Below are 72089 nucleotides of genomic sequence, written 5' to 3'. Positions count from 1 at the left end.
AACTGAGTCACTTTGTTGTACAGCAGAGATTGGCACAGCATTGTAAATCAACTCTACTTCAATAAAAACATTAATTAAAAAAAAATAATAATAATAAATAAAGTATTCCTTGTGTGTCTGCCTATTTCAAATATACGTGTGTAACTTCATATGCGCATACTTTCATACCTATATATGTACACACCTATGATAAAAATTTCCTACACTAAGTATAGCCTTATACAACATATAGTAAAATACATGCTGCATTATATATTACTATATACCTTTAAGAGGCCTTTAAAAGCAAATTAATTTCAAACAGAAAAATAGTAACACTGACATTACAAGTCTACAGCAAAAATAAAATGGGTTGTATTCAGAAGACTTTTACAATTTTACCATATTTCAAACATGAGGGGATGCTGTTTCTTTAATTAAGACAATTTGGTAATGAACTAAAGACATGTCATTTGTTTCTCAGTATACTGCTATGGGCAATAAATATTTTATTTTGCTCTGACTGATCAATGACGAAAAGTTAAAATGCTAGGTGAGATTATTTTCATAGATAATTCTTGTAAAATAGTGCTTTCCAATCAATTATATTCACTAACTGATAAAGATTTTTAAATATTCTATTTCACTGAAACCTAACAAAAATCCTCCACATTCCTTAAATGAAAATGAATTTGCATATTTCAAACCCATGCTTCCCAACTCTCAGCCTCTATAAAAATTCCAAGCAATTTCTATAGGTTTTCCAAGGAAGACTCAGCTCTAATTAACTACAATTTTGTCCATATTTTGTTTTTCTCCTACACTGAAAGAATAGCAGGGGGTTAGCCCTGCAGAAAAGAAGATTATTAAAACTTTAATAACATCAGCCTTTGAACGTTTCCAAATTCTTTACAATTTTCTCACATTTCCAGCCCAGATGTCTACATGGAGTTATAGTGAGTGCCAACATGAACTTTTTGTTTACAATTGTATTCACCTTAATTATTACCTCCTTTAAAAAAACAAAAAACAGAAGAACACACAGTAATTTTATAGCTCTTCCAAACAAAGGAATTAAGTTATTCTTAAAAATAAATTTGCAAGATGATTTTTTATCCATTTTTAAGTTAGATATTTCCAACAACACAAATATTTCTTCCCTGCTGCTAGAGGTAAATTGTTAGGCAGCCTAGCAACGGTGGCCGGCTGGATCACAACATTTTTTTCAATCAACCTACAAAGCTTCGAACTACTGAAAAGAGAGTTCACTTTGGAAACTTGAACTCTTGATATTGTTACAAAAGAAAGATCAAAAAGGAGGCATCCTTTAAGATAATTAACTGCTTGCTGTTTCACCAAAGATGGGGATATTTGCATACCACAAAAGCCCTCATAGAATTGCCTTTCATAGACCTCAGTATGGCAGCTGTGTTATCCCAACTCCAGATAATTGTAGCCCCACAATAGCCAATTATGACTTTTCTTTTAATGAAAGAACCCCAATTATTCTAATGAATCCATTGCCACCTAACTAAATGATTGCATTTCACAAGTATCTTTGCTTTGTAATCAAATGCTAGCATGTAAAATGTGAAATAGGTGTGTTGAAGGATACTTCCAGGAAGTTTCCTAAAAGGGAGCCAGTGGACCTGTTTCTTCCCTTCCTCTTTCTTCTGAATGGAATGTTAATGTGATGGCTGGAACTTGAGCAGCCATTTTGGACCATAAGTCCAAGGGAAAAAATTACGAAAGACAGAACACTGAGATAGCCAAAGCTCGGGTCCCTGGTAATCATGGAGCTACATTTCCAGCTATGCGAGACCTACTTCCAGAGCTATTTTATATATGAAAGAGAGCTAAACATCTTTATTGCTTAAGCCACTGTTATTTGGGGATGTTTGTTTGTTTCATGTGACAAAGCATAGCCCTAACTCACATATCACCTGATTGAAAGTTAGGCTATATGTATAGCTATATTCTGCTAGTTGAGGGAGGGAAAAGCAGTCCCTGACATCTAGGAGCTGGCCTGGTACCATCATCCAGGACTTGGTATTGCTAGAAGCTGCCCCAGAATTCACAATTAAATCTTGGTGTTGAAATTAACATAAGCAATTTCACAAAAATTCAACCTCAGACAAGGCTACCAGTGACCATGAAGGATGAAGACAGAGTAAGACCACTCCATATTGTGTCTGAGCACAGACAAAGCATGAACATCATCCAGGCTTCAAAGTTCCACATCTCCCCCTATCCTGGCTAATGGGACGCTATTCTTTACCAGTCACAGCCCTAACATAGCTTCATTTCTCCTGCCTTCTAGATAACATTTATTAAGATGCCCAATTATAGAATTAATTCCACTTCCTGACAGCATCCAGTTCAGACCAAAACATCACCTCCTGGAGCCCTTTCCCAAATCACCTAACACAGTCCAAATCCTACAATGTCTTTTCTAACATCCTCCTACCAATACTCCATGGTTTCCCATTGTGTGAGTTCTCCCCCATTACTAGAAGTCAACAAACCCAATTTGTTCAACTACAGGTATGCTCCTGGAGGGCTTTGGCTGGTGGACATTGAGTATCTATGCTTGTGTCTCCCTACAGCAGAAAACTCAAAATAAATCTACCATTATATCCATCCATAATTCAGATGATCCCACCCAAATGGAAAGCCCCAATTCTTCAACCAACTCCAATCATTAAAAAAACCAAAACATCAATTTGTAATCATCAGATTCATTGAAATGATCCCCTTGTGGTACTGCCGTAGCTTGAACCACACCCAGGCTGAACCCTCACCATGTACCACCAAGTTTTCAGGAACTACAGCCAGTTCAAAGCTCCTTCAAGTAAGCAAAGTCTGCAGTATGAGAGGTAAATGCTGCACTCCATCTACTTTTTCTCCCTTTCTTCCTTTCTTGCTTTTTTTCTCCCAGTTCCTTCTCTCTCTCTCTCTTTTTTTTTTGTGGTACACGGGCCTCTCACTGTTGTGGCCTCTCCCGTTGCGGAGCACAGGCTCCGGACATGCAGGCTCAGCGGCCATGGCTCACGGGCCCAGCTGCTCCGCGGCATGTGGGATCTTCCCAGACCGGGGCACGAACCTGTGTCCCCTGCATCGGCAGGCACACTCTCAACCACTGCGCCACCAGGGAAGCCCTCTCTCTCTTTTTTGATTTCTCCCTTGCTACTCTTCAAACTTTTCAGTGGTTCCTGAGCCGAGTTCACTGAGAGTTCTAAGTGGCTCAGTTCTGGGCTAAGTTCTTACATCATAGTTATCATGTCCATCCCTCAATGGTGGCTCTTGCTGTCCTGCCACCCCACCACTAGGAACCTTCCCTGCCACACTTCTGTTTGCTCTTCATCTACTGAAAAATGACAATTGCTTATCTTATCTTCTCAAGCAAAGTCACAATCCCTGTCAACTGTTTTACAGATGAAAGCTAGAGATAACTCAACTTCACTTCTAATGAAAGCCTGATCCACAGGCTATGTTCAAAACTTCTAGAGACGATGCCCTTGCTCTTCTTGTGCAAATCAAAGTTACAACTCTCAAGACTGACAAGCAGAAGGGAAATACAACTTGCCCGTCTGACGCAAATATTTTACAGCTAGTAGTGTCTTCATATGTTTTTTCCCCTTGCTCCAAATAAGCATCAGTGTTAAAATTATCACAATCTTGTATGATTCTTAAAGTTCTTTGAGTCTCTGGTCCCACATAACACCTAGGACAAAAGTAGGTAGTAAATAAAATTGGTTGAATGATTTAATTTATTAGTCAACAGTGCTAAAAACCAGAACAGCCCACGTTAACCTGGTAGAAGAAAAATCAGTAGGGTGGGCAAGGAAGAAAGTGCCATGAACCAAAGACAAAGGGTCATTGTGTTATATTTTCTTAAGAAACAAACAGTAGATTGGGAGTCTGGTTGTCCGGGCTCGCAGAAGATCCGAAGTTTGTTTGTGTTTTACTGTTTCTGTTTTTTATCTATATTGAAGGCTAACATACACAAAAAAGGACACAAATCCTAAGTTCATACAGCTCAACGAAGTATCGCACAGTGAAATACACTTGTGTTGAGTACAGTCCAGGTCAAGAAATAGAACATTACCAGTTTCAAAGGCTAACCAAAGACCATCATAGGTTCTATACTGAGGCTGAAAGGGCAAGGAAGAGCCACGTCACTCTGGACGGAGATCAGAGAGCTGAGTGTGTGAGGAGAAGACACAAGGCAAAAAGAAAGAAGTTCCTTCCAAAGGACATTGGCTCCTCAAAAATAGTTTTGAACTGATTACAGAATGTGATTGGTCAGTCATGTGAGTTTTGAACTGATTACAGAATGTGATTGGTCAGTCATGTGGGCAGGCATTACACCCCACCCAGCTCTCGACAGGTTCAAGTGTCCTCCAACAGCCAAGCCCCAATGGACAAGTTCAAGGTTCTAGCAGGAGCTGACCTTGATCTGACACACCTGGACCTCTCCTCACTCCTCTTCCCAGCCACTGCCCTCTCCCTTCTCTCCAAATGAAACCTCTACCTTAACTTCTGATTCCAAAAACTATTTGGGCCTGTTTTTCAACTTTAGATAAGTATACTAATATACTATATGTTCTTCACTTTTTTTGAGGTAAAATTCAAAGGGCATAAAATTAACTATTTTTAAATGAACAGTTCAGTGGCATCAAGTACATTCACAATATTGTGCAGACACCACTTCTATGGGTTCCAGAACTTTTTTGTCATCCCAGAACCCATACCCATTCAGCATTTGCTCTGCATTGGTCTCTCCCTCTGCTCCCTGGCTACCACCATCTGCTTTCTGTTTCTATGAATTTATTCTAGATTTTTCATATAAATGGAAACATAAAGCATGTAACCTTTTATGTCTGGCTTCTTTCACTTAGGATAACTTTTTGAGGTTCATCCGCATTGTAGCAAGTATTAGTACTTCGTTCCTTTTTATGGCTGAATTATATTCCCCTGTATGTATGTATATACCACAATTTATTCATTCATTGATGGACATTTGGTTTTTTCCACCTTTGGTTATTATGAATAATGCTGCAATGAACATGTGTGTACTTGTTTGAGCCCCTGTTTTAATTACTTTGGGTACATACCTAGGAATTAAATTACTGGGAACCTATGATAATTCTGTTTAGATTTTTGAGGAATCACCAAATTATTTTCCATAGCAGCTGGACCATTTTACACTCCCACCAGAAATGTATGAGGATTCCAATTTTGTTATATCCTCATAAATCCTTATTTTTCATTTTTAAAGTTATGGACGTCCAAGTGAATAAGAGGTGGTATCTCATTGTGGGTTTGATTTGCATTTGGATAACTAATAATTTTGAACATCTTCACATGCTTGTTGGCCATTTGTATATCTTCATTGGAAAAATGTCTATTCAAGTACTGTGCCCATTTTTTAAGTGGCTTGTTTGTCTTTTTTGCTGTTGAGTTGTAAGAGTTTTTTATATATTTTGGATACATGTCCCTTACCTGGCATATGATTTGCAAATATTTTCTCCCATTCTGTGAGTTGTCACTTTTCACTTTCTTGATCATATCCTTTGATGCATAAAAGTTTTCAATTCTGATTACATCCAAGTTTATCTATTTTTTTCTTTTGTTGCTTGTGCTTTTGGTGTCATATCTAAGAATCCATTACCAAATTAAAATCAGGAAGATTTACCTCTGTGTTTTCTTCTACTAGTTTTATAGTTTTGACTCTTATATCTAGGTCATTAATCCATTTTGAGTTAATTTTTATATATGGTGTGGGTTAGGGTTCCAAATGAATTGTTTTGTATGTGGATATCCACTTGTACCAGCACCACTTATAGGGGAGATAATTCTTTCCCCATTGGATGGCCTTGGCACCTTTGTTGGAAATCAATGAGCCATATATGTATGGTTTATTTCTGGACTCTTAATTCTGTTCCATTGGTCTCTATGTCTATATTTATGCCAGAACCACACTATTTTGATCACAGTAGTCCCTCCCTCTCTTCAGGGGATATATTCCAAGACCCCCTGTGGATTCCTGAAACTGTGGATACTACCAGACCCTATATATGCTATGTTTTTTCTTATACATACATACCCAAGATAAAGTTTAATTTATAAATTAGGCACAGTAAGAGATTAACAAAAATAACTAATAATAAAATAGAATAAAAAATACACTATAATGAAAATTATGTGAATGTGGTCTCTCTCTTTCAATATCTTACTGTACATATTTAATGCTTTTTCCATCTTGACTAAACACTTACCACACACTGAGGCTATAACATTTGCAACTTGAGGTGTGACAGCAAAACTAGCACAGATTTCTTTTTCTCTCTTCACAATTTTATGGATAGGAGAATTGTTCTTATTGTAGATCTTAGCAAACTTAGCATACCTGGGCTACGGCTACCACGGGCCCTCTGGGGCCTCCTGGGGGACATGGCGTCCTCACCCCGTCAAGTCACGACCCCAGAGAGAACCGCCCAGCCGTCAGATGGGCCCAGCTCTGCATCTTGGCAGCTCTGCTCCGTGGGCCAAGCGGCAATTTGCAGGGAAGGGCTCAGAACAGCCTCCTTTCAGATACTGGCCGTGACTCAAAGCCAGGAGATTCTACTCATTGCTTGGCCCCTTTACTGGCCCCTCACAAGCCCCTCAGCTGCCACCACACCCCACCTCACCGGGGAGAATGTGAGCCCACAGCCCTGCGTGTCAAGACACAGAAAACCGTCTCAGCAGTGACACCAGGGAATGGGGGTGTGTCTGTCTGGACATCAGCAGCATATTCTCAGGTAGCCCCAGCAGGCGCTGTCAGCTGCATGGCCCTGTGTCCAGCCGTGCTGCTGCAGGGGACTGAAAATTAAAGCAAACAACCCTCAGAACTCGTAGAGACACGGATACAGCCCCCCAAATTAGCAAAGGGTCCTACAGCAGAAAGGGAGAGCATGTTTTGTAGCCAAACAGCTCTGGGCCCATCCACTGGGACTGATAGGGTTCTCTGCAGCCTGGCACCAAAGGTCTGACCCCTGGGGTCTCCCGATGGGCCCCTGTGATACGTGTGTGTAGGAGAGAGTAGCAGAGAGCAGAAAATGGAAAGGCAGCCCAACCGTGGCTCATTCTTTTCCTTTAGACCTGTCAGATGACATATAGTAGATGCTGATTCTCATGAGTGTGTGTACCTGTTGAACCACCAGGCACAGACTTACTCAAATTTCAGCCCCCATGCCTGCCACAGACCCACTTCTGTGCCCATCCTCCCATTCCATTGACGGGTCCCACTTGACCACTGCGTGGCGTTTGACAGCAGTGACTATTTCTTTCTTGAAACTTGCTCACCTGTGGCTTCTACGAGGTCACTCTTTCCTGATTCTCCCCTGGGCTCTCTGGCCGCTCTGACTCAGCCCTCTGCCTTCCCTCTCCATGCCGATGCTCTTCGTGGTCTGCCTCGAGCCCTTTTCCATTCACGCACAGCCACGGCTCCGCACATCCCCTCTGCCAAGGACTCGCACCATTTCTCTCTTGCCTTCTTGAGTACCAGAGTGGTGTGCCCCCAAAGTCAACCTGCCCCCAAATTGAATGCCCCTCCCTGTGTCTTCAAGCTCGGCCAAGAGCACTCGTTCCGTCCTGTTGCTTGGGGCTCCTCCACCATCCTATCCAGGACCCACACCTCATTGAAGACCTGCCTCTTCAAGCTCCTCAGTGTCTTTCAAGTCCATTCCTCCCTCTACATCCACACTGCAACCCCCTGACCTCCAGCCTCCTCCTCTGTGTCCAGACTCCTGCGATGCTCTTCAAACAAGGTTGTCTCCTCTAGACACAGCATCCACCGTCCTTCTCCGTGGGTCACCAAGGCAGCAATTCTAAGGAGCAGACTGGATGTGTTCTTCCTCAGCTCGCCTGCAAGACCTGCACCGGGAAGCAAAGCTTGGGTCTGTATCTGTCATGATGTCGTAAGTCTTGTTGAATGTGAGCAGGAGGGGGTAGGGGATCAATCAGGGTCCAGCCAAGAAAATGAAAACTATTCTAGATATTTCCAGCTGCGGGAATTTAATACAGAGAAGTGGTTACGCAAGTGTTAGGGGGTCCAGAAGACAGCGAAGCAATCAAAGGATTAGCAAGAAGGAGGCAGCGTGACCCAAGCCCAGAATCCGGGGCCACCCAGCAGAAGGGATATCTTTAGGCAGAAACCCAGAGGAGAGAGTCACTGCTGGAGGTGTTGCCTGGAGCAGAGGAAGAACAGAAAACATCCTGGCTTCTCCCAACTCTTTCCCCCCAAGCTCATGCCAGCACCTCCTATTGGCCACAACAGCCAGAAGTCAGGTAAGGAAACCTGGGGCATGCAGTTCACTGCAACGCAGAGCACAAGCGAAGGGTGGAAAGTAGATGTGACTATTTAAACAAGCAAAGGACTAGCATAGACATGTAGAGCATTCATACATCTGTGGAGGGGCGGGGGGTGTGCCAGAAAGAAAACTCAGTTACAGGACTGATTCCACACAGGACCTCGGGAAACCTGCCACTTCTTCAGCAGCCATGGCTTGTACAAACTTACCTTTCCAAAACCTCTTCAAACCAGGCAGCTCACATGTTTTGTCCCCTAGACATGGCATGAATTTTTCCTGGGTCAGATCCTTTCCTCTGGCCTGGAATAACATTCTTGCTCTCCCTTCTTCCTTAAATCCAACGCACCTTTGAAATCCTAGTTTACTTTCTATCTCTTCCACTAGCATTTCCTGACCACTACCACCAGCACAGGGCAGATGCGTGTTACCAATTCTAGTTGAACGTGGTATGGCCGCAAAGTTGCAGGATACACAATTTAAATCTACTCGCTGTAACATTTGAGGGACTTCTGATGTTTCCTCCCACGTGAAAGGACTTTCATGTAATTTCAGCCTCTCTCCACCTCTTACTCTCTCTGTCCAAGAGAAGGTGGAGAGGCTTCTGAGAAGAATGCACTAGGTATGCTTGGCTCAGCTTCACCTTTTCTCTCCCAGAGTTGCACTTGCCTGCAGGCGCCCGGAGTTCCCTGCTCCTCCACACTCTCTCACACTCTCTCACCTGGTCCTTGCCCACACGGATGTGTGGTAAGGATGTTGAATTCGGGAATTAGTTTTCAGTCCACTTAGTTCTCCCGATAATCTACGCCTTCTAACTCAGCCTTTAATAAAGGACTATTGAGGCCCCATCTGCTACTCTGAATGTCTCCTTCCTTTCAGAACTCGAGCAGGTTAGAGGGGGGCTCTTTCTCAGTCCCCCTAAGAAACTCTTACATATGACTTTTATCTCAGACTCCTAGCCATAGATTCTTTGATATCCGCTTTTCATTTTTTAATAAAATACATCTCAATCTCTGACCTACTTCTTTCCAGACTTGGGCTCTGACTTGGCATTTTTCTGTTTTGAAACATCAGCAAAGTAGACCTTCATCTCTCCCTCTGCTATGATTACTCAGGTCCTGAGTAATCATATGATTACTATGATGCCTTCAGGTCCTACTTCCTTGCTCTTTACTGCAACAACCAACCCTAGTGGGACAAGTCATTTCCAGCCCACAGTGATCTCTGGCACGTTTGAGACCTTGGTGAGGCATCATAGTCTGGTGGCTAAGAACATGGGCTCTGGAACCAGACTGCCTGGGTCTGAACTGCTTCCCCACTTAACAGCTATCTAGCCCAGGGCAAGATACTTAAACTCCCTATACTATGGCGTTACATAATAATTGTTCTTCATAAAGATGATGCGAACCACCAAGAAAAATTCAAAATCTGTTCAACGTGCTTTGTTTAAGAAGGCAGAAAACACATTCTAGAAATATCTATATCTACAATGGTTTTCAAACTGTTGGTGCTTAAACGGCTAAGCTTTGATTATCTTGAAAAACAATTTAGAAAGGATTCATCATTTCTTCACACAATTATATAACTGAAGCTCAAAAGCTGAAACTTTGAAGAGGCAACTTAGTACAGTGGAAGAGATCTAGACTCAAAGGCAGACCTGAAACTGAATCCCATCTCTGTCACTTAGTCTGAAAATTCAGGTAAGGTCTTTTACTTTCCTAAGCTCATACATAAAAGTGGGGATAGAAATTACTACCTTGAAACATGGTCTTGAAGCTTAAATGAACTAATGCAGGTGCAAGAAGGCATGTGGGTGGGGGGCAGAGTGCTCCTAATGACCACACCTCCAAGTCACTGAGATTTGGGCCGTGAGTGCTGTTGGGTGGCTTCTGTCCATCTACCCATTTGCCCCATAGAAACAGGGAGACCCCTTGAAGAAAAAGAGATCTCTTCCCTTTATAATTCAAAACCATTAAAGTTTGTCAAATGGCCTTGAAAGCACCAACCAAGGCCTGATTACACAGAGTACAGGATACCAATGTCCCTGAGAATGCTTCACGAGGGTAGGAGGAGGTGAATTACAAATGTAAGCCTCTCTCTTATCAAGGGTAGAGAAAGGATGATGAGCATTCAGTCTGGGTCTGTGAGGCTTAAACACCATCCTGACCCAGCCACCATGGTGACAGGCTTATGCCTAGATAAGAGGCCCTGTGAGTGAATCTGAAGAGCTTTAATGAAGCCATATGAAATGCACAGAGTGCATCCAAAGCAGGGCTCCGAGGGAAATGTATAGCCTTAAATACAAGAAAAAATGAAATAAAACATTGTTTGATGCAGGGAAAAGCAGACAAAAGGAATTAGTAAAGATAAAATCAGACATAAATTTTAAAGGAAAAAGTCATGGAACTAGTAAATATATCAAAGAGTTGGTCATAGGGGAAAAAATCCCTTTTTTCTATACTTGTTGGGTATGAATGTATTACATATTCAAAAATCAAATTATCTATCATGAAATCAAGAGAGATAGGTAGATAGATGATATGGATAGATGATAGACAGAGAGAGAGAGAGAGAGATGACAGATAGACAGACAGGATAGTTGTAGAGCTGGGACCCAAGCCTGGCTTAGCTCCCTTGAAGGAGGTCCGTAATAAAAGAAGAGACAGTCCTGTATTATTCTTAAACACGTGCTGCTACCATCTCGGCTTGCTAGCACAAACCCAGTTTTTCAGGGGGAATGGTCTCTTGAGGCCCCAACAAATGGGACGGCCAGGCCAGCTTCCATCCACTTCTTTCTTTCTCTCACACCCACATCCAATCTGTCAGGAAATCATTTCTTCTGTACTTTCAGAATATAAGACAATCCGACCACTTCCCACCACCTCCATCACAGCCTCGCTGGGCCACTGTCTTCATCTCTCACCTGGATTATCGTCATCCTAACCAATCTTTCTCTTGGCACCATCCACCTCTTGTTAACTGAGTATACTAGTCAGGGTTCTCCAGAGAACCGATACAATAGACGTAGGTTCACAACAGGAGCGGTGTCATGAGGGATTTGGCTCAGGCCAATGTGGAGCCTGAGGTGTCTTGTGATCTTCCATCTACACTCTGGAAGCCCAGGAAAGCGGCTGGTGTAGTTCCAGTCCAAACCCAAAGAGCATCTGAGAGCCGGAGGAGGTTGCCAACTGAGCTCAAGCAGGGAGAGTCAATTCACCCTTCCTCTGTCTTTCTGTTCTATTCAGGCCCTCAAGGGATTGGATGATGCCTGTCTGTATTGGTGAGAACAATCTTCTTTCCTCAGGCTGCTGATTCAAATGCTCTTCTCTTCTTCAAACACCCTCACAGACACACCCAGAAATAATGTCGTACCAGGTCTATGGGCATCCCTTAGCCAGTCAAACTGACATATAAAGTTCACTGCCACACCAAGTGAATAGTAATCATAATATATTTTTCCAATAGTAGTAGATGCCAGGGAAAACCTCTCCCAATCTCTTGTCCAGTATAATAATAGGATAACATGACAAAAGAACAAATGGTCCTTTTGGTTATTTACCCTGAAGTGTCTTTATAAGCTGATGTCAGATATGGCCTTTTTGGCCGGTAGAGGCAGGATCATTTCTGTCTTGCCTCTACAATCAGATTCTGAACAGCTTGGTAAGAGGCATTGTATCTCAGACCTTGTGCAAAACTCTAGGATTTGATATTGGTCTCAGGACATCACAGGAGATTCAACCATGGCATTTCTTTGGATTCAAAGTTGGATTGGCTTTTCTCTGAAATCTGTCCTCAGACTTCTTGCTGTAGGAGACCCCACAAGCAATACAAAGGTTATAGCCACATAATGTAAATTTTAATATAAATTTCTCGGGTTTTCTGGTGTTGAAAGTCAAGAAGTACGGGTTCCTGCCTCCAAAACTTTGAGAAATAAATGTTGCTGTTTAAACTTAAAAAAAAAAAAAAAAAAAAAGAGGACTTCCCTTGTGGTGCAGTTATTAAGAATCCGCCTGCCAATGCGGGGGACTCGGGTTCAAGCCCTGGTCTGGGAAGATCCCACATGCCACAGAGCAACTAAGCCCGTGTGCCGCAACCACTGAGCCTGAGCTCTAGAGCCCGCGAGCCACAACTACTGAAGCCCACGTGCCTCAACTACTGAAGCCCGCACGCCTAGAGCCCGTGCTCCGCAACAAGAGAAGCCACCGCAGTGAGAAGCCCACGCATCGCAACAAAGAGTAGCCCCCGTTCGCTGCAACGAAGACCCAATGCAGCCAAAAATAAAATGTAAATAAATAAATAGATTTATTTTAAAAAAAGAATTAAAACAAAAAAAAAGATAGAAAAAGGAAGGAAGAAAGGAAGGAGGAAATACGGGTTCCACTGGCTCCTTCATGTCAATGATTTATCTGCCCCCTCCCCCCATGTTACATACAACAGAACAACTCAGATCCTAAGCAAAGTTCTCATGCTTTAAGGAGAGTCTTGAGAAGCAAGAAGCGGGCTGGAGGAGTTTGAATCAGCTCCCAAGCCTGCAGAGTAAAGAGCAGTTTGACCATTTGGTTTTATTCTGGGTCTGAGTCCGCTGCATAATTGAACTCTGACCCCAGGACTGGCAACCAGAGTCCCTGCCCACCCCCAGCCCTCCCCAGAATATTCCAGCGCTGCTCCCACACACACACAGACAACCAGCAGGAAGAGCCCAGCTGGGAGGCCCTGTGCTCGGGCGCAGCAGCTCACATCCCGGTACAAAATCCATTGTTCTCTTTAGAAGAGAAAATCATGCAAACGGGAGGAAAACTGGCCTTGAAGAGGCCTCAGGCAGGCAGCTCTTCAGAAACAATTACCTCCCACACTGTGGAGGCACATTTTTTTCTTTCTACTCTTTGGCAAGAGAGCCTTTAAGAAAAGTGACTTACTGTTGCCTAACAGGATTAAATTCTTAACTGAAGCATTTTCCTCTAATCCATCCACTACTTTCTAATCCCCTGTGAGTCAGAATGTAAGGAAAAGTTTCTATCTTGACTCAAAACCCCCATTCTTAGAAGTCCTCACACCCTGGCACGCTTCAGACCCTCCTTGCTCAACAGCGCGACCCCACTGGCCTCTCCAGCTGGAGGCCTGGGGAAGATTCACAAAGGCACTGACTCCCCCAGTCTCTCTGCTCTCTGTCTACCACCCGACCTTGCCTTGGGCCTTGACTTTTCTCTTTTCTTTTCATTTTATTTTTAATGCACACACATCAGAGAAGTTCCTTCTTGAGGCAAATAACATTCCAGGGGTCTTTAAAGGAAAAGGCCCCCTGGAGGAGGCTCCTTGTAGGTTCACTCCATGTTTCATTCTATGATACAGATTTTATTTTGAAGGTCTTAACCAGAAACATAAAGCAACACCAACTCATTCAAAATTCCCTATTATTAGAAATGTAGCCAAAATTGTATTGAAGTCGGAATTAAAATATCTAGATTTTTAAGCCCAGTTCTCCTACCTACCAGCTGAGTCACTTAATATATCTGAACCTCAGTTTTCTCATCCATAAGAAGGGGCTAATCATACCCACACAGGAATCTTCACAGATGGGGACGATGATCACACTAGCTTTTGTATATGAAAGCATCTCACAAGCTGCAGCGCGCTCTACAGATACAAGGTATTCATATTTTCCACTCTGAATTCTGCTTTTGTCTAAATTGTGTGGCGTCCCCTTCGCTTGATGTAAACACAGACTGTTATTCTAGTGTGATCTTCTGCAGGGTCTACCCACCCACAAAAATCCCAGTTATCACGGATCTTCTGGGCCATCCTGCCGGCCTCCAAAAAAATAATATTAATGTTATTGAATCCTAGATTATCAAGCGTTTTCTGTGTGGCAGGTGTTACCGCTGTGTTGGCATAATGTTAGACTATTAGGCAAGGTAAATGTTTTACAGAAGTATTTATTTCTCTTGCAGAGCAGAAATTTGCAATTAATTCACTGGAGAGATTCACATTGAGATACACTATGACTCTTCCCCTTGAAATATCGCCATTGCAAAGCAAAAAAGTAAAATTGATCCCAACTAATTGAGAAGCATTTTGGAGTCCCACTGAGGCAATGGGAGGGAAGAGAAATTTGTTCTGAATTGCACAAGTGTTGCTAGAGACAGAGCTCCTGGCCTGCTCTGTGCTGTACTGAGCGCTTCTATTCCACAGGACACTCAGGGGCCGTGGTGGTTCCCAGCCTCAGACTGAAAGCACACAGACCCGCGTACCTTTTTGTAGCAACTTTTCACCAAGGCACTTACAGTGCTTGAGAACAAGAAAAAGCACAGTGACAAATGGCAAAAGCCAGGCCACCAGGCCAGCAGGTGGTGTGTCCTGAGGTGTTGGGGCCCGGGTATTCTTGCCCTCCTCCCTCTGGTTGGATCAGAGAACATTCTGGCTGACTTATGGGTGCATTTATCAAAGGACAAGATCCAGAACATCCCAGCCACATTCATCATCCTTGTCCTCCTCAGTTGCAGAAAGACAGGCTTGCAAATTGTACTCATGACAGGTGGAGAGCTGTGGCCTGCGTGTGTCTCGCAGAAGTGGTTAATCCACTTATGGAAAGAAAGGCCTTCCTCTTCTCTGCCAAAGCAAGACAAGAAAGTCACTTTCCTTGATCACCTTTATAAAAATATCTCTCCAAATAGCTTAATCCCAATTGTGACCTTTATGAAAGATAAATGCGTAGGGAGGAAACCTTTGATAATTCAGATGCTCTAGAGAGAAGCCATTTTACGGGAAAGGCAGGTCCCGTGTCCTTTCTAGAGCCTCCTATAGGTTAATAAAAGTTGCTCTGTCGAGGCCTGTGGGAAACCTGTTCTGATGTCGAGGTGACATAAATCACGCGTAGCCTCGCCATCCTGTGCCTGTGCTTGGTGTTTCTCAGAACCTGTGTGTTCTCTTTGATCATCCTTCCCTCAACGATGAGCAACTCATAGTTATCTTAGCAAAGGCTGTCAGATATGCAAATGTAAGCTTCAGTGCCACATCTTTTCAACCTGATTCATCCCCAAACCTGGCTTTGGGAGGTTTAAATTAACGAGGTTTTACCGTCTTCCAACCAGTGAGCGCCAGGAACCCAGTCTATGTGCCGAGTATTTACTGTCAGATGGTAAAGCGCCACATGAATCATTGATCCGTGTGTCCTAAGGCATGTTCTACTTTGTAGGCTACATGAAATTACTAATCCCTACACCTCTTAAAGGCATAAAATTTAAAACCCACAGATTATTAATACCAGATTCTTGTTTATTGTTTCATTATTTCTGAAATTGTGCTCTGGAGTGAAGGTTTCCAAATATATTTGTATGACTGCCGCCCTGGGAAGAAAAGACAAAAGTGAAATGGTCCTCTCACGACAATATGTGGCACAAGAAAAATCATTTCCTACGGAATCAACCCCTGTAACGATTATCCCCTGATGCCTGTTTTGACTGCAGAACTGGTAACTACCATCCTTCACCATCCTTGCCGGCATTTTCTTTGCTTGATTGCCAAAATCCTGCAAACAGTTACAGTCTACAGATGTTTCCTTTGAACTGCTTTTTATGATTGTTTTACCTGAGCCCATTTTTACCACAATATATTCTGTTCCCTTATGCAGAAAAGATGCCAAATGCCTGTGGACCTTTCTGTGTAGGGGCAGAGGAGGGGGAGAGGGAGGAGTCTGTCTTGTCCCCTCTAAAATATGCAGATGAGGATAAAAGCCAGTCCCAGAAAACAGGGGCAAGTTTGCCTACAGAGAATTTTTTTGATTCAAAGTCTACCATAAAACAGAAGGAACATGCCTCTCCACATAGGGCCAAGCCTGAAGTAGAACAGGTGACAGAAGCGTCTTTTGGTCTATTTTGTAGAATTCTCAAATGTCCAAAGTCCAAAACTCCCAATTTAATGTCTGAATCTGTTTTTTTCTTACCATCATTTAAAAGCATTTTTGTTGTCCATTTTGTTTTGCGATAGGGGGAAGGAGAGAAAAAGAGTTGTACTCTATCAGTCTTAAAATTAGACATAGACATAAAATACAATTTCAAATTTTCTGCTGTCTAGTAATCTACAAAAATTCTTTTGTTTAAATTTCTGCCTCATCACAGGCGTTAATGCCACCACGTTCTAATCTTAACTTTCTCTTACGCCAAGTATTTAATGACCTAATGTACAGCACTGCAAAATTCCTTCTTGGCTAGAATCTGCATCTAGCCATTACATCTGTCATTAACAGACTGTCAATGGCCATCGATAAGAGCTCCCACTGAATAGCTGCTACAGATTTCAGGAATAATTCAGGTTCTGGCTTGTGTCAGGGTTGGAAACACAAGTCAGTGGAGATAAACCCCAAACTAGATTTGATCAACAGGTAGTTTCGAACCTCATTTTCAAGCACCCAGACAATCTCACCCATCTCTTGCCTGCGCATAAACTGGAATTAAACCCACAAAACAACTTTTTAAGAAGATTAAAGAGGAAGGCAGGAGGCTAAAATCTTAACTAAGACTTCTTCTTGCAAACCAGGATACCACGTAACTACCAAAAACATTATTCCATATGGAGAAGAGTGGAAGGATTTATGTATTGCCTCATCAAAGTTGAGAATATGTATTACTATTCCGTAGAGTCCATTGTACCTTACAAGAGAGTATATCACTCGTTTGCATATAAAGTTCGCTAAGTCAAAATGGTTCCCTTAATTATGAATTAATAACATATGAAGATGCTTTACATGGAAAAAAATTAATTCTTCAAGCATCAGAGGGAAAACTATAATCGTAGAAATGTGGCCAAGTTCATCAACTTGAAAAGTTAATGAACGTTTGGTGGATTGGATTGACTTCATCTGCGCCCCTCCTCCAGAACGAGTTATAACCATTAACGACTCTGCAGCTAAGGAACCAATCCAGCCTCTTAGTCATCAAGAAGGTGCGGGGGATGCGAGGGCGTGTTCTTTCTTCCAAGCTACCGAAGTAAAGGGATTTCACACCCTGAAAAATCCTCCAGCATTTTGAGGGGAAATGCCGGAGCCAAAGGAAAAGAAAGACATTTTTTAATTAAGAAGTCAATGCAACATCGAAATGCCTTTGGTCCAGCTTCTCTCCCAGTCGCTAGGCGACGTGGGGAAATGCGTGAGGGCTGAGCTACCTTGAATAATAACCCAAATCCTTGAGCGAGCGAGCTCCTCCTGGGTGGGCTTGCCTAGCGCCCCTCCCCCCTCCGCAGGAATGCACGTTTACCCCTCACGGCTCACCTAGGGGAGTCGTCTGCAGCCGGGGACGTCCGCCGGGGCGCCTTTCACCGGGCGCTAGAGCGGCGGCGCGGAGGAGGGGCTTGGAGAAAGGCGCCCGGGGCGGGATGCCCTTGGCTGGGACGCTGGGGAGAAGCCGGGCCTCGTTCGCTCGGTCACGTTTACGGAGGGATCTTGCCCCGCCCCCCAGACCCCTTCCCGCTGCTGGGACGGGACGTCTCCCTCCAGCCTGGCTGGGGGCGAGGCGGGACCTCACCCAGGGCGGGGGACGCAGGGGTCGCGCCCTGGAAGGGGAGGCCCCGCTGTGTCTTCCAGATGCTGCGACGACCAGCCTGGGAAGTTTCCTTCTGAACTCGCCCTCCCCCGCCCCGCCCCGCCCCCGGTACTCAGAATGAAGCGAACCCATTAACTGAAAACACAGCCCCGAGCTGCTGCCGGCCTCCGGCGCCGGCAGACGCAGCCTGGCCCTGGGAAGCCCGGCCGGCTCCGGGGTGCTGGGCCCGTTTCGGGAGCTTGTCTGCACAGCTCCCAGCAGCGGCTCTCGTTACAGGGAGAGACCCACGCAAACAGACAACCCTTTCCCTTACACACGGCAATTTGGGAGCATCTGTTGCTCTCTGCTCCTTGTTTTAATCATTTGGACTGTAAAGTAATTAGAGGGAGAGACATTCCAAAAAGAAAAAGATCTGCAGCCGAGCGTTCTAATTCTAACGTAAGCACACATCTCATTTCAGGCTCTCCCAAGAACCCTGGGCAGGTACGATTTCAATCATCAAAGCGCTTTGCAGACCTTCTCTGAGGCTCACTCCGGCCCCCGGATTGTTGTTTTTGAACTTCAGAGCTCACCGGGGCCACAGAGGGTGGGCTCCATCCCCCTGCCACCTCCAGGCTGCTTCTCTTCTCGCTCACAGCCCTGGTGTGCTCTGACCCACCCCGTCCCATCCCCCAAAGCACTGCATGAGCAAAGGAAAACAGTGTTTTCGGGGGAAGAGTAAGGAGTGGTAATTATATTCCTAATCACATGTAATTTAGGAGAAAATGAGTAGCTGTGAGGGGCCTCAGTGTAATCCCACAGTCTGGGACCACAGGCACCCCACTGTCACTTGGGTCTTTCAAAGCCACCCTCAGCTCAGCAGCCAAACGGTTAATTACCAGAGAGGCGCTGCTCCCCAGCGTCTGCAGGCCTGACTGGGGAAACTGTCACTAGACAAGAAGGGTGACCTTTCCCCAGACCCCAGCCTTCCTCCCCAAGTGCGGAAGCCACCAGGGACGGAGGGAAGCACAAGAGTAGCAAACACAGACGCAGCCCCACGTTGGGCTAAGGGCCTGTTCTAAGGACTTAGCTGTGGAACACGAGTGGTTGGCACCATCCAGTCAATGAACAAATGGATAATGCACCGAGCACCTACTCACCCAGCAACACCCTACAGAGAAGTCACCTATGTTAGTTCACCTCGGAAGCAAGTGGAGTCCCTCGGCGGGGCTGCTGGAAGACCAGATGGGATGATGCAGGAAACCTGGACCACCGCCCACTCCTAAGAGCCCTAGTAAGCGTTCCATGTTAACACTTCAGGGTCAGTGAGTCTAAGTTGTGTTTCCAGTGTCTTCTACTTAGTATTTACAACAATATTATGAAGAAGATTCTATTCTTGTTCACATTTTACAGAAAAGAAAACTGAGATTTAGAGAGATTTGAAAAGGTGCCAAGGTCCACTTAGAAGTGGGATTGGAACTCAGGAAGCTTGGCTCAGCGGCCTATTATGAAATCAAAACATTATTGCAAACTATTACATATAGGATGGATAAAAAACAAGGTCCTCGTGTACAGCACAGGGGCTATATTCAATACCCTGGGATAAACCATAATGGAAAAGAATATGAAAAAGAATATATATTATATATATATATAACAATTACTTTGCTGTACAGCAGAAATTAACACAACTTTGTAAACAACTATACCTGAATAGAATAATTTTTTTTAGGGACTTCCCTGGTGGCGCAGTGGTTAAGAATCCACCTGCCGATGCAGGGGACACGGGTTTGAGCCCTCGTCCGGGAAGATCCCACATGCCGCGGAGCAACTAAGCCCGTGCGCCACAACTACTGAGCCTGCGCTCTAGAGCCCACGAGCCACAACTAGAGAAAGGCCGCGCGCAGCAACGAAGACCCAACGCAGCCAAAAATAAATAAATAAAATTTTAAAAATAAAATAAATGTTTTGAAAAATCAAAACATTACTCTCTTTCTTTCTCTCCCTCCCTGATCCCGCCTTTCTTATCTTCTACGTATAAATATACGTATAATGTCAAACATCTTTAAATGAGAAACCTCACACAAACAATCTTGTTGTCATTGGAACCTAAGGATTATTACTTTCCCTCAAAGAAATTCTCTTTTCTGAACTCACGGAGCATTTACTATCTCTCACATTACATATATATACGTGTGTGTGTGTGCGCGTATACATAGAGATTTATACAGCTATAAATCATCCATAGATTTTTTTTATTATGAATCACATTTTATTTGTATGTGTCTTAATCTCCAAAATCGGGTCTGACCCCCTGGAGCAGTGTCACGTCTGTCCCTCTTGGTACACAGCCCCACACCTGGTACTTCATGTGCAGTAGGCATGTGCGTTAATTAAATTAAAAACAAATCGATAAATACACATCGAATGCCAGTGGAAGGCATACTCACCATTTTCTTTTCATCCAAGGAATTGTAACAGACCCAGAAATAAAAAATAAAGAGAACTTCCCAGCATTTTTCGCACTTGGAACCAATGCCAGATGCCCTTAAATAAATATCATTCTTTACTTAAATGATGATAATCTTTTAGATATGGGGGGACATGTGATACGGAGGGGATCCAATAACTTCAGTCACAAGTATTTACCAAAACTTGCACCCATGGCCGTGCACTCTAAGTGAAATGCTAATAATCCACTGACTTCCATGGAGAAAAAAGCAGAAAGAGGTGAAAACGGAGAGCAGTAGGCATTTGCTGTTGCCCTTGTATGTTATGGTGACTGAAAATACAGGGAAACTATAATGGTAAAAGGAAGGACCTATTTATTCAATATGGAAGTATCGATCATCAACTACGTCTTCCACATCGAAGGGGAAGCAAAGACGTTTAAACCATGATTCTAGTGTTTGCAAAGCCCTTTCACATTTTATTATCTGACTTCAGTACCGGAGAATAAGCTGACATTTCCATGGGCAGAATGAACACGGCAGCTTCCAGGGCTTTTCCTTCTTTCAATTCCAAGGAAGCTGTGAATCTGACCATGACAGTGAGGCTTTGCTCCTTGGCCATCTTCCGGCACAGAAGGCAAAACAGAGGCTGTGTGTTATTACTAGAGGCCAGTGGTCTGGAATCCTCCGCTTGAGCCCGTAGATTGAAGGAAGCCTCATTCAATTAATCCTCCACGCATTAATTAAACAAACATTTCTTGAGCATCCACTAAGGCAGCTATGATATCAGAAGATGGGCACATACCATGAATAAGACACCATCCTCTGCTCAAGGAACTCAGAGTCCAAGGGCAGAGACGAACAATGACGACACAAGGTAGTGGGTTGACAGAGACCGAACAGAATGCCCTGAAAGTACAGGAGAGGGTCCCCTCTGCACCAAGAAGCTTGGCAGAGGAGGGGAAATTTTAATAGGGTCTTGAAGGCTCTATAAGAGCTGGCCTGGTAGAGCAGGAGAGGAGAGCATTCCAAACGGAGGCATCAGCATGAACACACAGGGAGAATAATACTGACGAAGCACTCCCACATTCCTCATTTCATTGAGCAACTGCCGCAGTCAGAAGGACAAACATTATTATGCCTCATTTTACAAAGTTGGAAGTTGAGGGCCATAGCACTTCACTTCCCTAAACATTAGTAGTAGCAGGCCATTGAACAGCAATGCAGTGTTCCTTTCTCTAAGATAGACGTGAGCCTCTGATAAAAAGGAGGAAACGTTGTTCCTGAGAGGACCATCTTAAATGTTTTAAAGTTGGAATCTGTCAGTGCTGGAAGGGACAGAGAATGTTCATAATTTAATGGGGCTTAATCATGTTATGGCTGCAGGTAGCAGGGGAAGGGTCTCTGGCTGGATGTGACAGCTGCCTAACTCTATACCCAGGTGTCAGAAAGGAAGGGAGGACCCCTTCATCCGCTGTGCTTTCAGGATTCCCCGGAAGGGTCTACACTCTGAAACAAAAGGTGGTACTAAGTCCGTGCCTTTCTTGGTTTGGGCCTCAGTCCAGCCAATAACAAGGTGACGTTACCCATCCCTCGCTTCCTCCTCAGCACCTGCAGGCGCTTCTCCATTTCTTCATTAATCATCCTCGTCCAATGCCTTCAAGAGCTGGATAGATAGATACAGTGCACATTTTTATCAGTCAATGCAAAAATGAATTAAGCCCTTTATCACACGCCAGTGACACCAGAGTGGGTTTGATCTGGATTCCACTAAATCAAAAGTAACCTGATAAGGTGATCCTTTGGCCGTCAAACAGTGATTCCTCATTCCAAAAAAAAAAATAACTAGCTCAAAAAAATGTTGTTCTTCTCAGTTGATACCTCAGGAGGAAAATTCCATCGCTCTTCCCCAAATCCCAAGACTTTTTGCTTAAAATTTTACTTTCTGGGCATCAGAAAATTATAGCAAGGGTTTCTTTCATTTTAGCTTTACTGAACTGTGAAACTTGCTCCAAAGCTAAGTTTTGCCATTAAAAGATGCCATTGTTGCTTTGTGACCACCTAGAGGGGTGGGATAGGGAGGGTGGGAGGGAGGGAGACGCAAGAGGGAGGAGGTATGGGGACATATGTATATGTATAACTGATTCACTTTGTTATAAAGCAGAAACTAACACACCATTGTAAAGCAATTAGACTCCAATAAAGATGTAAAAAAAAAGAAAAAGAAGATGCCATTGTCACCTGCACACAGAGTAAACAGACCCTCCCGCATTGCTGGGAGGGAACCTGTGGTACAGACTTTACCTCTAGTTCCAAACATCTCCAGACGGGGTCTAAGAACTTGCTCCCAAGATTAGAGAATGAGTTGAAATAAAATTTTTAAATTGCTCATCCACCAGTGAACCCATTTTGCGATAGGCAAGGCCAATCCGCTTTTTTTCAGACGTAGAAAACCAGTATTGTGGTCCGCGTGCTTCCGAGTTGTACTTCCTGTCTTCGAATTAAAAAAAGCAATTCTTGTGTTCTTCTAGAGGAGGGTAACATCAACTTCATACAGCAGCTAGAAACGTGATAAATCCACCAGGGCCACAGCGATTCCTTCCTAAACTAACAATTCATTGCATTGCTACAGTTCGCTGCTGTTGTCATCACTTTCATGCCTCTAATTACCTTCCATCTGTTTCACGTTTGAAGTTTACAACACTTGTCCACTTTGGCTGTGCTAGTTTACCTCTAACGCCAAACACATGTTTATGTTTACCACATACCAGTTTTGCCTTCTTGGACTTAAAATTATGTCAATTTATAATCCCATTAATGGAAAACTTATGAGAAGGATTCGGCTCCTTTAATAAAACTAGAAAGAACAACCATTTGGATGCTGTTAAGTGCAAGTCCATACCAAAGGCCAAATGCTTCAATTAGATGTGCCCTGCTCAGATAAGTGGGCTTCGAGAAACACTATCTTGGCTGCTGTGTCCAGAGTCTTAGGCTGGAGAAGCCTGACGATCTTCCGTTTGCCGGGACTCCACGCTCAAGCCCCCGTCTTCTGTGGCAAGATAAAGAATGATCAAAGTGAACCTGGGTGTGCTTTGTTCAAAATAGATCCCATGTGAGTTGGCATCCTTGAACTTGGCATTTTTAAGGTCAAGTTTGTGAACAGAAAAAGGTTTTCAACTTGGAGAATGAAAGGGGAGCCAGAGGAGTGGTGGGTGTTACCAGCTGGCAACAGCTTCCCCATATATGGCTCCCTAACATGGGGGGCGTACATGTCTGGACATCTATATCTACTGCTGAATGGTTTCCAAAGAAAACTACAGATAAGAACGTTATTTGGATCTCGGACCAGTTCTAAAGGGTTTCAGCTCTAATAAAAAAATTTTGAAAAAAAAAAAAAGCTTTGGGAACTCTAAGGGATTAAATTCTGCTTCCTTCCATTTAAAGGAGAAACTACACTTTCCCTTCAATCTACTTTGTGAATTTCAATCCTTTTGGTGAGGACCTGGCATCCTGCTGTCTTTTAAAGCCCCGCATCTAGTAACAGGAAACCTGATCTCCAAAACCAGTAAATAAACAAGAGGTCTGATGACCTTTTGATGATCTTTCTGAAAAGCATTCCTTTAAAACAAAAAATAGCCTTCTGTCTAGAATAAACAAGTGGGTGACTGCTGGTCTAGAAGTCTGGATGATAAGAGCAGAAGAATCTTGAGGGAAATGCACTTTGCAGTCTTCTTCAGCCTGCAAAGAGGAATAAGTATTGCATCTTCTGTCACTGCCTCTCCTGGATGGGCAATGGGCCCCAGGGGCATAAGAATCTTACAATGAAAATCACAAACATCGAATGAGATCAGAGTTTGTCCACTCATATTATTCTAAGAAAGTACTGGCCGAAAAGCCACTCTGGGTCTGTCGGAATTTTATGGTCAAAAGCGTTTTCCTCTCGCCTCATGGCCCACTCCACCGACACAGAATCTGAGTAGCATCTCCACCCTGGGATGGAGGGTGGGCCTGCCCATCTCCCCGCTCCGAGAGGACCCTGCCATTCCTCTTATGTGGGAAGCACGCTTCTCTGGGTCCTGTTCACCTTGCCTACCTATGTAGAGCCAGCTCCCAGTCAATCCCAAATAAAGACGTCCTGGGCAGCACAGTGCAAGACTGGAGGGGCGAGATGGAGGGGACAGGTCCCTCTTCATTGCACTGGGCAGCTTGGGCCATGGGAAGGCGCACCCAGGCTCATAATTCATATCATTTCCTTTCATCTGGGCTCCTTTCCTTACACCTTGGGGTTTTAAGTGGGAACCAGAAGATCCTTCAGGAGCCTGTAGCCCTCTTAGAAATTCTGCTTAGACCTGAGAGACTCTCTTGGGCTGTGGACCACTCAGCAGAATTCCAGTCCAGTGCAAGTTTGAGCCTCACAATACTTTATGAGACACCGTATAGCACTGGAACACCCTATAGCACCTCGAAAGCACCTTCCCCACCTTCCACTCTTAGTGAAGGTGCATTCACACACACACACACACACACACATACACCTCATTCTTTAGAACCAGATCTCCCACCCAGCTACCTGCAGACTCCTGCCAGGGGGTGTAAACGGGTGAAGCTAGCCCTACGTCGCACTCCTCTCTTAGAATGGAAAGCTACGCCTCAGCTCCAGAGAACAGGGCCTTGCAAAATGGACCCAGAGATGGCAGGTCTTACACATTTCAAAGAAATGCTGGAAATATGAATTTGTACATGAAATCTCCTGAGTTTAAATGTTGGCTGAAAAATACCAAGCACTGTGCAAGGCAAACAAAAGGTATCATCAGTAAGCTGCCTTGGCTGGGCCTTGGCCTGTCAGTTTTTCACTTTTGCTTTCAAACCTGGAGGCATTTTCTGGGAGAATCACACCTTTCAATCTCTCTCGCTTTCTTAATAATAACTATTGCTGTTTATAACCTACTGATGTTGGATGTGATGCTTTCACACGTGTAATTTCATTTGAACCTGACAACAACCCTACAAGTCAGTTGTTTTCTTTATTACTGTCATTTTCAGATTAGAAAACTGTGGCCCTACAGGCACAGGACATAGTGGTGGCCCACAGCCTCAGCTGGGCCTCGGGCAGACTTACCAGTTACTAACTGGGTGATGGTGGCCAGTGTCCTCTGTGTCCTGATTTCTAACGTGGGGCTATCATACAAACTAGGGATCATGTAAAAAAGAACTTAGCCAGGGGCCCAGCACAGCATGGTTCATAAATGATAATGAATGGTGGCTCTGATGATGGGGACCAACCCCAAGGTCACAGAGCGGGGTCTGGTGGACCTGGGACTCAGGACTAGGTCTTCTAGCATCAAAGCCTTACCCTTCAAACGCGGACCCACTGGCAGAGGCTGGAGAGGTGAGTAGCAACATTGCATTCTGCCAGGGCTGGTGCCAGCAGCTAACAAAATTCCTTAAGAGTGAAGAGTTGCCCACTACCTTACTGTCTTAGTCTATTCTGGCTGCTATAAGAAAAGACCATAAACTAGGTGGCTTAGAAACAACCAACGTTTACCTCTCACGGTTCTAGAAGCTGAGAAGTCCGAGATCACGGTGTCAGCAGGTTTGGTGTCTGCGGAGAGCTCACTTCCCAGACTCCAGCGGTCTTTTTGCTGTAACCTCACGTGGCAGAAAGGGTCAGGGGAGCTTTCTCGGGCCTCTTTTATGAGGGTATGAATTATGTCTGTGAGGACCGTGCCCTCGTGACCCAATCACTTCCCAAAGGGCCCCCCCTCCTAATCACCTTGAGGGTTAGGATTTCAACATATGAATTGGGGGAGCACAAATCTCCTTTCCACATAATTACCAACTGTGTAAATTGAAATTTGTATCGATTTCTTCTAGATCTATTATATTTTACATAGAAAGATATGTATCATAACACACTGATCACTGAAAAACAGCTTTCCAAACAGCTTATACAACATGTAACCATGTTGCTTTTTTTAAGTGTGTGTGTGTGTACCAGTGTGTACATAAACAAGATCTGGAAGGGGCTTCCCTGGTGGCGCAGTGGTTGAGAGTCCGCCTGCCGATGCAGGGGACGCGGGTTCGTGCCCCGGTCCGGGAAGATCCCACATGCCGCAGAGCGGCTGGGCCCGTGAGCCATGGCCGCTGGACCTGCGTGTCCGGAGCCTGCGCTCCGCAACGGGGAGGCCACAACAGTGAGAGGCCCGCGTACCGCAAAAAAAAAAAAAAAAAAAAAAGATCTGGAAGGACAAATATCAAAGCGTTAACAGCAATTGTCTCTAGGTATTGAGATTACAGTGGTTTTTTTTCTAATTTTCTTCTTTTTATATATCTGTAATTCCTAATTTTGCTCAAATGCTCATGTAATACTTTTGTAGCAAGAAAAATGTTATTTTATCTATTGAGAAATGTCTCTAGCATGGAATTTCTGCCCAGCGAAACGCCTCAGGTTGGAGGTGTTTACAGGCACCGTGAAATTTTTAGAGTTTGCAAAAACTTCACTGTTGGTGCCCACTAAATCCCTACCCCATGACACTTAAAAGGAAGTGGAACACGGCACCCACTAGGCAGACTTAAAAATCCTCATTTGAGACTCCCCAAAAGATCCACTTCTAGAAACAGATTTTGTAATGGAGGGAGCTTCTCATAGAGAAGATCTGCCGCGAGCATCTTCGTGATCGCATCAAGCATGAAAGCAACCTGTCTACAAGACACGGCGGCCGTTCCCTTCCACGTCTGTCTCTGTGTCCCAAATGACAAAAACAGCCCCCGGAATCAGGGATCCGGTATGGAGCTTGGCTTCTTCTGTAAGGGTTCACTCACTGAGGGCTCTGAGATTGCCTTCAGGGTGTCTTTCAATAAAAAGAACGTGTGACAACATTAGCGAAGACGTGTCCTGAGCCCCCAGCTCTAAGGTGATGGGCTTGGGGTCCCTTTGGGGAAGGAACCAAGCTTCTCTGAAGGTCTCCAGCTCAAGCTTGTTGCTCAGAGATTCCCATCCTCAGGGTAGTTCCTCCTGCTGGATAAAGGTCTCCAGAAAGAGGACCAAGTTTACCCGCTTTGCTCATCCATCCACACGTCCAGCAAACCTCGTCACCTCTGGACACCTTCTGTCACTAGCGCCAGAGCCTTGACACCATCTCTGCCCTCCCCTCCCCGCTCTGCACACCCTAGATCTAGGGCTTCTTCTTGCCTTTTCTGAACGCCCCTGGGTCTCTTTGCCCTCATCAGAATTCCAGCTCTCAGCTGACTTTCAAAGAAGAAAGTAATGAACATGTGCATTCTGAAACCGCCAATGACCAATGCGGGTTTACTTGTTCTAGGGAAATTTGCTCTTAGAGGAAGAAAAAAATGGGAAACTAGAGAGAGCCAGGACTAACCCTAAGAAAGAGGGGCTGAGGTCGTGCGTGTGGGCATCTCGGGCGGGAGGAGGAAGCTTTTGCCCACCTGCATGGTCCAGGACCCCTGAACGCAAGCCACAGCGGGTGCTCGAGGTGCCCTGCCCTGGACACGGCCACTTCACGCTCGTGCTGCAAAGCCAGTTGCCAAGAGGACGCTGAGGACCCTTCTCACTGCTAGGAGCTACAGCACACTTAGCAAGGCCTTTGCCGTCCACTCCGGGGGACAGCACGATGCAGGAAAAGCCACCAGGCTGGAAGCAGAAGGCTGCCGCTGACCCGCCTCTGCACCAAGTCAGCGACCCTGCGGAAGCGCAGTGGTCTTGACCCTAGACCTCCACCGCAAGACGGAGGGATGATGCTAAAGGGTCCCCAGACTCTTGGCTTCTGTAGCAAAATTTTAAAAAGAAAGCTTTTTGGGAAAACTTTTCTTTTGTGTCGAAAAAGATACTTTAAAAAAATCATCTAATAAAAGAAGATACTTTATACCAAAAAGAGGGAAGAACAAAATCTCAGAGTCCAGATTGGTTCTTTGAATTGAATAAATGTAGTTGCTTGGGAAAACCCACTACGGCCTGAATTTTGCTCTTTAGTTGGGAAAGGTAGACACTGGCCTGGAAGGACCCCCGAGGGCCCTTCCAGCTTTGTACCCAAGAGAAAGGAAAATGAAAAAGAAAAAAGAGAACCTTTAGGGCAGAGTCAGAGCAGTGCCTTCAAAGCCCAGGAGGATGCTTTAGAGCTCGGGCAAATTTCAGGCTCTCCGTTTCAGCAAAGGCTCTGCAATCCAGTAAGACTTTGAGAGGAAGGATTTAAACATCCATCTGTTTGCCTTCGGGGGCTCAGAGCCAGAGCACAGTTTCAAGCTGATGGGCCCATGATATTATACCGTATTCATTAGGCAATAAAGGATAAGCTAGATGACTATATGTTTGAGGGTTACTCCAGCCTCTCATTTATACAGCTTCTAAGAAACTCACTTTATATGCCCTCAGCTGGAATGGCTCCTCCAAAGCCATCCCCCAGACTGAATAATTGTTCATTAAATGTCCGCAGGAAGGCTTCCATCTGTAGTCATGAATCGCCCGCACATCTGTGGGAAAATATCTCTGCTTTCATTACATCTAAAATGTGATCACCCGATATGAAAACACAAAGAATGGTTACATTTTAAAGGTGAATGACAAAAATAAATGGAGAGTTGACTTAATCCCATTTTTATGGGCTGATTAATGTCCCGAGTAACCAGGCTGGGGAAGAAAGTTAATGCCTATTTCCTTTCATGGAATGCACCAGGCTCCTTGGCTTTTATCATGACAGCACGTCGCTGCCACTGTGAATTTGATACAAACAAGATTCAAAGCCATTGTCAGAAATTTCCTTGTGCCAAATGGAGCCCGAATGAATCACTCACCAAAATTCCTACCCGTCAAAGCTTCAATCCTTAAGGGAAAATAAAAAGTAAAATAAATCAGAGATTGGGACATCTTCGCAAGAGGCTGAAGAAGTATGTTGGCTAATGTGTATCTTTGTGAGAGCTTGAAATCTGAATTAACGGTGAAAAGACGAAGAAATTCTGCCTCCGTAGTAACAATAATAATTGCTTGTCCAGTAGCTATTCTGTTCAAGGAACTGGGCCAAGCGCTTTGTGCTTTTCCTCGTTCAACCTCCTGAGGTAGTGGGTACGAGCCCTGAGGAGGGTAAGCAACTTGTCCAAGGAGCAGAACTAAGCCTGCCAGGTGCACAAGGCCACGCGGGTCCCCTCCTGCTGGCCCCTGGGCTGTGTTGTCTCCACCTACCTGGGCCAGCTTAGCTTACCTGCCCTTGAGCAGCGGTTCAAAGAAGACATCCTTTCACTCCTTCATTGATTCGTCAGCCAAGAAGTAGAATTCTTCAGAGCTCCTTCCAGAGGCAACATGGCCAACAGCAACCTTCCTCCACACCCTTGTCCCCTGCCCCCAAAACTTGAAACATGGGGCTTTTTATTCCACCTTGAGGAAGCACGTCCACAACCAGCAGGCCACACTCATGCCCATTTTGAAAAGTATCAGTTACCACCGTGGTGTCACCAACACTTCTTTATAGTCCTCTACATGTGGAAGAACTCTTTCTCATAAACTATTTCATTTGATAAATTACCTTGAGCAGAGAGAGGGTGGAAGCAAGGCGATGAATTATTCGGGTGGGGATTGGTTTGGCTGAGTGGCCCTTATACAGAGTACCCAGGCACAGAGGGCATAGGAATGGCTCAGCCGGGTTGTTATGGAATTCAGTATGGTCACAGGTTACTGTCACTTGTATAGCATTTTGGTTTCCAGGAGCTCCTACATTAGGCTAAATTGGGAAGGAGGTACCTACCATCTTCCAACACACCAGCCTTTGAACTCTGACCTTGTTTCTCCCCAGGTCAGTATCTCCAATATCTATCCCACCCCAACTCCTTCCTCTACCCTCCAGTCCCCTTAAAAATCACTTTCAAGAAAGAAGAGAACCTATTTGCGCTAAAGTATAATAACTGGCAATAGGCCAAAATGTTAGCTCTTGCCCCAGAATTTTTAATACAAGTTCAATGTCTTAATCTAGAGGAGTAATTTCTAAAGATCAACAGCCCGTAGGGTAGGGGAACAGAGCGGAGAGAGCAGTAGAGCTTCTGCAATTACCAGACACACAGCTGCCGACAGCACGTCCCAGTACCAGCCGGCAATCTGCCTAGGGAAGCACACCTGGAGCCATGCAGAACCTCCAGGAGAGACCTAGCCAGGAGCCAGTCCACAGGCTCTGTCCACGTCTCCACCTGCCCTGGAACTGAAGGGACCAGAGAGCAGGGCTGCTTCAGGCTCACAGTGATCCAGCATCCCTGTTGACCAGGACTTGGGACAAAAAGGGACACAGACCAGTGATGCTACCTGTCATTTCCACCCCAATTGGTTGTTTTACAACAGTGGCAAATGAGAAGAGGTTACATCAACCTTTTTTAAATGAATGGTACCCTTAAAAAGAATAATAGTCCATAATGTCTAGCATGTAGTTAACATTTACTATGTGCCAGGCATTGTTCTAAGCATGTGTAATTCATTTAATCCTCTCAACAGCCCTTTGGTGTAGGTGTTATTATTGTCCACATTTTATAGATGATAAAATGGAAGCTCAGAGAGGTTAGGTGACTCCCCCAAAGACACATAGAAGGTGACAGCTGAGATTCAAAGGAAATGTAACTGAGTTCCAGTCCTAGCAATTCCACTAAGTAGCTGTGCAACCCTGGGCCAGTCACTCAACCTCTCTGGGCCTATGAGAAAAGGGCATTGGACTGGTTTACCTCTCGCCTTACTTAGCTCTACAATTTGATGAATCTAAGATCCTTTGAGAAGTCCCTCACACCACCCCTGAGAGCTGGAAGGTGATTCATTCTCTTGGTAGGAGGTGTGAACCAGATCCTCCTGTTTTAAAGCCCAGTGGAATCCCAGGCATGAAATGCATTCTATAAATGTCCAGCTGTTATCGCTATTACTACTGCTTTAATGGGAAACATCAGCACTAACTTCCCCTGCCCCCTGCAGGGCCCTGTCGTTTCCCTGGATCCTTTCTCATTCACCACTTAGATGATATCGAGGGCAAAGATGTTATTATTTGTGCGTCTGGCATTGGGCTGTCTCCCCTCGCCAAGTGACCTCCACCTGCCAGCCCCAGTGCTGGATGACTTATTCCCACACTGACTGCTCTTTCCATCCTAGGCTTGTAAAGAGGAAGACAGCTCCATGCCCTTCCAGCTCACACTCAACCATCCGATTCATTTTCTCTTTTCTAAGTTTTTCTTCTCACTTTTTCAAGCAGCATTTCTGCTTGAAGAGTTGTACCCTTTGGCCACCCATGAAGATCCCATGCCCAAATGCCTCTTTTATGACTTTTATATAATCCAGGTGAATTGGGGTCTAACTAAACTGAATGCGAAGCACACTGTGTCCCATGTCAGTCCTGCATTTGTCCCACTGGGGCTCTCTCTGCTGGCCTCCTGCCATTTCTTCACCAGGTCTGACCAGAATGAAGTCCCCCTTAGGAGCCCGATCCAGCAGCAGTTAGAATCTGGAATTTATTCTACCATAGTGATGGTTAATTGCATGTGTCAATTGACTGGGTCACAGGGTGTCCAGCTATTTGGTTGAACATTATTCCTGGATGTGTCTGTGAGGGTGTTTCCAGATGAGATTAGCATTTGAATTGGTGGACTGAGTAAAGTAGATCATCTTCCTCAATGTGGAAGGTGAATTTGCTCTCTCTCTGCCTGACTGCTGAGCTGGGACATTGGTCTTCTCCTGCCTTTGGACTAGGACTCACACCATCATTGCCCTTGGTTCTCCACCTTACAGACAGCAGCTTGTAGGACTTCTCAGCCTCCATAATCGTGTGAGCCAATTCCTATAATAAGTATAAATATTTTTCCTATTGGCCCTGTTTCTCTGGAGAACCCTGACCTATACAGCACACATGACCCATAGGCTGTATACATCCAAGTGTGCCCTAAACCAGCCAACGGTGCCCAGGTGACTCTCACGCTCAAGTTAGCTGTCCATCCCTCTAAGGACTGGAAACCTGATCCCACCCCCCAAACCAAAATCATAATTTTATATTTCACTTTTTGAAGAACCACCAAACTGTTTTCCACAATGGCCGCACCAGCTTACATTCCCACCAAACATGCACTAAGATTCCAGTTTCTCCACATCCTCCCCAAAAGTTACTTTCCACTTTTTTGTTGTTTTTTATTTTAATAATAGCCATCCTAACAAGTGTGAAGAGATATCTCATTATGGTTTTGATTTGCATTTCCCTGTTGGTTAGTGACATCGAGCATCTTTTCATGCGCTCCTTGGCCATTGAACACTTCATTTCTCACTTACCTGAAGTGTTAAAGCACCTGAATTTGTCCTGAGAAGAAATTTTATTTTAAAGTTCAGAGTTAGAACAAATTTAATATACCATTCTCCCTGGGCCTGCATTTTTAAGTCATAAATAACAATCATTAAGAAACAAAATAAGATATACAGCAGGACTGAGAAACTCCACAATGAGTCTTCCCTTGCCTTCAATCAATGAGATCCATGTATCCATTCAACAAATATTGATCTATTGAGAATTATGTGCCAGGTAATACTGTAGGTCATAGAATGATCACAAGTGTGATCAAATTGAATAAAGGTCTGTCCTCATGGAGCTTTTGTTGATGTAGACAAACAATAAAGATAAAGAAAAGCATGTTAGTGACCGAGAGTGGGAAGCTAATCCAAATGCTGTTTCCCCTTTTGTGGTATGCAGCCTCCAAGGTGGCCCCAGTGATCCCTGCCTCCTGAAATCCATACTCTTGTGGAATCCCCTCCCCTTGAGTGTAGACTGGACCTGGTGACTTGCTTCTAACAAACACAATACAACAAATACACAATACAACGTCCCTTAACCTATTTCACTTTTTCACTCTTTTTTTTTCTTTCTGCTCCTCTGATTAGATGAATCCTACTGTCCTGTCTTGAAATCCACTGATCCTTCATTCTGCCTGATCTAGTCTGCTGTTGAACCCTTCTATTGAATTTTTCAGTTCAGTTATTATACTCTTCAGCTCCGTGATTTCTATTTGGTACTTTCTTACATTTTCTATCTCTTTGTTGAAATTCTCACTTTGTTCATGAATTGTTCTCCTGTCCTCAGTGAGTGTCTTTATGACCATTATTTTGAAGTCTTTATCAGGTAAATCACTTATCACCATTTCATTAAGGTCTGTTTCTGGAGTTTTATCTTGTCCTTTTTAGGGAACATATTCCTCCGTTTCTTCATTTGCCTTGCCTCTCTGTGTTGGTTTCTGCACATTAGATAAAGCAGCCGTGTCTCCCTCTCTTGACAGGGTAATCTCATGTGGGAGATGAACCTTATTGTTCAGCCCAGCCTGAGCTCTTGGTTATCTCTCAAACCTTTGTGATTGTCCAACCTGCCTGCTTTGTTCCCCGTAGTTGGGGAAGTGCCAAGACCCATTTCATTGTGGGCCTTTTCTCATTCACCTGATGTGTGTGAATCACCTAGTTTCTGGACTTCTTTCAGAGGTAACTGTTCCATGGATAGGTGTAGATTCAGTGTGTCCATAGGAAGAAGTGAGTTCAGGAGCTTCCTATGTCATCATCTTGCATTTTTTCAAGTCCACACACCCAACATTCACCAATATAGGATATATTCTGGGCCATAAAACAAATTTTAACAAATTTTTAAAATTATACAAAATATGTTCTTAGACCATAATGGAATTAAATAAGAAATGAATTAAAATATATACTGGTAAAAATCCCCAAATATTTGGAAATTAAATAACACATTTCTGTATAACCTATGGATCAGTGAAGAAATCACAAGAAAAATTAGTAAATAGTCTTAATTAAATGGAAATGAAAACACAATATATAAAAATTCATGAGATACAGCTAAAGCAGTGTTTAGCATTAAATGCTTACATTAGAAAAAGAAGTCTTAAATCAATTACATAGGCTTCCACCTTAAGAAGACAGAAAAGGAGAGCAAACTAAATCCAACACAAGCAGAATGAAGGAAATAATAAAAGTTAGAGAATTAATGGAATGTAACATTTTAAATAATAGAGAAAACCAAGGAGGCCAAAGCCATTTTTATATCAAAAAAACTGATAAACCTCTAATCAAATTTAATGAGAGAAAAGAGAAGGAAGACACAAATTACTAATATGAAGAATAAGAGAGAACTTTACTACATATATCCTACAAAAGTTAATGGGATAGTAAGGTAATGTTACAAATAACCCTATGCCCATAAATTCAACTTGGATGAAATGGACAAATTCCTTGAAAGACATCAACTCCAAAGATTACTCAAGAAGAAATGGGTGATTTGAACAGTCCCATATCTATTTAAGCAATTGAATTCTTAGCCTTTCAATTAAAAAAACAAAAAACTAAAAACAAAAAACCTCCAAGTCCAAATTGCTTCACTGGAATATTTTACAGGACATTCTTAAGGAAGATAAACACCAATTCTACACAAACTCTTTCAAAGCAGCACTTCCCAACTCATTCCCATCTCCCAGCATTACCCAGATACCCAAACCAGACAAAAACATTGCACGGAAAAATAACTACATACCAATATACCAATATTATGAACATAAATGCAAAATCCCCAGCCCAATACTAGCAAATTTAATTCAGTAACATATAAAAATGACAACATATTTGAATAAGTGGAGTTTATCCTGAGCATGCAAAGCTGACTCGAAATTCAAAAAGCAATGTAGTTCATCATATCAGCAGACTAAAGAAGAAAAACCACATGATTACCTCTATAGATGCAGAGAAAGCCTTGATAGAATTCAACATCCATTCAGGATAAAAACTTGCTGCAAATTAGGGATTGAAGGGACTTTCCTCGGTTTCATAAAGTACATTCTTCAAAACTACAGCTACTATCATACTTAATAGTGAAAAACTTAATGCTTTCCCCCTAAGATTGGGAACGGGGCGAGGATGTCTGCTTCCATCACACCTACCCAACATTATAATGGAGGCCTTAGGGAAATTAGGCAAGAAAAAGAAAAAAGGTAATACAGATTATAAAAGAAGAAATAAAACTGCCTTACTCTGGGGTGACATGACTATCGCTGTAGAAATTCACAAGGAATCTATTAAAAAACTACTAGACCGAATACGTGAGGCTAATAAGGTCACAGAATACAAAGGTTAACAATTTAAAAAAACAACTGTGTTTCCGTATATTTGTAATGAACAATTGGAAATTGCTTTTTTTTTTTTTTTTTTGCGGTACGAGGGCCTCTCACTGCTGTGGCCTCTCCCGTTGCGGAGCACAGGCTCCGGATGCGCAGGCTCAGCGGCCATGGCTCACGGGCTCAGCCGCTCCACGGCACGTGGTATCTTCGCGGACCGATGCACGAACCCGTGTCCCCTGCATCGGCAGGCAGACTGTCAACCACTGCGCCAGCAGGGAAGCCCGGAAATTGCCTTTTTTAAGTGTATAGGAGTCCTAAAACGAATATGTTTGAGACTCCCTGCTCTGAAGAAGGCACTCACTAGAGGTCGTCGTTGCTAACTGCGCTCTTCAGGGTGAGAAATGTTTGACCCGCTTCCGCTTCATAAACTCCACCCACATTTGGAAGAGGTCGAAACCTTTTCCAAAAAAAATTAACTCCTGGTTCTCCAGAGCAGTGACTCTCAAAGAATCTGTGATATAAAGCCATTGTTTCCCCAACTTATATCACAGACTGATATTTTGTAAAATATAATCAAAATAAATTACTGGCTGAAATTAAATTAAAACCAAAGATACACAAAATGAAGCCCCGTTTTTTTTATTAGATTCAACAAACACAAAATGACTGCATCAAATTGTTAAAGAAGTTTCTAGACGCTTACTCCCATTCTGTGCTCATCTCATCATGAAGATGCAAAACATTTCACGGACCAGCTCCAGCCATGGACCACACTTCAAGTCACCTGGTCCTACAGTTTCGCCAGTGGAGCCAAGGAAAATGAAAGGAGCTATAAAAAATGGCGAGGAATCCAAGAGTCTAGAAGGGCCAGCGTCTAACTTTGCTGCAAATCAATACACACCCTGGGGAGAGAGTCTTTGTTGGCACCCCTGCATCTCTTTACACCGAAGTCTGATCTCTCAAAGCTCTAGACGCCAGATTTAATTGCTGCTTGGGAGCCCACGTGGGACCCTGGGGCTTGTTTTATTAAATGTTAATCTGTTCCTTTTGTTTCCTTTTTCCACGCCCAAGAAAAAAATTTAATTTCCTCCTAGTCTTCTAATATTCCTGCATGTTTTCCTCCTTCCCCCTCATTCTTTTTGTTTGTTTGTTTTCATTTCATCTCTCTCCCTCTCTTTCTCTCTCTCTCTCTCTCTCTGGATGTACATGCAACCATGGAATACAGAAAACCACGGAATACAGAAAACCACGATGAGGCAGGTCTGCGTACGGAGCACATGAAGTCTTTTTGAAAATGGTTCTTCTCAGTCTCCATCCAGAGCACCTTTGAATGTGTCGAAATAACAAACCAATTTTCTCTCTCTCCCTCTCTTATACATTTAATTTAAGCAAAACTTGGAAAAGTTAAACATTGACCTCTTATATGCTAAGCATGCTGGTGACCCTTTGTCTGCTAGACTCCATGTAACCTAACATCTTATCTTTCTGATGCTAGCATTTTCTCAGCACCTGACAACTCTTTTCATACTGCTTCACTTTAGTTCTGAAATATCAAATATTCATCTTTCTGTGAGAGGCTAAATGTCACTGGACTTTTTGATTATTCTGGCACGGAATGCTACTCTTCCATGAGATGAATTGTATAAAAAGTTTCCTATGTTGTGATCACTGACTGTAATCTGAAAGGAAATACTTTTCAGATAGTGTTATAAGTAAAGTGAATGAAGATGTCAAAGCACGACCATGAAGAAAGCTGTTTGAGTCTCTTGCTGAAAAAGACACTGTCCAGGTATAATTACAGTGTCTGAGTGCTACTGAGGCTTTAGAAATACAATTTACATGAAGTCTGACATTATATGACTTTGCAAAATATATCCTGATACTATTCACTGAAATTGTACCAGGAACCCCCTGTTCTTAGCTAAGAATTAAAAATCAAGACTAGTAATAAAATGGACACATCATTTTTTTCCTACGAGTATGTCTATGTTTCCAAGGGGGAAAAAAAATCTTTCAGGAAGGTTCACTAATATAAACTACAAAGGTCACTCAGATCAATAGATTTCTGCCTCTTTTGGCTAGAAGGGTGGTTTGTAAGAGGCAACCAGAAGTGAGAGAGAGGATGAGACTTTACTTTTACTGCCTCTCTCTGCTCCTCCCGAAGGCCAGAAAAAGGCAAGTTAAGAGGGGCCTCTCCTTATCTCCAGAGTGAGGGGGTCATCAGAGAGAAGAATGAAAATACTTTCCCCATTGCTGCCAGAACGACATATAAAACATGGGCTCTTCCCTCAAGGAATTAAACCTCGAAAGAAGAGGAGAAATTTCTCCTCATCCCCCAAACCCCAGAAATAAGCCAGGCAGACAATTCCTTCCTGGCTCCACTGGGAAGGATGAGGTGAGACTTGGCAGAAATAATGTGATTCGGGTTTAATGTGGTTTTGCCTTCCTGAAAGGTAGAGACCCTATTTCACACAAAGTGCCACTGTCCAGTTTCCATTCAGAAATAAAACTTTGTGAACTTGATTTTATTTTTCTCACAATCTCTCAGGACCTATCAGGAGCATGTGGCCCGGGAATGTAGTCCTAAGCAGAAATCCCTGTTCACGGCATTGGCCTTGGGCGAGCCATTTAGTCAGTTTCTTTCAACTGTGGGGTAGGCAGAAAAAGACCCCAACTTGCAATATTTAAATATTAAACACTTAGGTGTAGGTGAAAAAGAAACATAAATATTTCTTGTTCTAACCATGACACAGTCTACTAATCTTAACATTTCAGCTAATTGTAGAAAATTTTCAAAAACAAAAGACAATTTCATTGCTATATAATATTTGCCTTAAGTAGCGGAGAAGTACAAAGGTTAAGGTGATTTTTAAGCAGAATTCTAAGGTTTTTGTTTTGTTGTGTCATTTTCTTTTTCTTTCCTTCCTTCCTTTTTTTTTGGTTGTTGTTGTTGCTCAACTTGATGTTTTGTTTTGTTTCATTTTTATTCAGGACGTTAAGAAAAGTCAGCATGTTTGGTTCAAACTATACTCAACAGTTCTGCTACCGCTTTTGATAATTATACTGTTTGGACTTTTCTCTCTACCCACCTTGGCCCAAATTCTAAGCCTGAGGTTTTCTGTAAATGTAAATTCAATTAGAAGCAATACTCCAAACAGGTAATGCTTGTATTGGTGGAAAAAAGGAAAGATGGCCCTAACCTTGTGACTGCTATGTAAGCCATGTTCTGTCTCCTTAAAGCAAATTTTATGGTTTCATTATAGATATCAGAGAGAGGAGAAATGATTCAAAACTGATATTGAAAGAGTAATAGAACAAAAAGTATAAAAGAAATAAAAATACAGAAACACGAGAATCTTTCTCTTTATTTCAAAATAGTACCTTAACAGTGATTTTTATTTTATAGTGCCTTTCCCAAGGAGCTCAAAAGGCCTTGCGAGCCGTGCAGAATTCCCATAGCACACTTCCAAGGTGGGAAGGAAACAGTGTTATCGTGACTCTCATTTTACAAATGAAAAAAAACTGAAAGATGGCATGATTGACTCAGTCTCACTAGTCAGTGTGGAATTTTTGAACAAATGGCTTCTTTTTCAAAAACTAAGAACCGACTTCATCATAGTTGCACCATAGTGAACAGGGGCCAAGAGAAAGGTGTTAGCAGAGAAACAGCTGTAGCTGTGGTAGCTTTTATCGATCCCTGCGCTGTGCAGGGCATCGTGCTACCTGAGGAACGGGCCAGAACACGCAGGAAGGCTCTGCAGCCCCTCTCCACGGGCTGCCAAGGCTGCGGTGCGTCCTCAACCAGCCTGAGGCCAGCACTGCCCAGACCCCACCTTGGCACAGGGCATCAAGGAGCCTGCGGCAGAAGCCCGTGGGCTTTCTGGGGTGCACATCCCCACTAGGCCTGACCAGGGTGGGGTGCTCACCCCCTCTGACAGCCTGGGCTTGAACCACCCTGCCAGGGGAGCCAGGGGCTGACAGCCTGACCAGCTGCCTCTGTGGGCCAACAGTTTGGCCAGAAAACCTGTAACATCTCATCCGACCAGATCCAGCTGGTGGTTCCTGGGCCTATGAATTCAGGTAGCCTCCAGCCACGGGGAGCAGGCACTCTTGGGAAGGTGCAGGTCTCTTCCCTTCCCCCAGCTCTGCCAGGAGCGCGCCCCCTTGGCTCCTTAGAGAGGCCTCCCCGGTGGGTGTGGAGGAAGACTTATTCCTCCTTCTCACGGGCAGCTTAACAGGCTGGAGGGGACTGGAAATGTCACCGCAGAGAACCAAAGAGTGGATGAGCCTAAATTGTTCTGCCTGCAGCAAGAATTAGAGCAATTATAACAGATTTCAGTGCAAGCCGTCAGACCAGGGCCTGGAAAAAACGGACATCCCCTTTTGTGATGAGCTCAGGGGCCACCAGAGAAACTGCCAGCGTGTCCTCACTCCCAATGGTGCGGGTCTCCTCCTTCAACTGTCTTGGCCATGAGGACTCCAGCTTACCTCTGACCCCCTAAGTCCACAGGGTCCAATCCTACATTATCATTGGGTAAGGAACGCCCACCAGGAAATGTAGGGTTAGATGTGTCTAGGTGAGGTTAATGAACATGTGATTCTTGAGTGTGAAGCCAAGTTTGTATCTAAGCAAGAGTCCAGTGTTTCCAGGCCCAGGCAGGCAGGGTGACTCAGGCCTGGTCCAGCACTGGTTGGCCAGCTTGACATCATGGCACCAGGGCTGACACAGAGAGCATCCCAGTTAAAGCCGAAGTCAAAGGTCTGTGTCTAATCATATTACTGGAAGACAAACAGGCTAGGCAGAAAAGCCAAACCTAGAGACATGCTCACAGGAGAAACATGACATTAAGTCAGAGCAAAAGGGCTTGAAATCGGCCTGATGCAGAACCCAGAGAGATGGCCTGAGCTGTGGAGTGTCACAGACAAGACACCCCAAGCCTAGGGGGAGAGATGGGGGACTGATGTTAATCATTAACAATCCAAGCCACATCCAAGGGGGTCTGAAGAAATAAGGGGCAAGACCTAGGATGGGGGGAATGGTTCCAGAGCTAAAGAGAAACGTGCTGCTCCTGCCAGCCGCCTCTCACGCGCAGGCGGTCCAGGAAGAGGCTGGCACTGCTTGAAGGCGCTGTGTCGACGGACATGGGACCCACAGACAGAGCCCTGGGCTGGGGAAGCCCCGCTGATCTGTCAGCTTCTTAAGTGACATGCCCATGAGGCTGGCCTACAGGAACACTCAGAGACACAGAACGACAGGTGTCACCACATTCCTCACAAGGAACAATAAATGACAAACTGGTGGATTTATGATTGGTTCTCCTATTATCAAAGCTGCAGCGTGCTTTTTTAAAATAAATTTATTTATTTTATTTATTTATTTTTGGCTGCATTGGATCTTTGTTGCTGAGCGCAAGCTTTCTCTAGTTGCGGCAAGCGGGGGCTACTCTTCATTGCGGTGCGTGGGCTTCTCATTGCGGTGGCTTCTCTTGTTGTGGAGCATGGGCTCTAGGTGCGCGGGCTTCAGTAGTTGTGGCTCGTGGGCTCAGTAGTTGTGGCTCGTGGACTCTAGAGCTCAGGAGCAGTAGTTGTGGCGCACGGGCTTAGTTGCTTCGCCGCATGTGGGATCTTCCCGGACCAGGGCTCGAACCCGTGTCCCCTGAACTGGCAGGCGGATTCTTAACCGTTGCGCCACCAGGGAAGTCCCTGCAGTGTGGTTTTAGGCCAACAGATTTCGTAGAAGCACAAATTCTCATGAGAGCAGTACTCACTGAGCTCATGGAACCCAGGAAGGGTCCGGAACAAAATCTTCATATGCCTCTCGCCTTCCTGTGGAGGTGACTCTCACCAGCTCGGCACACGGACCCCCGAGTGGCAAAACAGGGGGCCAGGCCACGTGCTTGTGCTACCTGGGCTCAAAGCTGTGGACTGTGGCTGGCCCCTCTGTCACTAGGTCAGCCAGGCAAACTAGCACAGTCGAGAGGTGTGTATTCATTAACAGAATGTGCAAAAACAGGCATCTGTTGTCAGGGAGCAGATAACATGCCCTTCCTGGTTGTGGAGAGTGTTACACAGTCTGCCCTGTGCTGATGTAGACATCATAATGGTTCCTAATAAGTAAACTTCTCCTACAGGGGATACTGTAGTTTCCATATTTTTTTTCAATTCAAATGAAGTACTTTCCTACTGTCTTGAGCAAACTATAAACATGGAAGGTTAACCTGGACAAATTAAAGACACACATATAAAAACGACGGCACATCACTGGATCTTTGAATTTATCCAGTCTGTCTCTTGGTCTGTAAAGTGGGCATGTGGACCCCCGGGCACCTGTGCGTCTGTTCTAAGCATCGTGAGGGTTTATGAAGGAACAACATCTCGTCGTAACGGCTAACATTTACAACTCCGCAAAGGATTGAGCTAAACCTTTATTTTCATTGTCTTAGTTAATCCTCCCAACAGCCCAAAGTGCTGAGAATATCATTATCTTTGCGTGTCAGTGAGGAAACAGTGGTTAGTTAGGCTGAGGTCCCACCACAGGTAACAAGCCAAGTCGGGATGCAAACCCAGGTCCCTCACAAGCCAAAACCATACCACCATGGCCCCCGTAAAGACGATTAAAACGTCAGGACGAGCACTTTGAACGACTGCTTTTGACTAAAGCAAGTTCCCACAAAGATCCACCTAGGGAGAGACTTCATGGCAGAGCTTCTTCAAGCCCAGGAAGGAGGGGCCTTTTCCCAGAATAGGTGGGGAGAGGAAGCCAAAGGAAATGGTCACTTTATTTTTTTCCAGACACAGTATTTATGTGATGGATATTCTGAAGACAGGAGTTTTCCCCTTTCGGTTGCCCGCTGCTTTGGTGGCTCAGGCCCAGCCGGGAGCACGGAGAGAAGCTCCACCACCGGAGAGCCGGCGGCTCCCGGGGGTGCCTCTGTCCAGGTCAGTCCAGGGACCAGCGGCCGCTTGCACTCCCGAAGGCCAGCGTGAGCGAATGAAAACACCGAGGGTGTCGGTCACTGCTGGACTTCATTCACTGCTGAGGGCCACGAATAAGAGCCCCATAAATCTCCCCCCACCAAGAAAAGGCCGGGCTTCCCACGTTGGGATAAACAAACTGAACATTTCAAAGCCACCGGTTAGATACTCACCCCAATTTGCATACAAATGCCAACCAACAGCCTCCTGTGGTTAAACAAGGTGGGTGAGGACCTCAGGGGTTTATGGTCCACCTCCAGTGCCTGTCACAAACCAGCGCCTGCAAAGACTGACCTCCTAACCTGCTTCACAGTCAAGCGTCAAGCCCGGGAAAGGACCCTTGGCATTTAGCGTCCCGAAGGGACGGACAGCCCCCTTCAGACGGCCCCCGACAGCAGTGCCACCTCCGTGCCTTGTCCTCCTGTGACATCGTAGCGGACACGAAGAGTCCCAGGGGAGACCCGCAGGATCGCCGCCACGGCAGGCTTTGCAGAAAATTTGCCTTTGAAAATGTTGGCCGACAGCAGTGCTGCTTTTGCAGAAATGGCGTTCCTCTTTTCCACACTTCATTCGTATTTCTAACAAACACTGCTGGAAGCGGGCTGACGTTGCTTTGAGCCAGGACTCATGGAAAATATAAATACAGGTACATATAAAATGGTTTTAAATAAATAAAAGGAATATGGGAAACTAGGAATAATATAAGGGTTGGAAAGGCATGAATGAACAACCTCTACACATACATTTTTAAATTTACCTTTGGTTATTTAAGTTATCTATGCATGACTAAGTTTCTTAAGAGAAATAATATATATATAATAATAAAAATAATGAAATAATATAAAATATCAACTATATTATGTATTATATTAATTATAGTATATTAACTATTGATATATTTATATGATATATTAATAAAATTAATGTTATTAAGGCTATATTAATTATATCATGTTATATTATATTGATAATATTAGTATAATATATAATAGTATAATAATTATATTAAAATAATAAAAACTATATAATAATGTAATAAAAGAAAGCTATACAAAGTCTAAATTATAAAACTGTAAATGGATGCACCAGAACCACTTGACTTTTGAAGTAAAAGCATTTTCAGATGAAAATGCTACACGTTTGAAGGGGGCAGGTAATTTATTTATAACTTTTGGTGTGTCCTTGAATAAAAGACACAGCAGACTATTCTTTGCTTTTATGATAGCATCTGGTCAGAGGCTCATTTCCAGGAGAAGAGAAAGAATTTGCTAAAGTCGCCCCAGTGGGGCTGAGACAGGCCATTGAAGATGAAATAGTGTATCCGCCTGCAAGTTCCAGATCCCTGAGCTTTGTTATGAGCACAAGTCTCAGGCACTTATTCCTGGCTCCTTAGAGAAACCATATTTGATGAAAATCTTGGATATTTAAAAATACTAAGATGAAAGTACAGCTCTTGGTTTCATGGTGGGGGGAGGATATACTTTTTGGTGAGAATCAGTTTCCTTCAATTAACCTGGAGGCTGTCCTAACGTTAAAAGGTAGCTGAGCGGACTGGGCCACGCCTCAGTGGTTTCTCCCTTCACTAGCAATCTGCTTTCCTTTAGGCTTCCCATAGAAAAAAATTACACATGTGGGAAACAGTAGTCTGGGGTAGAGAAACAAACAGAAAGACAATGTTTCTTTATTTCCTGACAGTCTAAATTCAGATGCCTGTTGACAAGAAGCCTTGACTGTCCTTCATCTCACTCTCTCCTTGGATTGTGGAAACCTACAAAGGTGACTGATGCTACCTCCTCCCCACTAGGAGGTCACAGTTTAATCCCTAAATCCAGGTGAGAAATACCCCATTTGCCAAGGCAACAGTGAGTTAAAGTCTATGGTATCAAAATTACATCCACTGCATTTAGTAAAAAAGGTTTCCACCTGAATGTCTAATACTTGAAAAGGCAGAAACGGCTTGAAGTGTGGTGTTTCGCCACTGTCCTCATTAGTCCCCAGGGAAATGCCAAGGGAAAGAGACCAGGGGTAAGGAGTTTTCTGTATTCCTCTTGGTTTTGACTGCTAGCACAATTTTTGTCCCATTAGGTTTGTAACGTGAGACCTTTCAGAGTAAACCCACACGACAGCCTCTGACTTGATTAATTCATCACAACTAACATAGTCTTCAAGTGTCTAAAAACAAATCGCTGACAAATTCCAACATCTACTTACACGCCCCCCTGAAATTTGTTAAATGTAAAATCATTCCAGGATTACAAAGACCATTTGGCTGGCATGGCCTGTGTGTATACATATGGTGTGTGATAAATAGTTATCGACTTGTCTTCCCAGGGTTCTGCTCAGGCTTAGTCCCATAGTAATCTAATCTGCAAGATACAGGCAACTAAATGCAATTTGAAATAGCCCCCAGAGGCCATCTGGCCGCCGGCTACTAGGTAGACGGAATCTCCCTGAAGTCTTCAGGAATCTCCTTAAATGCCTTGAGATGTTACCTAACTGCTCATTCAAAGTATCTCCAAGATTGCTCATCAGTACCCACCTGGTTATCCCCATTCCTATTCACATAAAGGGGAAAGTGTAGCTGTAAGGTTGGTAGCCCTCCCCAAGTAACAACAACTTCGGAAGGTTACAAAGCAGAACCACTGGAAAATTGCTGCCTTGCTGCAAGTAAACCCTCCTACCTGGTTAAACTCAGCTCTGTCCTTCTGCCCAATTCTATCTCCAGATTTCTGGAATGGCAGACAAGTGAACGCTGCCACCGCACTGCAGAACCGTGCAGTGTTAGCAAATTAACAATCAGAGGCTCTAAGGTTGTGGTTAGTCTAAAACTGTACCTCAAATAAAGAGTTGTCAAAACTTGAAAAGGCATTTAATTTCATTATTGCATTGGATCTCAAATTCTCAGATCGAGGGTCTGTTTGTCAGCAGAGTGAGGGCAACATTCACAGAATGAACTGGGTGGAAGGGAGGGAGGGAGTTGGTGTCGCAGCAGTTCTTTTTCTCATGATGACTGTGACCCACAGAGTAATAACTAAATTAACTTCATCCAGGGAAATTAAGTAGATTGTTTACTAAGTAGGGCGCCCCCAAAAAACATTCACAAAGTCCTCCAAACCAGTGGAACCGCTGTATTTTGTCGGGAACACCTATGGGGCAAATTGTAATTGATAGTAGCACTTGCTCAGAATGCATCAGACACAAACTGTTCAAGCAGTTCTGACGCACTCTGTCACCTAACTTGGCTTTTGTGAGCTTCTCAATGGATTAAGCGCCTGGAGCGGCTGAAACTCTGAGAGAACTTCCTTCCGTCAAACATCCAACGGGATAGGTGCACACAGTGAAAACGGTCCTATCAGTGCCGTCCAGATTATCGCAAAAGGAAACAATTACAAACCAACAGGATTTGTAGCTAGGAGAGGCTAAAAGCGGTCAGGTGAAAGTGAATATTTAAAAAGTTAAATCCAGTCTGCAGGCAACTGAAGAAGGGCTTGCAAACCTCAAATATGTAAAGATCTGAAATACTAAAGAGTCAAATACAAATACCCACTGTATAAATAATAGGTACCAGTTCTCCAGTTTTGAGGACTTGGTGGCGGGTGGGGGGGACGAGTTCATCCAAGACTCGTGTACTAGCAGGAATACCGCCTCCTACACCTCCTCACAAGAGTCACATAAAGTGTAATTACAGCCCCCATCGTGTGGGTAACCGAACTGAGTATCCAAAGAGCCTAAGTAACGTGCCCAAGTTGACACGTCTAGTGGGAATAGAGGAGCATAGGAACCCAGGCTGTGAGACCCCCAAGCGCCCTTGACTGCTACCTTGGACGAGTTCAACCTCATCACACCACGTAGCTTTTGTATGTTTAAAGTTATCTGGGCTAAGAGACACAGAGGAGGAACAATTAGAGGCTCTAAGGGAAAAAAGCTGTCCTGGCCCCAAAAAGGCTAGTTCCAGACTCATGATACTAGATGCCACTGCTTTCAAGCTTTTAGTCTATAATCAAGCCATATTGAAACCAGATTTACAAGCTCTTCAGAGGAGAGCTTTGTGATTTTCTAAAGCAGACATGTTTGGTATTTCAGGAGGGAGGTCAAACCCCCTATGGTGCAGTGTTTTTAATAAAATCAGTTCAGTAGAAATTAGAGACACACCAGTCAATTTCTAGGAAGCCTCTGAGCCATTCGAAGTAAGGGAGGAAAAATCACATGAAAGATGTAACCACGGACAGATCAAGTTTTTCAAAAGGGGCAGAAATGTTTAAGGGGTGTACGTACAGAAACATCATGGCAAATTTGGTCCCATTTGTCTCTGGTTTGGGCAAATTTCCACTCAGAAAGGGAAAATTACTTTTGGGGGGAGTTCTATGTCAATATTAAACAGAGACCGTTCCTGGTAAGCCCAGCCGGGTCCTGACACCTCAGAGTAACGGCAAACATCTCTATGAGGGAAAGACAAACAAATCCATCACCACCCTTACATCACCGAATCAGCTAGGTCATTATTTCACGAAGGGTCCTTTATCTCCGCTCTTGGTAACCTCTACACTCTCGTAGGGAACCAAAAGTAGACACTATAGTTAGTTCTTAGAAAAATCAAAGTGGAGAAACCTGCAATATTTTCGTCAAAAGTCCAAATTACGTGCAGATCCGACTTTAAAACTGGTGGCAGGAACGTGTACACATACTAAACAAGGAGATAAAAAAGGGACAGGGTTCGTTATTACAGAAAGAGACAGGTCCTGCCTATTACGTGGCTACAACTTGAGGACACCCTGAGCACAGAGCCACCGTCCCACCACCAGGGAGGTGTAAACAGCCTCCTTGACGCAAGAAAGAACAGGAAGCAGCTCAGCCCAAACAGAACGTGGAGACACTTTGTGTTCACCTGCCACTAAACTTCCGTGACCTTAGCACCAGCCCAGAGGCAGGCCTTCCTGGAGGATGGAATTCACTGATTTCAAAGTGTTTCCAAGAGTATAAATTTCAATCCTTCACTGTTCTATTTATTTCCTAATGAATTCCTGAGTTCCTAGTTAACTGGTATTTGGAAGAAATGGGGTGAATAAAGAATAAGAGGAGGGCAAGCAAGGGAACAGGCCACTTCAGAATCATGGGACTTGCACGACGCGCTCCCTGACATGAGAATGCAGAAGGGGCAAGAAGTCTTTCAACCTTCAGGCTACAAAATGACTGTCATTTGATCTAAAGCTTGGAAGAGGCGGTGAGGGTGGAAATTTCACCAACTGGCCATTTTGATCCATTCTCTTCTCTTAGGTTTGGAGAGTTAGGCCCCAAAATTCTTTGGCTCTCTCAAAAATGGACACACATAAAACTTAATACCTTTTATAAATTGTAAGTCTCAAAAAGCACAATACGAATGCCATTTATTAAAACGCATATTTATTCCATAGCCTAATTTGTTTGGGGCTGTGGTCCACTAGTTACTAAATAACCTAGGTATTCATTTTTAGACTAGTCATTTCAATTCAGATTCTTCCATCAACTGGGCGACTGCACCTGTCTTCTTAAGGGACCCAAATTATACTGATCATAAAATATCCCAGAAAAAAATGCAAAAAATCCTTTAACATTCGTAAAAGAAAACCCCACATGTACTCAAATATGCAGGCTATAGGTTAATTTTTAAGCAAAAGTTTCAAATATACAAAAGTATTGAGCAAAGAACCTACAAATTATTCTCACATTTAAGATAGCAAAGACCCATCTGCGGGGGGGAAAGTAAACAAATGTGGCATGGGCTTAAATTCAGGCTGGGCTATATTGCCGAAGTCCTGCAGGAGTGGAAACACTGTTATATAGTGTGTTAGTGGCTAAAATCAAGTCTATTTGATTATATTAATAAAAGAATCATTTGGGGAGGAAACTGTTATTTAAATCTCGATATATAACATTCACTCTTGAAAATCTTTCTAAAGATTGAGAAGTAAAAAAAAAAAAAAATAACACTGTGTGGAAGGAAGGCTTAAAAACTAGGAACATGGTGCAATCATGTTTGGCTAACTTGGGGTCCAAAATATTTAATTAGGTTTGAGACAGAATAAACTGATGAATTAAGAAGTAAAAATAGACAGTGACTAACTTTACCAAACAAAAAGTTTCATTTAGTAAGCTTTTTTTCCTTTTTTGATTGGAGGTAGACACATTTAAAAACGTATTCCAGAGCACCTAGATCAAGTTGATAAATACCACTCTTTGCTAAGGCAACTTCAGAAATTGATCAGTGATATCTGACCTGGTATAAATAAGTTTCTGATTTCTATTAGATGAAAGTTAAAAAAAACAGCATTATCCTAACAAAACATTGTGGGTAAGACACTGAATGATGGGCAATACACATTTAGAAACTCTCCACACTGTAAGAAAATGACACACGTGCCATGTAAGAAAAAACGAGATCTTGGTCTTGTTTAAAAAAAAAATAAAAATAAAAAAGTTAAGCCAAAATCTATAGTTGAGATCCTACTCTGGGCAATGATAGGTCTTCATTTGTATAATTAACATGTAGTTCCTTACCTTTCCTGCTTAGTTTTTAATTTATGACAAGACACCGCTAAATTTCAGACAAAATATATATATATACATATATATATATTTTTTTAAATCTCTATGATAAATCAAGATGTAGGAGCTTACATAGAGCACACTTTCTTTTATTTAGGTACTCGATTCCAGCTCCCTCTGGATGCAAATAACCCTGGTAACAGTGTACAGAGTCTTCTCTTTGCTTTTTATACTTTTAAAGCAAATAATACATTTTGACTGTATTTAAGTCTGTGCAAATAATCCTTCAGAAGAAATATCCAAGATTCTGTTTGCAGAGGTCATTCTATCTCTCGAAGGTCATGACGCGAGTTTGTTTCTCTTCAGATAAAGTGCTCCTGTCCAGCAGAACTCAAAGGGTCCCGGAAGTCCAGTTCCGTGAGACCCCGTCATACGAACTCCAGCTTCCCGTGCCCACTGTACATGCCCCAGTGCACAAGCGACAGGATCCGGTCGTGGCTGAGATCAGCCTGTCTCGTCTTGTCGCAGGTCAGACAGCAGTTCTCATGGCCGGTCACGGGCACCATGCACTCCAAGTCTAGCTTTGCCACCTGCCCCTTTTTGGAGTGGTGCCCGTGAAAGCTGTAGTGCAAACGGGACAGCATCTGCTGCCGCTGGTCCTGCAGCCTCTTGCTCTCGCTCCGCAGCATCCTCAAGGCCAACATAATGAGCAACACGAGGATCAGCCCCCCAGCGATGGGAACGGCGATCACCGCCGCCCGGAACCACAGCTCTCGGGAGGACGTCAGCTCCTGCACTTTGGTGATGAGGTTTCTGCTCCCGTCATGCTGATACCTGTTCCCTTGTCCTAAAGGAACACAAGCAAAATGATCAAGCCCTCCTGGAGACCTTCACGAGCAGCCCTCCGTTTTCAGCGTGGCACCCCATTAAAGAGAAGCTTACAGTTCAATCAATATTTAGGACAGAAATGTCGCCAGTGTGGCGGAGAGGCTTCCAAAAACATTTGTTTACAAACTGTCATTACTGATTAGTAATGGTCTCTTAGTGGCTTCAAAATGTTGGAAAAACAGGCAAAACCTATTATGCAGACAGACATCTAACGCTCACGCAGACACGAAAGCTACCCAGTAGAGATGCCCCTTTGCACCCAGCCATGCTTCTCCCTCTGCTGTCCCTAATTACATTAGCAGCAAAATCAGGAGCAGGCAGGCAAAGTCATGGCTGTCACCAGCCTAGAGACCAGGCGAGGGCTGGGTCAGACGGCTTCTCCGTACCTGAGGCCTCCCCCTTGGGAGGGGCGAGGACGTCCTGCAGCCCCCTGTAATTGCACATGTCCTCGTGACAGCACTCCAGCGTGGGCGCAGGGCTGCCAGAGCGGTTGTGGGCCTGTCTGGCTTGGCAGACATCTGCTGTGCTTGAGAGAGAGTCCAGGCAGCCATGCGTGAGAGGGGAATGTGTGTTCTGAGGATCAAGAAGTCTGGAGAAGCAGGCGCTCAGCTCAGATTTACACATATAACCAGTAGCCACGCAGTGGGCGGCATCGCAGTAGCATCTGATTTCACCTGAAAACAAGGGGAAACTGCATCAAACTGCTTCAGAGACCAGATAAGGCATCCACTTAAGCAACTGCTAAACCCCCAATCTCAAAGACACTCACTTTAGAGAATATTCAGCTGAGGGCTTCGAGGGCAGTCCACGTGGACGGGGAAAGCCCTTTGTGCAAGCCGGTGCTTGAATCCCAAGCCAGGGAAACATCATCTTAGAAATGTATTAATCCACGTAGCAGAGAAAAGTTCAATTTAGGATAAGTTAGCAAATAATGAAACATAACACTTTTGTTTCTGAAGCAAAATAATCATCCCCATAATTTCTCCTACCGTAAGGTAAATTACATTATTTACTCATTTAATCCTACGTGACCATGCAACATGAAATGCTACGCTTTTAGATTCTCTCAGTGTTAAGTATTTGATCGCAGCTGCTGAATTGGTTACTCCCTCAAAGGGCTGCACCTAGATGTAAGAGCTTTAGCTAACACCTCATAAAGCTACTAACTAGAAACACAGCAATCTAGAAGTTGCTCCGGTCAGGGGGTCTGAAAACTATGAAACTGGGTAGCTATTTGCAACCTCTCTAGAAAAGGCAAACTTTGCCTATAAAGATCTATGCATGCAGGGGAGCTTTTAGTCAGTATATTGTAAAACAGGAACCAGGCAGTTTACAATTAGTGGTTTGCTTGCCAAAGTCAATTTCTTTCAGCCCAAATGGAAAGTCATAAAACTGGGAGCAGGCAGGAGGGGGTAAAACTGCAAGGCTCACTCCCCCCCCACCCCAGACTCCCCAGTTTTATGTGTAATTCAACATGGGATCTAAAAGGGGAAACATTGAAACTGAAAAGCCTCTGCTGGTTGAATGAAAAATCCTTAAGGAAACCTCAAATTCTTCTACAGGAAGTGATTAAAAGTTTCCTTTATAAAACTTAGTTTGTGAGCTGCAAGTCACAGCGCAAGATCTGAGGCTTCCACGTCAACTTCTCCTTGAAATTATCTGGCTCTGGGAGCGCTCGCTCACACGTTATGTGACCCGGTGGACCGCAGCCACTGTCACCTGCCACGGCTGAAGCTGCTGTGAACTGAACTCGGGTACACACCTCTCCCCAGCTTCCTCCTCTGAAGTTCGGCCCGGTTACAGAAACCGCCGCCCTGAAATTGAACACCAACAGCAACACGGGGCACGACCGCTTTACAAACCTCTTCCCAGCCTCGCCTTTCTTCCTCCCTCCTCCCGGGAATGCCTGAGTAAGAGGTCTAGTTTAACTATCTGTCCAAATTCCAGGCCACCGGAGCGAACGCTCAGCTTTCACCAGCATCTGCTAATGCTTCAGGTCTAAAAACCCAGCCAACTAAACACAGATCTTTGGCAACCTGAGTGCCACCACGCAAAGCCGGAGGTCTTGCTCCTGTCCTGTCTTGCTGCCGTCCTGGTCTGGGCCCAGGTCCCTTCCCCAGTAAGTAGGACCTTCCAGTCAGAAGCCTGCTTCGCAGAAGCTCTTTACTCTTTCCAAGCTTCTCGCTCTTTCGCATAAAGCTCACTGGTCCTAAGTGGTGATGACTGCAGATCCCTAAGTCTGACAATTTCCACATACAGATTGAAAGTAGACATAAAACAGATTAAAAGTCAGTTTTGATCCCAGTCACTTCAGACCTCGTGCAGAAAAAGAGCTGAATACAAGTAGAGTGCTGCTTCAATGTTTACGAGAGCCTATTTGAAAGACTACGTTTTCAGTGACCTAAAACAGTCTCATAAAATTTTGACAGGTAACTAGGAAAGCTCTAACAACTTTTTTTTTTTTAATTGGAGCCACATTTGAGCAAGTTGAATGGACTTTTGTGTTACTGTATTAAAACTCTATTTCTGCCGTTTCATAAAGTTTCTTCCTGTGGCACGTGGAAGGCCAGGAGGGGACTGGTATTTTGAAACAGGGAACAATGCTCTTCTGTCTGCCCCCCTTTCTAGTTACTGTATGTGGTGATTAAACAAAAATGTCTGCTTCAGTCCGGGCGGCTACAGGAGAGACTGCGGGCTTCTTCCAAAGCTTTTGAAGTCCGCAGCAGTCAGAAACCTCTGATCCCCTAATTATATCATTATCAGGCACATAGTTTCGGTATCTGCGACTTATGTCAGCCCCAGTCCGGCCCCGTTCGGCCGGCCTTTGATAGGGCCAGGAGGCTCCCCTCTGCACCCCGCGAGGGCTGTTATTTAGGGTTGATTACAGCCTTCCTTGCAAAGTAAATAAATACTGTAGCACATCATCCTCGCTGGCCTGGCTTATCCTTCAACCTCATGCCTGCTACATGGCAATTAGAGGAAAGGGGGCGTGGGATGCGGGGTGGAAAAAGCTAAAAATGCTTCCTATTTTCTAAAAAAGTATCTGTTCGCAGAGCAAACAGCAGGGAGAGTTCCTGGCGAGGGAGGCTGGGGGACCTTGAAACCCAGAGGCAGATGTTTGGGTTATTTCGACCTAAACGGCGAAAGCCTGCAGAGAAAAAAAGAAACTGACCACTGCTTTTTTTTTTTTTTTTTTTTTTTTGAGTAGCGTTTATAAAATATGAGGTGAGTGGGAAACACGACCGCTGACAGAGCCCACACCTACTAACCCCTGAGAAGCAACACAGCCCACACTCCCGCACACACGCACACCCCTCGGACGGCACACACGCTCGCGGGCTCACAAGCACCCTCGCTCGGAGACACACACACACACACTCACGGACAGAGAGACACTACAATACAGACACGCACTCGCAGCAGAGACACACTCAAATACAGAGCCGCGCAGACCACCGAGACACACACTCACGACGGAGACGCGCACACGCGGGCACAGGCGACGGGGGCGGGGTCCGCCGGCCGCCTCCGCCCCACATTCGGGCCCCGCTCCCCGGCTGCAGCGCTCGGAAGTTCACGACGGGCCGACCTGCACAAACACTGACAACCACTAGCCCGCAGGCTGTCACTCCACCTCCGCGCGTCGGGCCCGGGACACCCGGGGGCGGCCTCGAAGCCACCGCCGCGACTTCTAAGGACGGGCAACTTGTCGCGACCTGCGGGCCCCGCGCGGGAGGCCACCTCTCCCGCCGCTAACAAAGCCCTGGCGGCGGGCGCCCCGGGACCCCGCGGCCCTCCCCGGGTAGCGCGCGCCCCGCCGGCTGGCCGGCGGGCACCCACCTTTGGTGAGCAGCACGGCCATGGCGCAGAGCTCGAGCTGCAGCCAGATGAAGATGTAGCTGGAGTGGCGATCCATGGACGCCCCCCACGGCCGCGGTGCCCCCGCCGGCTCCCGGAGCCGCGGCGCAGCTGCAGCCTACGGCTCCCGGCGCGCGCAGGGCATGGGTGCTGCCCGGGGCGCGGGGCCGGGCCGCGGCCGGAGCATGGAGCGCGGCTGGAGGGCGCGCGGGGCAGGGTCCGACTCCGCAGGGCGCGCTCCTCCGCTCCGCCCGCTCGGCGCGACGGTCGGGGTAGGCGCCTGGCTCCGCTCCCCGCGTTCGGCCGGCCACTCGGCGAAGGCGCGAGCGCCGGAGCGCAGACACCGCCCGCCGCGAGCTGCCGCCTGCACCCGCCCGGATCAGGCCGGCTCCTCGCCGTAAATAGCGCCCCGCGCTGGGAGCCGGCTGGCACCGCCCCGCCCCGCCCCTCCCCGCCCCGGCCGCGCCGGCGCCGTCCGATTGGTCGCCGGGCTCCAGCCGCTCCTCCCGCAGCCGGGGGGCGGGGCCGGGCGCGGGCTGAGGGCGCTGCCCCGCGGCTCCGAGCCGCGCCGGCGTCTGGGCTGCGGAGGGCGCCGGCTGTCTCCCGCGCTCCCCCTCGCGGAGGCCGCGCGCCCGTGACCTTCGGGAGCGGCGGGTTGAGCCAGGCCTCAGGCCCTGCCTCGGGCCCCCGCCTCCGTGACCCTCACCGCGCTGCCTCGGGCCGGCGTGTGCCAGCGCGTGGCTTCCTTTTCGTTCCCCGAAACTCGCGAGTGACCCGCGTGGCCGCCTTCGGACCCCTCCAGCCGCGCGGCGCGCCTCGGGCGCTTGGGGGAGCGGGGGCGGCCCCCGGCGTGGGCCCCGCGGGCCGGCGCGCGCCCGGGAGGGCGTCCGGGCGGCGGGGCGGGAAGGGGGCGCGTTCAGCCCTCCCCCAGGCCCCTCCGCGCGTCCGCCCCGCCGAGTGATCAATAAGGCCCAGACAGACAGGCTGTCGATCTGCAGGGGCCGCCGAGTTCTCCCGGGTAGACGGGACGAGTAGCCGGCCACAGACACTTAACGAGAATTAGCAAATCCAAAAGCGCCCGGCGCCAGCGAGACGACACTGGCCGAGACTGACGCTCAATTAACCACCCCCCACCCCCCCCCGAACAGTCGCAGGCAAACACACCGGCTGACCCTGATCAGTACCAGCCCCGCGGGGAGCGCCCTTCTGAGATGCTAATTCACTTACTAGGACTTGGGGGGCTGCCCGCCACAAAGTGCCCAAAGGCGGTCCTGGGAGGGTTGCTGTTGTTTTTCTCTTTTTTGTGGAGAGGAAATTCAGTTTATAACTCTTATCTGAGGGAAGCTCTTTTCTCCCCCACCCCCAAACCTGGGGTTAACAAAAGTCAACCATTTGCAAAATTTCCTTTTAGGATCAGCCAGCTTTTTGCGACCTGATAAAATGTCAAGGGGTGGGTCGAGGGGGAAAGGCGTATTTAATGCTAAGGCAGGAGAAGCAGTCAAACCCTTGAGGACTAAAGAGTGCAGAAATTAAGACCAAGAAGAAAAAAACATATATCTATATATATTTTTTGTATACATATATTTGTGTGTGTGTATATGTATACACACACATACATAATATGTCTCGACTGAAAATCAAGGCCAACCTTGTAAATTAATGTTGTGAAGTCCACAGAGCTGCAGGATGTAGTTAATGAAATTGCCTTTGAAAAATAACGTGTATATGCAGAAAAAATAAAATAATTTCATAAACTGATGTTCTGCCCATTACCTCACTGGATCAAAATTGCATCTAAAAGGAGAGGAGCGCCAGCCCAGCAGAAGTTTTAAGAGGCAGTTAAACTGGTTAGGGCACCAGGTAAGCAGCAGCGGGCGTTTCTTAAGTGGGGGGCTGCCCAGCAGGTCCTGAGGGGAGGTTTGCTTGGTACTTCCTGACACGTGAGTATTTGACAAGTTAACAGCTCTAAGGGGTTTATGCAGACAATACTTGTGCTGTAATGACACTCTCTCTTTTAACTCTAGACAGTCCATTATTAGCCAACAGGAAACTTTTCGAGCATATTCATTCAACTATTTTGGAGCACCCACTGTAGGCCAGGCTCACAGCTTGCAGGGTCCAAAAGATGCCAGAACCTAAATAGTAAATCACGAACAAGGGATGATAGAGATTATGTGCACAGTTATGATGCATAAAGACAGCAGAGATAACTAGCCCAGGAAGGGAAACAAGTCCAGAAGGTCTGCTGGAAGCAGGGACATCCGCCATGACGCCTGAAGAATGAAAGAACTGGGAGGGGACCATTACAAGCACAGAGGACCACAGGAACTTAGGCGTGCAATTCATTGATCGCAAGGGGCATATGGGTGGTAAGTAGGATATGGGTAGTTCGGACTACAAGCAATTCTTTGTTGCTGAAGCATAGATGTGAAGCAAGGAGTGGGCAGAGATGCACCAGAAAATAACCATATCTACCTGTGATGCAGGTAAAAATGCCTGTTTAATGGAAGAGGGTCTAGGGGGATGCGTTGATGAAAGTCGGATTGTAGTAAACACTTTGAATGCCTTCCCAGCCCCCTTCAGAGAACATCCCCTTTCGTCCCCTAGGCACGTCCCCTAGGGCACTGTGCCCCTCTGGCCACAGCTAGTCACATGACCCCAGTTGGACCAATTAGGTTCTCTCTTCGGGGTCTTTAGACTGAGGTGCTGGTCAATCTCTAGAGGTCACTTCACGAGAGACAAACAAATTCAGAGTCCACCTGTCTGTAAAGCAAGAAAAAAAGGACAGAGATGTGCAGGGTGGCCAAGATGCAAGTCCAGATGGATTCCCAGTCCTTGGCTTAACTTCCCGTCCTTAAGTTCCATCTCAGGGTTAACTCAGGCTCCTCGATAAGGTCCTCTTGTTACTTAAGGTTCTTTTACTTTCAACCCAAAGGGTTCATACTCTGATACTTACATTTTACTGAATTAACATCAGCTGTTGTTATTCCAGGATGTGTACTTTTTTTGTTCCAAATACAATTCAGAATAAGAACATCGTGATCAGACAGTTATTCCGCCTCTTTTGTTTTCATTATTAGTTTAATGGGCAGGCATTTTAAATGGCTAAAAATTCATTTTAAGAGAAACAAGTCTGCACTTTATCTAAGGGTTTTGGAGCAGACATGGACTTTTCAACTAAGTGAACAAGAGTGTTTGAATCAATATGGAAAATCAAAATTGGTTTAGGGATAGTATGTCAACTATGAGGCCATATCAATAGTTGGAAGAATAAGCAACCATTTTAATTCAATTTAAGGCTCAAGGAAATTTGCTTCTCTACAGAATTTTACTTGTGTTTTGTATGTAATTTGGTTATTACTTTCCCACAGGTAGGTTGATAAGTAGAGGGGAAAATAGTAAAATCTAGTGGGATTTTTTTTTATTTAAATCAACAAATGAAATCAATGAACAACTTCTTTTTACTCTTATGAAGGAAATTGTGAAAATATAAGCTGGGAACCAGCTATCTATACCCAAGAACAGAAAGCTGATTTTAGACCTAAAACCCGAAATAATTAAACATTATATTAGTTTTATTTTATTACCTTTGAACAGTGTTCTAGATATGATGTATATGAACATATATATACTATATAATCACAACATGCCACTATGATGCATTTTCATGGTTGTCCTATACACAGAAAAACTCTCAATTTTATTTTTCTTATAAATAGGATAAAAAAATACCTCAAGGGTTTTTATGTCCCAAGTCATTTTGTTAACAAAGCTGTAAATACTCCAGCAATCTCTGCTTACCCAAATAATGACATTGTTCCCCAAAATGATATGTGATACCCCGTTTCAGCAATTCCTCTCTCCACGACACAGATGAAAAATAACTCGGTACTTTTGTTCAGAAGCAGTTGTGTTCAAGTTCCCGGCTAGCATACAAACTATTGCAGTCTAGAGATAGAATCTAACATTTCTCCCTGTTATACAAATCTTCTACCAACCAACAATCCACAGAGGTTAGATAACACTTTGAATTCCCAGGAGCAGTTTTGTTTTTTTTTTTTGTGGGGGGGGCGGGTTTTTCGCGGTACGCGGGCCTCTCACTGTTGTGGCCTCTCCCGTTGCGGAGCACAGGCTCCGGACGCGCAGGCTCAGCGGCCACGGCTCACGGGCCCAGCTGCTCCGCGGCACGTGGGATCTTCCCGGACCGGGGCACGAACCCGTGTCCCCTGCATCGGCAGGCGGACTCTCGACCACTGCGCCACCAGGGAAGCCCCTGTTTTTGTTTTTTTAAAGTCATTTGTTCTCAGAAGTTAGGAGTGCAGAGCTAAAATTTACTTTCTTTGGAATATGGTCAAAGGTGAGAGATTAGCCCAGCCCAAAGGAATGAGTGTCTAGTGAAGTTTTTTCTTTTCTTTTTTCCTCCAAAATGGAAAAGGAGATAAAGGACAGAGTGCAGAGTCCAGGACGTAGTGTGATAGGACCGAGAAAAAAAGGGGGAGACTGAAGCCCACATTCCCAAATGCCCATCCTCCTACAGACCAGCAAAAATGCTACTGAGTTTTACAAATACCACAGAGTATCTGTTGTGTTGAGAACTTTTAAAGCAACTAAGTTTAGAATACAGTAAGAAATGGATTAAAAGAACATCATGAACTTAACAATGGACACTATTTATAATCAAATAGGATCAAATATATTCTGTGTGATCCTTGATATAGCCTTTGTTCTACTGATTTATGTTCATGTAACGTCCAATTAAGCCAGTAGAACTTTTAGAAATTATTCAATGATTTCTGCTAGTTTTGCCTATCTGATGTCAAATGACGAGGTTGATTCCTTTTGTTCTTTTAACTAAAATGGTAAATTAATCTTTTAAAGCAGAGAAATTACCTTAAATTCCTGCTTAAAGGAACATCCTTGACCCAGAATGCTGTTCAGATTCAAGCAACGAATAGTATTTGGCGTTCTATCTCCTTAGCTGGCAATACTTGTATTTTTTTGGATTTTTTTTTTAATGTTCATGTACAAACCATTAAAATTAAAAGTTTTGATATTTTCATTAGACAATCAAACATTTAGGCTTTTGCTTGACGCTGGCTGAAACCTTGCCTCCTGGCCCACCGCCCAAAACCGGCCTGTGCTTCCACTGCTCTACCTTTATCCAGGCTTACCTGGGCGGTCTATGTTCCAAGACCTTCAGTGAATGCCCGAAACCTCAGGTAGCACTGAACCCAATATATACTATGGGTTTTCTTCCTATTCATACATACCTACAAAAAGGTTTAATGTATAATTTAGGCACCGTAAGAGAATATCTGAATTGCCAGGATCACTCTTCTTGCCCTTTGGGGCCGTTATTAAGTAAAATAAGGGTCACTTGAACACAAGCACTGCGGCCGCAACAGCCCATCTGATAACTGAGAGGGCTACTAAGTAACTAAGGGATAGGACACAGGGAACAAGGGGATGATTCACATCCCGGGCGGGACGGCGCTGGACACCACGAGATTTCATCACACTGCTCAGAATGGCATGCAATGTAAAACTTATGAATTGTTTATTTCTGGAATTTTCCATTTAATATTTTTGGACAATTCACCAGGTAACTGAAACCTCAGATATCAGAATTGCAGAAAAGGGGGGCTGCTGTAATGACTTCTCCTCAATCCATTCTATTCTAACACTGGATCTTCCAAACTGAAATCTCATTAACGGAACAGAATGAGGGCTTTTGCAGTGGAACTTTGAAATTACTGATATTTGCCATCATGTTGCTGTCCCTGCCACTGTTTTTATTTCGCAACAGTGTCTGAGGAAATAATTAGCTATACAGTATTTGTTTTGCCGTTTACAAAGTATCAAGATGCACATTCAATTTGATGTATGTGTTCAACCCATGAAATGAAATGCCATCCAAATGAGCATATCTTCTAATATTTAATGCACTTCAGTGAAATGTTTCCTGTGGGCAGAAGTCATGAAGAGAGCTGCAGGGCTGCACTGAGATCATCACTGAACAGTTCTTGTTTTTAGCCTTGATATTAAGGGAAGGACTTACATGCATTTTCCCCCATATTCGATAACCTTCCTTTGTTCCATTTGGTCACCTAACACATAAGCTCCTTTTCTGCTGTGAATTTGTTTAAACACAAGTAACCCTTCACTGGCCCATTCATAGTTTGGTGTCACTTACCTACATTTTTAGCCTATCATTTCAAAGATATCATTTAAAATATGCACATTTATAGCTCAGTCAAACTTGTTTAATTAAAAGAATGAGAGACCCACTTGAGATGACTTAATTTAGGAGGGGTTTCTTGGGAGGATACAATAGGCTTATTGTAAGGATACAGCCAGTTGGTAATTTACAAGCATTACTTATCTTCCCGCGAAGCCAGTATCCCTGAAACCGGAAACTAGAACACTTGGGTCTCATTTTCCCAGGGTTCTCTTTGCTTCTCACCTCTCTACCAAACAGCTGGCACACTTTCCCTACTTCTAGTTTTTGCTCTTCATAACTTCTGCTTGCTTTTATACAATCATAAGCCCCCATTACACAGGTTGCTGTTCAGCTTAGGGAGAGATCACCTCAAAATGCTCAGTTTAGGGTCCGATCCGCTAGGGCAGGGTCCTGGCTGATATAAAACACGACTGCTGCCCGTCATCAAGGTCGTGGACCAGGAAGACCAGAAGGTGTGGGCAGGCCAGCACCATAAGGCATTTATATATATGGCATATATATGATACACACATAAAAACAAGGTTATCATTTAACTCGACTTTTTATTTTTTATCTTTATTTATTTTTTGTTATTGTTAGAATTAGGCTTGAAATAAAGATTCACACATTGTAATTGATTGATATGTCCCTATAGCTCTTTACATTTATCGGTTCCACCTCCCCTCTGTCTTTTCTTTTTTCTCTGCTGGTTACTTATGGAAACAATCAGATCATTTGTCCTATAGGGTTTTCTGTGGTCTAAAATGTGCTGATTGCATCTCCATGGTGTCACTTAACACGTTCCTCCTTCCTGCTATTATTTCCTGTGAATTGGTTGTTAGATCAAAAGTCTCCATCAGATTCAGACTCAGTTGGTAAGACTACCTCCCAGATGATGATTGTACCTCTCTCAGAAGTTCATTCTGTCTCTTTGCCTCTATTTGTGTGATGTGAAGTTATACATAATCATTGCCTACATCCATTATTTCAGTGGGGAATGCAAAACCGTGATATTCTATTATTTTATGTTCATTTATTAGCTGGAACACTTCTATAAAGAGAAACTTTCCCCTCATCATTAACTCGTCTTTTTAATCAGAAAAGTATTAGTGAGTGGAATTAAGATCATTCCTTTAAATTATCAATTTAGTGTGAGTTTATCACTTGAGTGTTTGCTGTCATCAGGATTTTAGTTCCCTGACCGGGGGCTGAACCCGGGCCCCGGCAGTGAAAGCACTGAGTCCTAACCACTGGACCACCAGGGAATTCCCTCATCAAAAATAAACTTAAGGGACTTCCCTGGCAGTCCAGTGGTTAAGACTCTGCACTGCCACTGCAGGGGGCATGGGTTTGATCCCTTGTCAGGGAACGAAGATCCCGTACGCTGCACGGCACAAGACAAATTGGTGGGCTAACTTATCATTACACAAGAAACATAGCTGCTCCCAGGAGCCACAATTCATGCCTCTGGTCTTCTGGGAAAGACAAGAAGAATCTTCCACCTTAGCATAGGACTCCTTTGGATTACCCGTCTCCAGTTCAACCGCATTTTTCAAAAAAGTCTGATGCTGCTTCCGCACTGTCAGAAGGAAGCATTTCCCAGTAAAACCCTGATTGATTACGGATGTACTTGCCACGAACGACTCACGAGCCACGCGCTCTTTTTTATGGATGATCAGTAAGATTACTGAAGAGCCTCCTGCCCTCAAAACGCTTTCAACTCTGCCATCCTTCTTTTAGGTGACTGTCTAACAAATGTTTGGAGAAGCTGGGGGGTGGGGGGAGAGGGGGTGCTGATATGCTGCCGTTCCTTCTTCCCTAATCCTTCAAGTCACCCCGGAAGTCCTGCAACGTTTCTGGAAATAGGTGAGCTCAGGCCCTTGGTAGATGCAGATAATGCAGAGAAAAGAGCCTATGTTTTCATATCTTCGTCTCGAGATGTAACCAAAGCCCTTTCAGGTCTAAAATCTTTTCGTTTCCATCACGCAGCCAGGAGCCCAGCAAGACAAGGGAGATAAGGGGGCGCGGGGCGTGGGGCGGAGGGGCATCTCCCATCTTGACAGATGCAGGAAGTTTCGGGAGCGTTAACCCCAGGCTCTGCACACTTGTACTGGTTCCCGGTTTACCGGAAGCGGAGGAGTACCTGCAGATATCAGTGTGAGCAGAAAATAAATGCTCATGCAGGTTCCTCTGAGTTTCCGTTGCAAGTAGAAAAAAGTAGCAGCAGCATCGCCGTGTGCCCCCGTCGGTGGGACGCTAGTGTCTGTTCTGGGGAGGCCTCGGGCCGCAGGGGGTCGGACAAGAAAAGATGGACGAGGGGAGGGCGAGGCTGGGGAGGGCGCGTGGGCCCGGGGAGGGCGCGAGATCCCCGGGGGAAGTGAACGCGGAGAGCCCCGCATCCTCATCCAAGGTACCGGCGCCGAGGCCACGAGCAGCTCCGCAGCTTCGCGCGGCTCTGCAAGGACCCGGCGCCCCGCACCAGCGCCGGTCCTCCCGCGGCCTCGAGAGCAGCGCCCCTGCGGCCCCGCGGCCGCTCGCCTGCCGGCTCCGGCCAGCTGTCCTCGGCCGCCCCGCCCCTCCCCGCCGCCTCCCCCCGGGCTCTTCCCGAAGTAAACAAGCGGCGGGCAGACTCTCCTGGTCTGGACAGAGCCCCCCAGGCTAGAGTCTGCAGGGATGGGCGATGCGACCCTTGTGCCATGGCGCCCCATCAGGCTGGAGTTCTCAGTCCTGCCCGCACCAAAACCTCCTTCCCTGTCCCCTTTAACGCAGGGAACAGACGTGGGTCTTCAGAACAAGCCCGGTGCAGCGGGGGAGTGAGGAGGGTGGTGGATGGGATGGGAAAGGGCTGTGTTGTTGTCTAGCTCTTGGTCAAAATGGGATCCGGGAATCATTTAATTATTGCAAGCAGTGGAGGGTGGTGGAATAGACATTCCTGCCTGGCACCTGCAGCTGTAGAGACGAGGCCAGGGGAGTTTACGTGTGTTTGGAAAAACCACTGTTTTATATAAATATAGTTATAAAATATATATATTTTTCCTGATTGCAAAAGTTATGCATCATTGAAGGAAACTTGGAAAACACAAAAAGGAAGTGTGAAACTTCTGTGGCCAGGGCAGGTGGCGGGGCACTGTCCCTGGTCCACGTCCCTCAGGAGCTCCCAACTCAGAGAAGAGGAGGAGGTGCTCCCTGCTCCTGGGGCTCTGCATACATAGGGCTCCGGCCAGCAGTGTGTGGTTTGGGCCAAACGTGGACAAACCTCCCCAGGCCTGTTTTGTCATGCATCAGGTACGACCAGTAGAATGATCTCTAAGATCATTTCCAGATTCTGTGGAAGAGCCTCAAAAGTGAAATCAGGGTCCAAAACGGCGAGGGCCACCTTCTCTATCAAGTCAAATAAAGTGGAATTACTACTTTTCAAGAAATGCTTTACGAACGCCTCCAAAAAGCAGCCATCTGACCCTCTCTGTCACTTAGGAGCTCTGTCCCTGAAAAACAGATGCAGATAATAGCACAGGTATTTGACAAGGCAACTTGGTGCCAGTGCCAGTTTAAAAAAGTCCACCGCCAAATTATGACTGTCCTACTGGAAGCTGCACTGATCAGACCATTCTAGAACATGAGCTTAATGCAGACGGAGCACCTTAAAAGGTCTCTGAGAAGTGATCAAGTTGGTAAAGGCACTCAGTGCCACGCTTAACAATAAACGTGAAGGGAAAACTTTCAATGATAAAAAAGGAGACTTGCTTGTATAACAGCAGAGGGCGCACCAAGGATCAGTGGGTGCCAGCAGTAAGCTGTCAGGAACACTTAAAAGTAAGGAAGACCTTGCTAGCATGATTGCTCTTGGGAGCCGGGAGGGGCGGTGGTTCCCCAGCGCTTCCCCAGAGGAAGTCCGGTGAAGGACATGTGAACCAGTGGTTGGAGCAAGAGACCCTTTAAAATCTCTTTCAACACTAAGATGCTAGAGTTACAGCCACAGGTTCTGGTTATAGATGAAACGCTGTGTCATTTTCCAGAAGTAGGGAAAATGCTGGGCCCTGGAACTCATGAAGGATTAAGAACTGAAGAGTCAACTCAGACTGTGCCAAGCTGCTCCAGACCAAGGACGTCCCGCTGAGGGGATGAGTGAGGGCTGAGGTTCAGCTCCCATCCCCAGAACCACCGTGCACCCTGGGGTTTGCCCTGACTGCCTGAGAGGAGGTGCCTTTTTCTAATTCACAAAAAAAGCATAGTACGACCCAGCCCTTACTAACCTGGCAGGTCTAGTTCATCGGCAGGGGATCATAGCGTGGGCTGCAAAGGGTAGGTGGACCACAGGAAGACAGCTGATAACTGGGCTGTTAAGTCAAGTTTGGGATCCACACAAGACCAAGGAGAAAATCTCAAAACCATTTCAGACTCATAGACATTCTCCCAAACCTGCATTGTGTGTTACCGAAAGGCACTTCCTTTCTCTCTGTCCTGACAGAGTCCATCTTCTTTCACTTGACAAGTGGACAGATTTAACTTTCTATGGGGATAAAGACTCAGCAGACCTTAACAAGCTTCCTCCAAAATCATTTCATATCTATAGCATAATTCGAGACCCCCCCCCAAAAAAAAGGCAGAGGAGGGCGGAAGCAGAGGTGGGGGAAGAGGAGGTGAGTTGGGGATCCCACATCTTTCTTCACAGTGGTGCTGTATGTTATTTTCCCAGCTTTTGCTAACACGTTATTTCTTTTTCCATTCTTTTTTTTAAATTGAAGTAGAGTTAATTTACAATGTTGTGTTAATTTCTGCTGTAGAGCATAGTGATTCACTTATACATATACATACATTCTTTTTCATCTTCTTTTCCATGATGGTTTATCACAGGATACTGACTATAGTTCCCTGTGCTCTGCAGTAGGACCTTGTTGTTTATCCATCCTATATACACTAGTTTGCATCTGCTCATCCCAAACTCCCACTCCATCCCTCCCCCACCCCCCTCCCCCTTGGCAGCCACAAGTCTGTCCTCTATGTCTGTGAGTCTGATTATGTTCCCTAGACAGGTTCATTTGGAACATGTTATTTTAAATTCCTGATAAGTCTGCTTTGAGATGCTCCTGGGACCGGGCCCTGCAGAACCGGGAACAGAACCGCCAAGCCCAGGCTGTACCCTTCCTGTTGTTGAAAGCCCTGACCTCCCAGCATCGTCCTCCCCGTGTGTCACGGGCCCCTGAGGCCACAGTAGCAGCGCCGGGAACAGGGCCTCTGTCCCAAACCACCAGCTGCTCCTTTATCACACGTTTGGGTTCTTAACTGTGCATCATTCAAGCTATTTAATTGCGTTCACTCTCTAGAGAACGTAAAAAATGTTTAAAAATGAAAAGGGAAGTGGAAAACCCACCAAGGTAACCCCTTATTCCTAAGCCAACACTGGAACATACACAGCCATTATCAGTTTTATTTTCCAGAGAATAAAGACGCACTGTCTTTGCAGCCCAGAGCTTTCTCCTCTTGGAGGGGACACACACTCTGGCCAGAGGGGGCCGGCCTGGGCTTGGGTCTTTCTCGCCCTCTAGTGACCAGAGGGAAGCAGCACCCACCTGGGAGGACGGCCGGCTGCCCTTTGCTGTTGACACAGAAAGCGAGGTCCTTCTAGGGGAAACTGAGACTCAGTGTTTCAACGAACGTGTCTCGGTGTCATGCGGTGACCTCAGTAAGAGGCTGTGAGCCCTGTTCCCAGAAGCTTCCTAGGGCCTCGGACAGTAACGAATAAGCTCCTCTGGGCATGAGGCCGGGGAAGCTGGTGGCAGCAGGTGAGGTGTGGCCCATGGCTGTGACCGCCGTTCTGAACAGAGCGCCCTTCCCCGTGAGGGTCTGTGTCACCCGCCAGCAGGCCAGCGCGCCTCCCAAGGAGGAGGTCATACCTGGGCCACCCTGGTTCATTCTTTGTTTTTTTTTTGTATTTTTGATGGAAATGCGTTTACTGAACAGAACCCCCGAGAGGCATTGCCTCTGAGACCTCTGAGACCTAAACGTGTGCATTGTTCCTACAAATCCACAAACTCTTCTGGCCAATTTCAACTTTCAAAAGCAAACAGAAAACCTCCAAACACATGAATTAAACAGAGATCCCCTCCTGTCCTGATCCACGCAACACCGAAGGAAGGTGACTGACATTCCCCGGCCCTGAGGGTGGCAGTGCGCCTCGGATGCGCCCTGGGGCCCCACGGCCTGCCCTCACGTGACCCGAGAACCTGACTCTCATTTGGGTCGAGATCAAAGCCAAGCGGCTAACAGGATCATTCAGGCTCCAACTCCACATGAGTTGCCAGTCTAGACTGATCAAATTAATCAAACAATTCCTCTGGTACTAAGTAAGAGCTACGTGAGGCCACGTCAGCCTCTTTTAAATTAAATCATGGAGATGATCGCGTCTGTCTCTGACTTTAGAGCTGAGGAAGCTGAGCGGAGGTTCACCCTCCACCCCGGGGGCTACAGCGGCTGAGGCTCCTAAGGAGACTCTAGGCTCAGGGCATCACTGTCTGGCCGTCTCAAAGGGAGAAGCTGTGATGGGCCACCACATTCCCTGTCCGTTTCTCTTTGAACCAGGGTATGGGGAGAAATTGTGAGCGTTTCCGAAAGTCCATAGCAACATTTTGGCGATACTGAAAGGCCAAATTACCTCTTGACAAAAGGAGTAATTTGAGGGAGAGGGTAAAGGAGAAGAGAGAACTTTTGCTGCTCAGAATAGGGCTGTTTACAAGTTGATTGAACCACCGTCACACCCAGACCTCACTCACCTCCTACGAGCCTGAAGTGAGGATTTCTGGGAATGGGTTTGGGGTCGTTCCTGGATTTCAGCTTTCGTTGCAGGAACCAGCCTGCCTAGGTAGCTGTCAGTGACCGTTTTCCCTGATGCTTGATTCAATGTGCAATCTCCCTCTGCTCCGACCTTGGCCTTTTCCTGTAGAAAATGTTCCCTGACCCTGACCCTGACCTCGGCATCATTAGGTACATAAACCAAAGCAACGAGAATCATAGCCTTCACACCAGCCAGGATGCCCGCGCCCACCAGGGAAGTGGTTTCCAGGGAAGGGACCCCTCAGGGCTCCTGACTGAGGCCCATACCTGATTTCCCTCTTGAGGAGGACGGCGGGAGCCCCACCAGTCACTCCTGGAGATGACGTCTCTTCCAGGCCACCAGGAAGGTAGCCGCGACCTCCCCTGGGGCCCTGCCCTCAGGGGACCCAGCTTCCCACCTGACCTGCTGCTCCGCGGGGTCCTTCCTCCTCTGAGTAGCAAGTGCTTGGAACTTTGTGATCTGGATGCAAGAAAGGCAGTGGGAGAAGAGCCCGGGGCTGAGCATCACCTTGACCCCAGCTCTGGGTTTGGATCAGCCCTCACTGAGCCCCTTGGGGTAGCAGAATCCTCAGCTACAAAAGGAGCCAACCTGAAAACTGGCTTCTCGAGTCCCTTGAGGCTCTAGAATCCAGAGCCTCCCTTGTGATGCCCGCTCGTGTGGCGGAGGGTGAGTAACAGGCCGGCAACGTGGGGTCCTTCAGGTGGAGAAAGACAGGTATCACGGGGTAGCGCTCACGCATGCAGTCTAATTTAAAAATGATACAAATGAGCTTACTTACAAGACAGAAACAGACTCGCAGATTTTGAAAACAAAGTTACCAAAGGGGAAACTTGGCAGAGAGGGATAAATTAGGAGCTTGGGATGAACACACACGCACCACTATGTATAAGATAGATCACCAACAAGGACCTGCTATAGAGCACCGGGAACTCTACTCAATCATCTGTGATGACCTATATGAGAAAAGGACCTAAAAAAAGAGTGGATATATGTGTATGTATAACTGAAACACTTTGCTGTACACCTGAAACTAATACAACATTGTAAATCAACTAGAGTCCAATAAAATTTTTTAAAAAAGAAAGAAAAAAGCGGGGCCCTTGTTCTTGGTCTCTGCAAAGCCTCCAAGACCTAGTTCACGGTTCTCAAATGTGAGCAAGTGTCGGAATCATCTGGAGGGCTTGTTAAAACAGACTGATTGGGGACTCACCTGGTGGCGCAGCGGTTAAGAATCCGTCTGCCAAGGAAGGAGACACAGGTTTGATCCCTGGTCCGGGAATATCCCACATGCCGTGGAGCAACTAAGCCCGTGTGCCACAACTACTGAGACCACGCTCTGGAGCCTGTGAGCCACAACTGCTGAAGCCCACGTGCCACAACTACTGAAGCCCACACACCTAGAGCCCATGCTCTGCAGCAAGAGAAGCCACCGCAATGAGAAGCCCGCGCACAGCAACGAAGACTCAACACAGCCAAAAATAAATAAATAAATTTATTTCTAAAACAATTTAAAAAAAACAGATTGATGGGCCCCAAGCCCAGGGTTTCTGTTCGGCAGGTCGGGAGTGGGGCCTGAGAACTTGCATCCTAACAAGTCCCCAGGTGTTGCTGATGCTCCTGATGCTGCCACACTTGGAGGACCTTCGCCCTGAGCTTCACGGGAGACACCAAGTACCACCCCCCGCCCCCAGCCCCAGAAGACGTGGCGAGAGACGGTTGAGGGATTGTACACCTGCTCCACCAGCAAGACGGAGGCTCCTCCAGATACACACTGAGACCTACACCTGCCGCCGGGTTGCCAGATACCCTATGACCTGTCTCCTGGCGTTAGCCTCACGGAAAAGCATGTAGTGACAACTAATAGTTATGTAACGCTTTACGGTCTCTGAAGAGTTCTGCTTTACCTCATTTGTTCATCCTGACAATCCTATGATACAGAGGGGGGAGGTATTATTATCCCCATTTTCAGAAGAGGAAACTGCAGTTCCTAGTGGTCCCGTCTTTGATCTGCATCACAAAGCTCAAAGGCAATGGAGCAGGGACCCAGGACCCACCCAAGGCTTCAGAGTCACTTTACCAAGCCAGCCTTCCAGATACTCTTCCGGGTAACTGGGGCACTATTTCTAACCAAATAATTATTTCTTTGAGGTGCTAACTTGGTATCACCTTAACACAGGCAAAGCATTATTATTCAGAAAGCCCTTTTCTCTGGCCCAACTGTCATAACCCAGTAGAAACCTGAGCGGGAAGCTTACTCTTGCATTAGAAGGTCAGCCACTCTAGTGAAATAGTAAATTAATTTAGATCATATTTCAATCATCATTAGTATCAAATAGTTTTTCTGTGTTGCCCCACGTGCTAGAGAAGTGCTCCCCGGATAAGACTGCCAGAGGGAAAATTTGATACTTAGTTCTCAGTTTTGATTTTTAAAATCTCTTATCGCTTTCTGGATTCCTTTCTGTGTTCACTTAACTTGGTTAACAGCAAGTCCTCGGAGACAGTTGGCAGACGGGTGGTATAAAGGGACAGCTGCAACTGGAGGGAATGGAGGCGCCCTCCCCCGTACACACCCTTCACCATCAGTGGCAATGAACTTCCCAGGCACGTCCATCGTCCCTTCGGGGAGCGCTGCCTGTGATGAGTCTTTCATGCTGAAAGCTCCAGTGCAGCCACAGGGAATGTGGGCCTATTTATTAGGATAAAGGAACCACACCAAAAAAATCACCCATCATCTTAAATGTTTCTACTTGCGGACAAATGGACTGTCTTACAAGGACTCAACTGTGCTTGTCGTGTTATGAAACACTGACTCGGGATAGAGCTTTTGCGAAAAAGATTAAAAGCCTTTCTCCTTCTTCCTGAGATTCTCACCCCGTCACAGGGTCCTGCATCCCTCATTAGCAATGTGGCAAGGCTGGGTAGAGCCTAGGTTCTGACCAGTGGGATCTCCCAAGTCACACGGTACCGAGAGAGTTGAGCTTTCTGTCTTACGATCAAATCCCTGTCCAAGCAAGCCTGAGGCCCTGAGACAAGATTCTAAGCAGAGAGGGAAGGACAAATATCGTTGGCCTCTTGGCCGACATGAAGCTTGGATAGTCTCCAAGCACCAGTGGGAAAGAGATGGGCCTGGGAGAACGGCAGTGGCCGAGCAGAGGAGGGCAGAGGCTGGGTTGATGTGTGGACTGGGGTGTGAACAGTGCTAGCCATGGGGAAAGGAGCAAAAAAATTATTAAAATAAGTGTTTAGTAAAAGCTTATTAAAGAAGTTTCAGCAAAATGACTTCTACCAACTGGCTGAGAGCCACCCAGAGATGCCAGCTGGTCTCTCCCTTGACGTCTTCTTAGCCTGGGTTTTACAAACTCAACCAACTACCTTCTCACCTAAATTTGGTAGCAGTTATGCCTCTTCTTTAACTATTACCTTGGTTTAGAATACAAAGCGCTGGCTTCTGAGTTAACGGTTCAACAAGGATGCTTTCCTGCCTGTAAACCTCCTGGGCCTCACACGCCCCCTACATGTTCCTCCCCCAGAGTTTAGGGGGCAGTGGACTGGGGCGAGGAAGGCACGCTTGGACCCCAAACGCCACCTGCACCCTGGCAACACCGTGACTAGGTCTGTGATTCCTCCAGTGTTTTGTTTTTCTTAATAAAGATGGATTTAATGGAGCTGTTTGTTTGTCATACACTTGGTGGCAGTCTACACATCTTCCTAAGCCTTTATTTTTTCATTTTTAAAATGGGAATAAAATAACCATTTCATAAGGATACGGGGAGGAAAAACAAGACGTTACGTGCAACGCACGTAGCACAACGCCCGTCATGGAGGACGTGCTTCCTCGTTATCTGATTATCTGGTGCGGCAGCCCGAGGGTTCTGGCCAGGAGCCGTGTGCTGCACAGGTTATGTGATCTGAGAAGTGATGCCAGAAGGTGATTCCTGCTTCAATGTCTCCCTCCATTTTCTTGTTGACCAAGTGGAGGTCCCGGTGATAATTCCTGCCGCCTGGGAACATCGTGAGGTTTAACTAAAATACTACACGAGGGACTGTCTCCTAAGCTGTAAAGACTGGTTCCTAGTATTCTAAGGGGCTGACATGTGAGGAGGGACCGTGACCAGGAGGATGAGGACGAAGAAGGAAGAACCAGGAAGACATTGAACACAGACTTTTCCTGCCCTCAATCACATCCAGAGGCTACCCCAGCTGTCTCTGAGAAGTCCAGCTCCCCAAATACGGTTGTGCTGCTGCAACGAACGGGCTTGTGCCAGAAGCAAACAGTTTACCATCACTCACTCTTTAGATTGAGAGGTTCCAGACTCACTGCTCATATTCCTGGGTCAATAGCACGCAGATAACGCCAGAAGCCAAGGCCTCCGGAATGCAGGCCCCTGGGGCTACCGAGCACCTCCCTCACTCCCGCTACAGGATCACCCTTCCCTCCCCACGCCCGCCAGCGCTGGAGAGATGGGATGGCCAGGACGGCGTGGACTGCAATCTCCCCTAAGGCACTTCTGTTCCACCAGCCAAGGCCCACCAAGCAAATGGCAAACTATATGGACACTTGCTGTCCTGCCCAGACTGACCTTTGAACACATGAGAAAATGAATAACCACAAAAGAGTTAGGTTATCACAAGGTTCATTCTCTTCTGAAGTAACAAAAGTCACACCAGTGTGTTGAAGTCTGATACCCTCTCCCCCTCCCCCTGCTACAGGGTCCTCATAATAACATTACGAGCTCAGGCTGGAATGTCAACTTGAACTTCAGCATTTGTGGCACAACCAACCATAACTCCGTTTAAGCAGACTTTTTTTATTTGATTGAGCATTCCAATTTACTCTGCACTTCCTGAGGTCCTTGGGTTAAAACAACATGATCTAATGCAATGAAAACCAGCAAGAAAATATATTCCTTACTTCCAGTAGCACCAGGCCAATTGAATCCACCCAGGCACACTTCAACGGTGTTAATCAGCCTGGAGATGAAATGGTTTTCTCTCCTTTCTTTGTGTCCACACATTCAACTCAGAAGCCCGCCCCCCATTCCACTCAGTCTTCTGATGGTATATAAACTTTCACAGTTTCACGAATAACCCAGCATCTCTTGGAGCTAAAAGGTAGTGTCACTGAATAGTTCTGAGGCACATTAGACCAAGAAGAAAAGAAGTTCAGCCTTCAATAGTTAATTCTAATTCTATAACTCCTGCCAGGAGTGTGGGGTATAAGAACTTTATAATATTCTTTGTTTTGTTTTTAATATTTACTTATTTATTTTGGATGCCTCGGGTCTTAGTTGTGGCATGCAGCATCTTTCGTTGCGGCACGCAGGCTGTTCAGTGTGGTGCACGGGCTTCTCTCTAGTTGTGGTGTTAAGTGGTTGT

The 72089-nt window shown here is 45.5% G+C and overlaps 1 protein-coding gene across 1 annotated transcript; it reads right to left on the bottom strand.

Annotated features, from left to right (window-relative positions):
• Nucleotides 1-49043: 49043 nt before the first annotated feature.
• BAMBI (BMP and activin membrane bound inhibitor) lies at nt 49044-53855 on the bottom strand. The gene is made up of 3 exons (XM_079698903.1): nt 53644-53855; nt 50190-50477; nt 49044-49762 (listed from the first exon to the last, which is right to left on the bottom strand). The coding sequence occupies exons 1-3, from the start codon at nt 53717-53719 to the stop codon at nt 49344-49346; spliced, it is 783 nt and encodes a 260-aa protein (XP_079555029.1). The 5' UTR covers nt 53720-53855; the 3' UTR covers nt 49044-49343.
• Between the last annotated feature and the right edge of the window lie 18234 nt (nt 53856-72089).

The sequence above is a fragment of the Hyperoodon ampullatus genome (genome assembly GCF_949752795.1).
Source record: "Hyperoodon ampullatus genome assembly, chromosome: 3".
NCBI lineage: Eukaryota > Metazoa > Chordata > Mammalia > Artiodactyla > Ziphiidae > Hyperoodon > Hyperoodon ampullatus.
Note: the sequence above shows the minus strand (reverse complement) of the source record. Positions and strands in the feature narration are given on the sequence as shown.

Bases quoted from the DNA above. Each gene is read 5' to 3' on its own strand.
- BAMBI (XM_079698903.1), bottom strand. From the start codon at position 53,719: ATGGATCGCCACTCCAGCTACATCTTCATCTGGCTGCAGCTCGAGCTC. The intron at 50,478-53,643 runs GTGGGTGCCCGC...CCTTGTTTTCAG, and splicing joins GGCCGTGCTGCTCACCAAAG to GTGAAATCAGATGCTACTGC. The intron at 49,763-50,189 runs GTACGGAGAAGC...GTGTTCCTTTAG, and splicing joins TCCCAAGGGGGAGGCCTCAG to GACAAGGGAACAGGTATCAG.